Source organism: Strongylocentrotus purpuratus, unplaced genomic scaffold (assembly GCF_000002235.5).
Source record: "Strongylocentrotus purpuratus isolate Spur 01 unplaced genomic scaffold, Spur_5.0 spur5_scaffold_20, whole genome shotgun sequence".
NCBI lineage: Eukaryota > Metazoa > Echinodermata > Echinoidea > Camarodonta > Strongylocentrotidae > Strongylocentrotus > Strongylocentrotus purpuratus.
Window position 1 is genome coordinate 1,329,529 of NW_022145606.1, and position 72,089 is coordinate 1,401,617.

At 35.3% G+C, this 72,089-nt stretch overlaps 2 protein-coding genes and 2 long non-coding RNA genes across 4 annotated transcripts; 1 reads left to right on the forward strand and 3 right to left on the reverse strand.

The window, feature by feature from the left end:
- Positions 1 to 2,376: 2,376 nt before the first annotated feature.
- On the reverse strand, positions 2,377 to 3,680 carry LOC115927147. The gene is made up of 2 exons (XR_004065451.1): positions 3,240 to 3,680; positions 2,377 to 2,812 (listed from the first exon to the last, which is right to left on the reverse strand). It is a non-coding gene; the product is annotated as an uncharacterized LOC115927147 (long non-coding RNA).
- Positions 3,681 to 17,501: 13,821 nt separating this feature from the next.
- On the forward strand, positions 17,502 to 19,605 carry LOC115927148 (putative nuclease HARBI1). The gene is made up of 4 exons (XM_030992617.1): positions 17,502 to 17,643; positions 17,902 to 18,188; positions 18,550 to 18,698; positions 19,195 to 19,605. The coding sequence occupies exons 1-4, from the start codon at positions 17,550 to 17,552 to the stop codon at positions 19,544 to 19,546; spliced, it is 882 nt and encodes a 293-aa protein (XP_030848477.1). The 5' UTR covers positions 17,502 to 17,549; the 3' UTR covers positions 19,547 to 19,605.
- A 1,389-nt stretch (positions 19,606 to 20,994) lies between these two features.
- On the reverse strand, positions 20,995 to 24,706 carry LOC115927357. The gene is made up of 4 exons (XM_030993153.1): positions 24,514 to 24,706; positions 24,174 to 24,254; positions 23,715 to 23,844; positions 20,995 to 21,006 (listed from the first exon to the last, which is right to left on the reverse strand). The coding sequence occupies exons 1-4, from the start codon at positions 24,633 to 24,635 to the stop codon at positions 20,995 to 20,997; spliced, it is 345 nt and encodes a 114-aa protein (XP_030849013.1). The 5' UTR covers positions 24,636 to 24,706.
- Positions 24,707 to 24,869: 163 nt separating this feature from the next.
- Positions 24,870 to 28,010, reverse strand: LOC115927149. Its single transcript, XR_004065452.1, has 3 exons — positions 27,931 to 28,010; positions 25,573 to 25,629; positions 24,870 to 24,934 (listed from the first exon to the last, which is right to left on the reverse strand). It is a non-coding gene; the product is annotated as an uncharacterized LOC115927149 (long non-coding RNA).
- Positions 28,011 to 72,089: the final 44,079 nt, after the last annotated feature.

Consider the following 72,089-nt stretch of genomic DNA (forward strand, 5'->3'; position numbering starts at 1 on the left):
CCTCTACAGCTACGTATTGCCGCTGCCCCCTCCATATACTCCATAAAGCCCTAAAACAAATACAAATTATACTAAAAATGGCGATAGTGGACGGTTCGGTTCAAAACTTATATGCCTCCTACATTAGATTGATGCAGATTGAAATGCGTTGGTTAAAGTAATTGAATTAAACAAAAATGATCATAAAGAATTCACACAAAAAAACAGAATAAAAAAAATGTCCGGAAAAGTTGTAATTACCCGCCAGTTAACCCCTCTGAAATTCGAAATAAATCCAGATAAATAAACTATAACCCAATATCTTTAGTACAATTATGTGAGTTATCGGACTATAACGACATAACCGATTATATGAGACGTATACATGGGGTTCATATCTTGCACCACTACCTCTCTGTATATAGCCTAGTTGAAAACAACCGAAAGTAGTGCTAAAAATAATATAATTTTGAAAAATGAGTCTTAATCATTTATGCCTAAATTGTTGGGGGCAAGCATGTGTGTCAATACCATATCCTCCTTGCTTCCTTGCCGTCTTTCTATACAGTTTAACAAAAGTTGATTTCTATAACATTCATCTTACTTTGTTAGGATTGTTTGATTGGTTAGGGGTGGGGCAATAAACCATTTAACGTCATTGGTGAAATTACATGACATTTTGGATTCAGAAGACGGACATAGTCTAAAAGAGTGTGGCGCCCAAAGCAATCAACAAAATTGCAGCCCCCCCCCCCCATCCCTATCCTAAACTGCTCAAACTTATCTACGGAATGACGATTGATTGCAGGACTTTCGATCAAACTGAATCAATTACAACTCTTAACGACAATTTACTGGACGTGTAGAAAGTACACCTCGTTATGGTAGACATTTTTTAAGTCATAACAAATACACCAGATATCAGGTGTTATTCTAACACTTTGATGCCTGGGTAAAAAGTGACGATGCCCAATATAACAACAAGTTCGAAATAATTAGGGGAGCTGCATTTCCTACCCAACGAACCTCATCTACGGCTTTGGGTAAAGAGGATGCGGGTGAAAGTTCTGATTCCTACTTTCAAGTATCTAGTTTTTAGAGAGTTATACCAGATTATGATTTGAATGCAGGTGTTTAATTACCTCACGATACTGGTTAATCAATTTGTCATATAAAATAAGTAATTGGGGTCAAGACATTGACAAACTTCACATTCAATTTTAACCGTATTTTGAAGAATCATTGGGGAAAAGAAAATGGAACGAGATCATACACTCTAAAAAAAAACTGCTCAATTTGAGTAAAATTTTTACTCTTTTGAGTAGTCAAAAGGGAACCACCAGACTTTTGAGTAAACTTTACTCAGCATGTGTTGAGTAACAAATCTACTCATCTGTTGAGTAAAAATATTACTCAATAAAAGACTAAATCTCTACTCAGTTTGAATGAGTCAACCTTTACTCAATATTTACTCCTTTGTTGAGCGGTTCCCTTTTTTACTCAGTACTGGGTAGAAACGTAATCAACTCATGTCGAGTAAGAAACTGCTCATGAATTGAGCCAAATGTTACTCAATTAACGAGTACATGTTTTGGATCAAATTGTTTGAGCATTTTTTTGCTCAAATATTGATTATGATGTTATATGGGTAACGCTTAGTTGCTCAATCAATATTGAGTAAAAACATGTACTAAGTTAAGTAAATGTTTTTACTCAATACTGATTAAAACAAAGGTGGATTCAACTAGGGTTTTAACTTTTTGACTAAGGGTTTAACTAAACCGCTGATTAATATTGTTCTTGTTTTAACAGCTGTTAAGTAACCATTATTTGTCAATAGCGAATATAAACCATAATTTCGCCTGATGTCTAAATTTAGCATTGATTTGAAGTTCTTCACTCACACACTTTGCAAATAACATAAAGTCAACGACATTTAAAATTCAGTATCATAATTTGTGGACTTTAATTTCCCAAATCAGTTTGAATCACAGTGTAAACATACATGATATTAAAAACCTCTTTTGTCTACATATTTCCTTTCTCTCTTCCTCACTTTGAATTCGTAATTTGTTGAGGTAGATATTCCCCTTTTCCTTCGTATTTTTGCTTTTATTTTACATTTGGTATACACAATATTTAGGATAAACATGTGCCATAATACGTGTAGTTATAATTATGTAAACGATACTGTTCTAAATTGTACTCTCGTTTTTGGAATGCAACTTATATCAATGTGCAATTCAGTAATATGTAACTGCGATGCATGATTCAATACAAATACCATACCATACTGTCACAACTGGGTAAACTCAGGTGACTTTAATTCGTGATCTAGTTAACTCTCTTATCGTCTCACAGGGAAATTTACACAATAAACAACGAATTCAAATTCTGTTAAAGTGTATCAAAGGATATCATCTTCTTCTTATCTTTATTACATTACTTCTTATCACAATAGAAATGCATATAAAGATATAAAATATATATTGAACCCAACCCTGAGGTTGTATTCTAAGATGTCACAAAATCACACATTTGTACAGAGTATCGTCACTGAAAATGGTCGTAAGTTTATCGTACGTCTGGAAATATAAATAAAATAACCCACTTTAGTGATGCAATCACTCAAGATGTGATAATAAAATATTGTTCATGGGAACAAAGAAACCATAGTTGTTACTGTTGCTGGAACTTGTCCCGTGTAACGAAGGGGTTGCTACATCTGTAATGGCACCTTCATCTCTCCTTAGTCGTTACAGGTAGAGATCCACCCATTGTGGCATGAACTTAGATACCGGACTTGCTCTGTACGTCCTAGCCGGAACACCATCTACAAATTAACATTAACCCAGGCTATTAATAGTCTACGGAATAATACTAAATTATTCATCATCTACTTAATATCTTTTAACGAGACTATAACCATCTTCAGGCAATACAATAAAATGCATTACAGAAAAGGCTTCTATCATAATGAGTTACATTGCATTACAAATATCCTTTCAACATCCAAAAGAGCCTGAATTACTGAGTGCAAATCCTGCGAACATGTACTTTCAGTTATTATTCAGAAATGAACAATATAATGTATAAAAAGTTACATTATTACTTTAGAGAAATGATTTGCAGTCTTCATTATTCATCCCTAATTCAAAGGTTCACTTGTGACCTTGACTGTCTCAATGACAAATGAACACACCCAAATGTATTATTATAAAAAGGAATACAAAAATGGATTAAACTTGGATTAAACTTACAGTTTGACTGGTTGACTGAAATGCAGAAAATCGGGGCAGGCCTCAATGTCGGTTCTGGTGATCGTGACTCTCTATGGAAATTGGACTTGCAGCGCAAAATGCTATGAAACAACTTTCATTCACCTCCAACCCATAGGTCCTATGAAACAACTTTCATCCACCTCCAACCCATAGGTCCTGCCTGTATGACTTGTGTGCAGATAGTGACACTACACTGCAAAGTAAGGCAACCCACCCACTATAGCTATGCATCACCTGTTTGAGCTACAATGTATGTAGAGTGCAGTGGAGCCTAACTACCCAATGCATTCAACCCACCCACTATAGATATGCACCACCTGTTGGAGCTACATGTGCATGTATGTAGAGTGCAGTGGAGCCTAACTACGCAATGCATTCAACCCAATGCTGTAATCTACATAACAAATAAGCGGGTAGCATTGAGGGAAAGGTTGAATCCTAACAATACCATGTACCAAAAGTATGTAGTTTAAAAATTTCAATTAAAAAAATGTTACTTTATATCGCCACATCATTCAAGTTTTTGGCATCAATTCTATGTGTTGAATACCATTAACATAATTTGTGGACTTAATTTCCAAAATCAGTTTGAACCACAGTGAAAACTCAGAGTTCTCTCATCATACATGATATTAACAAGTATGTAGTTTAACAATATTACCTTACATCGCATCATCATTCAAGTTTTTGGCATCAATTCTGAATGTTAAATATCAGTATTAAACATAATTTGTGGAATTTAATTTCCAAAATCAGTTTGAATCACTGTGAAAACTCAGAGTTTTCTCATCAATCATGATATTAAAAAGTATGTAGTTTAACAATTTCAATTTTAAAACAATGTTACTTTACATCGAATCATCGTAATGAGCTTTCAAGTTTTTGGCATCAATTATGTAAGTTAAATGTTTGACACATATTGACAAGGATTAACGCCTAAAATGAAAATCAAGTAAAATAAAAAGTTTAATTCAGTATAGGAATCTCCTGATTTATATTTTTACAGTGCGTCCCAGAAAAAACGAATCCGAGAATTATCGATATTTTATCATAACTTAATCACAATTAATAAATAACACATATTTGTAAAGCTTAGATCCTCCTCTTTTATTTAATGCAACTAGCATGATGCATGTTTCACGCATGAGTGATCAAAATAAATTTGAAGAAAAGATACCAAAAATTCATAAGGCGGACGGTATCTAAATTTCAAAGATAAAATCACATTTATATAAAGTTCATTTTATGCCCTTTAGTATGACACCTCAATCAGGAAAAATGAGCTAGGAATAAAAAGTTCTGTTTGTTTAAAGTAATGCTTGCATTTCCATAATTTCATTAAACGAACTCTTTTCCCCTGGCTGCCTGCCGTACCAACAAACATAATTGACAAAAGGCAGCCAGTGAAAACGAGGTCATTTAATCGTGGACCTACTACAAATGGACACTGATCGGTACCATAATACATGCATGCACCTGACTCTGTCAAAAGTATCATAATGACATTCCAAACATGCTTCCCGGCTTTGATCTCATCACGACCGCCGCCAGTTAGCCATAAAAAAACAGAACTATGCCTGGAACTCTAAAAAAAAATGCCTGCGCAAAAGAAGCTGAATCGCTTAAAATCACGGAAATGTATGTGCATATGAATATTAACGTATATGAAGTCTTCAATAGAAAATTAAAAGTAGTTTACACGAGAAACCTGTAAATTTGGCTGTAACACAATGATTTTAAACTTTATTTTAAAACTTATCCTATCCATTTCCAAGGAATAGAAGGTAATATGACAGTAAAGAATAAGTATTTTTCAAAGTTTTTGAGTCCAGATGTATGTCTACCATGCAGTGTCCACTTCTTTAATAATCAATCTTATATCGCACAAATTGTCAGAATTTGGGGTTCACTGCTTCTCCAACTGGTCTTAAATCACGATACTTATCCTGAAACTACACTCTGGGCCCTGGCCTAGCGAAAAGAATCTGAAGAATGTAAAAGTTCTTTTGTCTGTGATGATGCGTGATTTCATAATCCACATTGTCGCGTCAATTAAATGTCCTCATCAACATACATATTATCAGGTGGCGGTAGGAATGATGTGATCAAAGAAAGACTCTCATTATTAGTCCATCTGTACTAGGGTCCATGGTTTAATAAATTCTTGGTACGAATTCCATAAATGAGACGACAAAGAAGTCCCATATGACAGCTGCCTGGGCAGGGTAATCCAGCTGTAGTATTTGAAACATCTTGTAGCAGTAGTCAACTGCTGCTTTCAATAAAGAGCATGAATAGGCGCTTCTCTCGATGACTACGTAACACTGTCCTGGCTTCATTGGTGTCCCTCAAAGTATCATCAAAAGCAGTTGGCTCCTTCCTCTGAAGGAGGCCAGAAAAAAAGTCCAAGCCAGTTCCTTCCTAAAATGATAACATTTCGATATGTAGTTAACATGATAGGAATAAACAAGGTACAGGTTAATTTATGTGCATTAAGTTTCGATAGGATGATAACAACTATTTGGTTTTGATAAAATCGGGGGGAAGTTGTCCTACTCCGAGTCCTAGGGGGTAATTGTCCTCTGGGGTGGTTGTCTTCAGGGGGTTATTTTCTGGGGGGGGGGGCGTAATTGTCCCGCTGGTAATTGGCCGATTGCCCAGGGGTAATTGTCCTACAACCATCTGCATCAATAGGCCTACCCCAGGTCAATACATGTTTAATACAAATACAATAAAGTAGGCTAGCTATTACCGGTCACTAAATTAATGCATGCACGCTCGACCTTAGAGAATTGCCCAAGTTCACAATTAAATTAATGACATCGACAGTTACAACAATTATTTCACAATGTTGATCAACACAGTGTCCTTGAAACTTGACTAAATATCACACGGTAGCTCTTTTAATATTATCATGAGGATTTCTTACCTAGAAATGTCGGTTGGAGCTGTTCCAAGCTCGATCCATGAGCTCAGAATTTCTTCCCAATGTGTCATATCTATCTCAGTTCTTTTGCATCGATCTCTCTGCACGCGCACATGCATACACGAGACAGCTAATACACAATCGTAGTTTACTCAAAATTGACACAAACGAAGTTCTTACTCAATGTTGAGTCATTGATTTACTCTTTATCGAAGGTAACAAATTACTCGGGAGACGAGTACCACTAAAATTAAGGTCTTACTCCAGCTTGAGTACTGAATTGCTCATTTTATTACTCAACTTGTTTTTCTCGGCACAATTTACTCGCTGACATTAAGAGTGTATAACGGACAACTATAACATAAATCCCATATCAGAGTAGCGGTTTAGAACATGAATGTAACTAGGCACTAATTGCACCCACATCACCCGTGATGCCCTGGACAAGGTGAAGCGCGTTACAGAGGGAATGTGTAAATATCAAACTCCACACACTCTTGCATGCACCAAAGATTCTCGTAACACTGTGAAATGTGGAAGAGGGAAATCAATGAAACGAAATCAACTGAGATTTCCTCCACAACCGGGCTGCAACAAGCTGCTAAAAGACAACAATTAAGTGAATCTACAAGAGGCAGAGTAGGCAAGGTAGCAGCAGAGGGTGATATCATTCCAAACAAGTTATTGGGGTCAATACATCGACAAACTTCCCATGCACTTTAACCGTTAGTTATAAATAAATTATGAAGATTCCTTGGGAAAAAGAAAATGGACAAATTTGTCGATTGCAATGTAGTTCATTAATCTTGTTAGGCACAAATATGAATGTATAAAAAATGTACATATTCCTGGGGTTTCGACAATTTATCGTACAGTGGTGAAGAATACACATTCAAGTTTATTCATAAGAAATGTACATCAAGCTGAGGTGGTGAAAAGTTAGCGTAGGGTAGTTAAATATTTTATATGTATGGTATACGTGACGGTGACTTGGTGAATAGTTTCTATGATTGGTGAAGAGTTAATATTGTGACTTTTCCCGTAGTATAATAACGATAATATAATGAAGCTACCATCTTCTTCTGGATTGTAACTTCTTAACCATAAGCAATTATTATAAAGAGTCTCGAAAAGTAATGAAGTGGATTAATGCTAATAAGTTATCCTTGAATCTTCAAAAAACTAATTGTATACTGTTCAGTAATTCAGTTAATGTTTTTCCAGGCGAAGTGGTATTTAAGAGTAACTTCAACAAAATTTCTTGGGATACACATAGATGAGAAACTGAATTGGAAAACTCATGTGGACAAATTAAGTAAAGTGGTGTCAAAAAATATTTATAAGTTGAGATCATGTATACCGCAAGAAGTATTGTTCATTTTGTACTCTACTTTTATTTTATCATATATTAATTATGGTATGTTGGCATGGGGCAAATCATCCCAAACTCAAATCCACAGGCTTTTTGTTGTGCAGAAGCGGGTTATTAGAATAATTTGTAAAGCGAATTATCGTGCACATACAAATCTATTTTTTTATGAAAACGGTATTCTAAAACTAGAAGATCTCTATTCAATGCAACTTGTAATGCTCATGTTTAGCATTCACTCTGGGGACCTCCCTGCTGCCCTTGCTCAAATCTTTAAAAGAAATAACCAAATTCACAGCTATAATACTAGACAGGCTTCTGCTCTCCATTTACCATATGCAAGGACAGCCTTCACTTTGAATACACTAATGTCCACTGGCCCCAGGTTCTGGAATTCACTTAATACTACTATAACAAATACTTCAAGTATCTCAGCTTTTAAACGTAGACTTAGGTCATATTTACCTCACAAGTATGTCGATGACACATGAATGTGTTATCAAGCTTTATTTTTGGTGTACTGTAGCATATTTAACTCTACTCTCGATCTATTTTTTGTTATTTCTTGACTTTGACATAATCCCCTTTATCCCTTTTCTTTCTTATTCTTTCTCATCTGTACATATACCATATATTCCTACCTGTCGTTCTTGACCTCTGCACTCAGAGAGCAATAACTCATTAATGTCTCGATTTGGTGTCAGCTTGGGTTTGTCCATATTAGATCGACCTCCCATGGGTGGGTTGATTTTTGCTAATATGATACTTATTTCACACACACGGTGAGTTTGTTAGCTCACCCGGTGTGATGGGGATGTGTGCATCTTCCGGTATACTTGTTGTAGTCATCCATGCTGTGGTCGATGCATCGCTGGGTAGTTGTTCTCTGAGAGTATTTTGTAAATAGTTTTATATATTCCATATTTGTTGTTGAATTTATGAATCAGTTATCTTTATCACATCATATGAGGGGGCCTTAACTTAACAAGCTGTGCTTCAATCAAGGTCTCCTCGTCTTTCTCTGTTCTACATTGTTCTGTTATGATTATACTCTGTTATATTTTGTCACATGTGTTTTCTGGAAGACAAATAAACTTGATACTTGATACTTGATACTTACTACTTATACATTTACTACGGGAAAAGTGGCATATAATATAACTGACTCTAAATATGCTACCTTTAATACTCAAGCAATCACTATCTGTCTCTTCATTCAAAAAGGATTTTATGATTCTGAAGGGTTTTAATTTCATTTTTTGATGATTCATCTTCATGTACGCGCTCTGGGCCGCTCTGTGAAAAGCGCAGTATACATATTGCTCCGTTTAGTCTCATTTCACAACGCCCCTATCGTCAGAGCATGATCAGAGTCAGCAGCCTAACATATTAGCCTATGGACGTTGTTTTTTTAAATCGTTAAAAATTCATTTTTTGTTTAAACGAAAAGCACATCCACCCCGACGTACGTTTTCACTATTTTATTTTCATGATTTTATGATTCTAAGAGGTTTTAATTTCATTTTTTGATGATTCATCTTCATGTACGCGCTCTGGGCCGCTCTGTGAAAAGCGCAGTATACATATTGCTCCGTTTAGTCTCATTTCACAACGCCCCTATCGTCAGAGCATGATCAGAGTCAGCGGCCTAACATGTTAGCCTATGAACGTTTTTTTTTAAAATCGTTAAAAATTCATTTTTTGTTTAAACGAAAAGCACATCCACCCCGACGTACGTTTTCACTAGCTCTTTCATTGGAGCCCTCATGTCTCATTGACTTTTGAAAGTTCACCCACCGTAATTTTTCAAAATAGTTTGCAAGCTCGTCATTGCCTATAATACACATGTGAAACAAGTCTAACTTTGGACTCAGTTCACCAAGCGATTTGAAGATTATAGGTCGAGCACACGAAACATAAAAAGCACGAATTATCATAGATCACTTCTGTCTATTTCATTATGTCCATTTCATCCACTCCCCCCCCCCCCCCCACCGTAATTTTTCAATTTAGTAAAAGCAAACATTTAGCCGAGGTAAGCAAAAACAAGAATATTCATGACACACCATGGACTATTCGGTTATTAACAGAGGGGTGCAATCGGTCATCACGTCAAACTCCCCTAATTGCCACCAAGTATTTCATATAATTCTATAGTTTGGTATGTTTCTTGTATTCACTCATGAATTATTAAATATCAATGATGGTTTAAAGAAATGTAAAAGAAATTTTAGTTGATATTTATTAACAAAGTAATTTATATTTAGCAAAGCAATCTCACATTTAAAATTACTATCAAGTGTCGTCTGCTACGCCGATTTTCGCCTGCTTCGTTAAAGGCACATATTTATCGTTTGGACTGTAAGGTATACCATGGAGATTTGTATTTTCCTGCAGTACAACGTATAGCAGGAAAATGTTGTATATGCGGATCCTTTTAATGACTATGTAATGGAAGTGGCGAGGCGGTATGGTTTTAATAACTTAGGCATGTGAATGTTATTGTATTGAGAAGGAAGGGAATGTTCAGAAAGGCATAGAGAGGGAAGTGGGCGTGGTAGCCATTCTAGCGTTGCACCTACATCAGTACGAGAATACACCCGACGGCGCGGTGGCCTGTACTTTTAGCACGCGAACACATCACACCCAATGGCATACACCCGGTACCCTGCAACACAGTGGAACATTCTAAGAAATTAAAAAAAATATCTACAAAATGGACCTCTTAAATCATCTTAGAAGTAACTTACCCTATTCTGATTACTTCAATGAATGTCAAGATAACAATGGCTGCTCTTCCATCCAAAAATAAAACTAGTTTGCAATTAGAAATAGTCAATTTCTCAATAATTTCACAAAATATATTTGCCGCCGCATTCAATATGACGTCATTGACAGCTGATTGGCTAGTTTGGTAGTGACGTCGAACGAGCTATGTTTGTGCTGCAGTGATCGAGCGAGCGAAAATGAGACAATCGGAGCAATATGTAAATAATACTTGCTTATGGTTAAGGAATTACAATCCAAAAGAAGATGATAGCTTCATTATATTATTGTTATTATAATTATTTGTATTATTTATATACTGCGCTTTTCACAGAGCGGCCCAGAGCGCGTACATCAAGATGATTCATACAAAAATTAAACTAAAACCTCTTAGAATAAAAAAAAATCTGGATTACCCAAAACATGTTTTCAGTTCCTTTTTGAATGAAGAGACATATAGTGATTGCTTGAGTATAAAAGGTAGCTTATTTAGAGTCAGTTATAATGAAAGTCCCATCTCTAGCTAGTTTCCGTGTGGTGTTGAATGTGAGACAGAGTGGGTCACTGAAGGCTCGTTCATTCCTGGGAGGGGTGTATAGGGTCAAACGATCACGTAGGTGTTGAGGTGCCTGTTTATTAATGGATTTAAAGACTAACAAAAATAATTTAAAAACGATATGATATCTTACAGAAAGTCAGTGTAACTAGTCAAGGAGTGGTTTAGGGGAGTGAGATACCCGATGGGCCCAACTATCGATCACTGAGGAAGTTTAAAATCAAGATTAAAGGGTTAAGAGAGCTCGCCAGTAATGTTAACATTGGGGGACCATCCTGTGAGATAGGACTAACTGGAACCATGATATAGTTGTAGATGCTACACCTATTCTGCTGTAAAAACGAGATAAGAAAATTCCGTGGTCGATCGTGTCGAAAGTTGCAGAAAAATTTAAAAGTACAATCAAAACAACTCTGCCACAGTCAACAGAAAACATGATATCATTTGTAAACTTGACTAGTGCTGACTCTCTGCTATGATGTGGCCTATAAGCAGATTGAACAGAATCAACATGTTATTGGAACAAGCAGCTTTTTTAATAAGTTTACCAAGAAAGGACACATTAAAAACTGGTCTGTAGTAACTTTCCTGGAATCAAAGAGGTTTTATTAATAAATTTATGAATCTTGGTAAGGAAATCTTACAGATTTAACCTGTTTCAAACTCATGTAGGAGGTATGTAAACAAAAATAAAATGTACCGAACTTGAAATATTTGTAACATGAATATATTCAAAAGTTGATGAAGCAAATTCTTAATTGTTCTTCTTCATTTTGAGTCTTGTTTTTTTAAATAATACACCGATACCCCTTCATCGAGTACTTGAGATTCTAGGTGAACTTATGAATGTTAAACCAGGTGGTGTACACTCCCCAATTACTATGTCATCTGCTTCACTTAACGATGTTTTGGTAATAAACAACATATCAACATCATGTTCCTGTACATACTTTGATATCTTAGTGATTTTGCTCATGAGTTGAGCCAAATTTTACGCAATCAACGAATACATGTTTTGACTCAATTTGTTTGAGCATTTTTTTGCTCAAATATTGAGTATGATGTTTTCTGAGAAATGCATAGTTGAGTAGAATATTTTACTCAATCAATATTGAGTAAAAAAAAAACCTGTACTAAGCTATTAAGTACACGTTTTTACTCATTACTGATTAAAACAAAGGTGGATTCAACTAGGGTTGTAACTTGTTGACTAAGGGTTTAACTAAACCACTGATTAATGTTCTTTTGTTCACAGCTGTTAAGTAACCTTTAATTGTTCAATAGAGAATATAAGTCATAATTTTGCCTGATTTCCAAATTAAGCATTAATTTGAAGTTTTTTACTCACACACAATGCAAATAACATAAAATCCACGACATTTTAAATTCAGAAACATAATTTGTGGACTTTAATTTCCAAAATCAGTTTGAACTACATAGAAAACTTAGAGTTCTCTCATCATACATGATATTAAAAAGTTTGTAGTTTAATAATTTCAATTTCAAAACAATGTTACTTTACATCGTATCATCATAATCAGCATTCAATTTTTTTGACATCGATCCTGATTACAGAGTAAAAAATTTAAAGATTTAAAAGGAAGTTGCATTTCTTGACCTCACTAAGTTTTTTGTGTCAATACTGAAATCAAGAAATGCAATTTCCTTTTAAAGTAATAATTGTGCAACTCTGGAATGTTTTTTCTCCTCTCAGTTACAAGGTTTTCTCATCATACATGATATTAACAAGTTTGTAAGGTACACTTTTCAATGTTAAAAAAAACGTTAGTTTACATCGCGTCATCGAAAAGAGCATTCAAGTTTTTGGCACTAATTATGTAAGTTAAATATTTAACACATCTTGACCTGGATTAATCCCATCAATGAAAATCAAGTTAAACCCAAATTATTTACAGGAATCTCCTAATACAGTGTGTCTTGGAAAGAAAAAAACCCGACAATTATCGATGCTTAGATCCTCTTTTTTCATTTGATGCAACCCCGGCCCATGATGCATATATTTCACGCATTAGTGATTAAAATAAATTTGAAGAAAGGATACCAAAAAGTAATTTGGCGGACGGTATCTGAATTTCAAAGGAAAAAGAATCATATTTCTAGAAATTTCATTTTCTGCCCTAAATATGTCGCCCCAATCAAAAAAAAAAATGAGCAAGGAGTAAACAAATTATGTTTGTTTAAAGTAATGTTTGCATTTCCATGATTTCATCTTTCCCCTGGATGCCTGCCGTAGCAACAAACACAGTTGACAAAAGACTTAACACGGTTTCGTTGTCAATTAGACATGTATTAAGTCTTTTTCAATGTTGTATGTTGCTACGGCAGGTAGCCCGTGAAATTTTAAAATGCTCAAAACAGTCCTAAAATAATTTTTCATACGTTTTTAAGCATTTTTTTAAAAATCGCGCATATGCGCATGCGCGCGTAAAACTATTACACAACATAGAATCGTCATTTGTTTTCTTTCATAATTTTCCACTATTTTTACAAACAAATTGATATTGGCCCGAATTCACAACAGTGGTACAAAGAGGGATTGTACCATGGGTGTGGTACAAAACCCCCCTCCGAGGTTTAAACCTCTGATTTTAGTATTCACAAAGCAGGTTTAAACCCCCGGGGGTTTAACTACGTCAAAATTTGGTCTAGATTTTGTACTACCCTGAGGTGTAGTACAATCAGTGGTACAATCAGTGGTACAATCCCCCGCGCGTGCGCAAACACCACATCGTCTGCTCTTTTTGAAATTGGCGCTGAAATTTTTGAACAAAAATCACAGACGACATTTACTGAAATTTATGTCAATCATATCGTGTGCGGCAGAATTCAAAACACGAATCGTAAGTAAATCGATGTATTTCCGTCGGGAACATTCATTTACTAGTTATCAAATGTGTTTGTTCAATTTATTTCTCGTTCATTTGATGAATATATAAATTCCACTCGTAATCAGACCATGCCACTGTTGTTTTTCACTTGGGTTTTATCGCAAGAATTGTTTTTATACAGTCCCATTCGTTCATTTTTACGTTGGCTGAGCCGTCATTTTCGGCCGGCCCAGTGCAGCTCATGAGCAGCAGTGGCAGCGCTCGACACATGACATAGTCATAGCTGCATTAGACTACTAATCCTGGCGCTGGCTGTGTATAATTAAAACCTGTTTTATTATTGATTCACAACATTTCAAACACAACTGTACAACAATAAACTGATTTCACTCAAAATCGGTACTTTAGTGACAATTGATGACACGTAAATAGACCTCTAACGTTAGCAGTAAAATACAACTTTACAAGTTTTTCAGTAGTTTTTTCAGTGTTAGCATGGTTAGTAGATCTAGGTCTACTGTCAAACTTAGAAAATCTAGAACAGTTAGGCCTACAGCCGGCCACATCGGCATGATTGTATATACTCTAGCCTAAAAAATTTGTGAAAACCGGGCCGAGACAGGAGGCGTTCCATGGATTTATCAGGTGGTGCCGTAGATCTAGGCCATTTATAGGTACAAAATTATGCAAAAAAATCAAAATCTAAAAAAATTGAGATAGACCCTAGGTCTACAAGGTTTTGTCACCCCACCGACGGTATGCATTTGTGTATAGATCTAGACAGGGCTGTCAACTTTGGGGAACTGCTTCGAGGTAGATCTTTCATAGACCTAGATCTAGGTCTAACTTTAATAATAAATAATAGACTCTAGACCTAGATCTAGAATCTAGGCTCTAGATCTATGCAATTTTTTTTTTTTTTTGGGGGGGGGGGCTTAACAAAATTTAAAAACAGGGAAGGGGGGGGGGTGTTGAGTAAGAAAACAGAATTAAAGTGCTCACTACCCCCCCCCCCCCCATCTGATACGAGTAGACCTACGCTGGTTCATTTTATACGATCTATAAACTTTGGTTAGTTAATTAGCTTGTGTTTTACTTCTATGGTAATGTATGAAATAAATGCATTTTTTTTAATATAGATGTTGCCTTTAGTAATTCAGACTCCTAACAATTTCATTTCATTATTGTTCCACAGACAACTGCTGAACAAGAAAGAAAAATGGCTTATCTGCATCACCTTCGCCGCATCCAGAGAGTGAGAGAGGTAGGATTATTTTTTTTTCTTTCTTCTATTGAATCGTCAATAACTTGTTCAATTTAATTGATTAAAATTAAGAATAAATTAAGGGGTACGTCCAGGGGCGTAGACAACGGGGGGGGGGGGGGGGGGGGGGCATGTACAATCATCCCCCCCAGGTTTTGGGAATGATATTTGCTTAGTCTATAATGATAACAATTATAATATTAATAATAATAATAATTATGATGATGATAATAATAATCCTCATCATTATTGTAATTGTGTTTTTTGTTATTAGCCGCATTCACACGGTGAAAGCCAATTCAGACGGTAAAAAAAAAGAAAATCTTACAAGTATTTTGTGGTTATCTTGTGGTTTGGAAACCACAAGATAATCACAAGATTAAACAGGCGCGGATATAAGGGGGGGGGTGATTTAGGGGGTTTAAACCCTCCCTTGGGCGGCCCAAAAAACAAACAAAAACAAAAAAGGGAAAAAAAAGAAGAAAAAAAAAGAAAGAAAAAAGAACGCACGCTGGAGAGAAACCCTTTCAAGTGCAAATATTGTGAGAAGATATTCAACTCATCTGGTAACCTAGCCAAACACATGATAACTCTGGATATAACTGTGTATTTAACTGTTACTTGATTTAAAAAGACGTTATCATGCACTGCTTTTTATGGTCTCCATTGTGTTAATAGATGCCAGGAAAACATCACTTACGGGGTTCAAATTAAACACCCCAAAAAAAGTCGGCTCGCCCCCCCCCCTTAGCAAAAAGCTAGATCCGCCCCTGAGTCATCCCCCCCCCCCATCTGATACGAGTAGACCTACGCTGGTTCATTTTATACGATCTATAAACTTTGGTTAGTTAATTAGCTTGTGTTTTACTTCTATGGTAATGTATGAAATAAATGCATTTTTTTTTAATATAGATGTTGCCTTTAGTAATTCAGACTCCTAACAATTTCATTTCATTATTGTTCCACAGACAACTGCTGAACAAGAAAGAAAAATGGCTTATCTGCATCACCTTCGCCGCATCCAGAGAGTGAGAGAGGTAGGATTAATTTTTTTTTCTTTCTTCTATTGAATCGTCAATAACTTGTTCAATTTAATTGATTAAAATTAAGAATAAATTAAGGGGTACGTCCAGGGGCGTAGACAACGGGGGGGGGGGGGGGGGGTGGCATGTACAATCATCCCCCCCCCCCCAGGTTTTGGGAATGATATTTGCTTAGTCTATAATGATAACAATTATAATATTAATAATAATAATAATTATGATGATGATAATAATAATCCTCATCATTATTGTAATTGTGTTTATTGTTATTAGCCGCATTCACACGGTGAAAGCCAATTCAGACGGTAAAAAAAAAGAAAATCTTACAAGTATTTTGTGGTTATCTTGTGGTTTGGAAACCACAAGATAATCACAAGATTAAACAGGCGCGGATATAAGGGGGGGGGGGTGATTTAGGGGGTTTAAACCCTCCCTTGGGCGGCCCAAAAAACAAACAAAAACAAAAAAGGAAAAAAAAAAGAAAAAAAAAAAGAAAGAAAAAAGAACGCACGCTGGAGAGAAACCCTTTCAAGTGCAAATATTGTGAGAAGATATTCAACTCATCTGGTAACCTAGCCAAACACATGATAACTCTGGATATAACTGTGTATTTAACTGTTACTTGATTTAAAAAGACGTTATCATGCACTGCTTTTTATGGTCTCCATTGTGTTAATAGATGCCAGGAAAACATCACTTACGGGGTTCAAATTAAACACCCCCAAAAAAAATCGGCTCGCCCCCCCCCCCTTAGCAAAAAGCTAGATCCGCCCCTGAGTCACCCCCCCCCCCCCCAGGTGTACGAACCTGTCTACGCCACTGGGTACGTCTATCTAAATTGATAGATCTAGTAATTTTTAGGTTTTAAGAGACACGAGGACTGTTCATGAATGTTGTTACGCATACCACCAAGTAACAGTACCCATTAGGCCTAGATCTACTTCCTTTTTCTTTGCAAATACCCATTTGAGTAAGACTTTAGATCAATTTTTTTTAAATATTTACATCTTGCTGATGAAATTTGAACTCTCATATTCTACGAATCAAGTTTGAGTAGTATGAAGACCTGGAATAGAAATGTGTTGAATCTACATCATGTCATTGCTGAGATTGTTGACAGAATATCTTTCATGATTCACTGTTTTGCCATGGTTTAAAAAGAAATGTTGACTTCAAATGATCTAGAGTGGGGGGGGGGGGGGTGTAAAGCCAATACCCAGCTCTAAGAACTCCCAAAATACCCTGACCTAGTTAGGCCTAATTGGGAAATCAATCCTACGGTAGGGAAGAGAAGGAAAGATGACTATATAATGAAAATCATTCTTTAGACATGCACTTTTTTATTGAATATTTCAACTCATCTCATCAAACTATATCTATCTTTTGCATACAGGTACCTCAGCCGAGACCTATTTGAGGTCTAAGGGATGCGAAAAATCCTCTTGAATTTTACGAGGATAAAGCGTTTCAACTGCGATACCGTTTCTCAAAGGAAACGGTAATCTACCTCATCAACATGCTTGAAGGGGACTTGAAGAGGAACACAGAGAGGAATGATCCACTACCTGTTTATCTGCAGGTTTTGACGGCTCTTCGTTTCTATGCCGTTGGTGAGTACTTAATTTTTTCTTAAACTAAACTTGTGTATAACCGTACACCGCTTTTAAAGGGTTCGTACAGGTCATTGAAAATTGAACACCAGCCTGAATTTGACTTGAAAAAATATACCTTTTTAATAAAAAAATAAAAAAATCTCTCTTGAGCATTACCTTCTTTCATGTACATGATCTTCTTGGCAATTTTTCTCCAATGTTAGAAAATATTTTTCAGACAATCTTCTATTAACCTGATCTCATTTTCAATTATAGGATCATTCCAGAAGATGCATGGTGACGAGGCAACAGTATCACAGTCCTCTGTTTGTAGAATCATCAAAGATGTTTCGGAAGCTATTGCAGGAAGGAAGAGGCAATTCATGAAGTTTCCAACAACGAGAGATGAAATTGAAACGACCCAGCAGCAATTCTACGAGTACTGCGGATTTCCAGGGGTCATAGGTGCTATCGATGGGACTCATGTCTACATCAGGAGTCCTGGTGGGGATCAAGCCCTGTACTTCATGAACAGGAAGAACAGGTATTCTGTGAATGTACAGGTAAGACTAGTTACAATTTTTCTTATTGACTTTATTGCTAGCTTACAAAATGTTTGCAACCATTTTTCCAACTTCCCCGTTGGCTTCTTTGATTGTTCATCATATTAAACTTTCATTTTTTAAAATACTTTTGCCTTGTTTGCCCCCTCTCCCCCCTCCCCCTAGATACGCCACTGGTTACTTTATTTTGTATTGGGAGTCAAACATTTGTTACAATAAGTAGCCTTGACAACATTACACTTTGGGAAAAATATGATGAAAATGTAAGAAATGAAATGCATGTGAAAATAAAGAAATTAAAGTCTATCTATGAAGTTCAGTATGAGTTTAAGATGTGTTTTTCTCTTCAACTTATTGGTAGGTTGTTTGTGATCATGCTGGGAAAATGACAAGTATCGTGGCAAGATGGCCTGGCAGCACTCACGATTCCCGGATTTTCTCAGAGTGCACACTGAAGGAGCAACTAGAGGCAAGGGCAGATGGTTCTGAGTTGCTACTTGGAGATAGTGGGTATGTGGATTGGTGTTTTGTTAATGGTAATCCAATTGTAATCACAAATGTAGACATGCAGTACATGTTGATACATATTCTTTTAAAAGTCCTTTGTAGGATAAAGATACCGTTTAATGAAAATTTAGATTGACCATTCTTTCTTGAATTATTAAATGCATACTTGTTATTTTGAGTAAGCAGTAGTGTTGCGGAAATTGAGACATTTGGATAGATTTGGACCTAGTCTTGCAGGCATTAGTAAGAAACGGATCACGATAATTATTTTACTTTGTACTGAAAAGCACTTCAATTTAAACAACAAATTTTAAGAAATTGAAATTTTTCTCACACAGCCAATGCAGACAGTTTATTTTGGAATGCTAGATTGATATTCTAGATTACTTTCTTCTACAATTATATCATTATGATGTAAATTAAAGAAATGAATATCTATAGTACTTTCCTTAAGGAAGGAATAACAAGTGAATGTTTTGTTTTTATCTTCAAATTTCAGGTACCCGTGCCTCCCCTATCTCCTGACTCCTCTCCTACGTCCTCAAGGACGGCCAAATGTGCGCTACAATACTGCCCACAAAAGAGGGCGGTGCGTCATTGAGCGCACATTTGGCCGTTGGAAGAGGAGGTTCCCTTGCCTCAATGATCTGCGCGTGAAGGTGGACACTACATTTACAATTATAGTGGCTTGCTCGGTCCTGTGGAATATCTCTCTCGACCGCCGCGAGCAAGATATTCCAGGACCTGAGCCCGATGAGATGCCACTTGTCCACCTTCCTCCTGGCCTCCATGACGCTGTCGCTGGTAGGTTATGGAGAGATCAGATCATTGAGGATCACTTCACCCATTAACAGTCAGTACGCTGCTGCAAAAAAAAAGAGCCTGTATTTATCGTAGTTGTATGCAAGCCCAGCGGTCAATATGCATGCATATGCAATAACACAGACATGTTTCTACCTATACAAAATGGTTTCTTGTTAATCATTTTGCATGAATGATAGTCAAATTGAAGAGGAAAAACTGCTCTTTCATTAATCTGAATGAAATATAAACTGGACTCCATTACCTTATGAAATACTTTGTCATCGAGTACAAGCTTACCAGTACCTTTTCCCTATTTCTGAGAATTTAGACATCACTCTTTGTATGGTGTGAAGATCAGGTAATTTGTTGACTCGAATTTTGGGGGCTACTTTTCAAGCTTGCTTGCATGAAAATAACACTCTTTAAAGGGATCCGGTAACTTTTTATGCCTCCGCCACCGAAGGTGGTGCCGGAGGCATCATGTTTTCGGGTTGTCCGTCCGTACGTCCGTCCCTTTTGACCGTTATCACAATATCTCAAGAACCACTGGAGATTTAAACTTCAAACTTAGTGATAGTGTGTATCACTATAGGAAAACAATCTGATTACATTTTGGAGCACGTAGGTCAAAGGTCAAGGGTCATAGAGGTCAACTTATGAAATTCCATACATTGAGATTGTTATCATGATATCTCAAGAACCACTGGAGATTTAAACTTCAAACTTAATGATAGTGTGTATCACCATATCATAATATCTCAAGAACCACTGGAGATTTAAACTTCAAACTTAATGATAGTGTGTATCACCATAGGAAGACAATCTGATTAGATTTTGGAGCACGTAGGTCAAAGGTCAAGGGTCACAGAGGTCAACTTATGAAATTCCATACATTGAGATTGTTATCATGATATCTCAAGAACCACTGGAGATTTAAACTCCAAACTTGTTTAAATTGCTCTATGGCGGAGGCATCATTTTCGACTGCGCGCAGTCAAAATTCCATCTAGTTTTGTCTCAGATTCTGAATCAAAATTCTGGATTTAGCTCGTGATGCAATGATAATTATAAACCTTTAGGTCAGTCAGGAACCCCATGACTTTTCCAAGCCGATCGCCTGTCTGAATATCAAGATATTTATGATTGGAATAACAAATTTTGAAAACCGTTCGCCTGACGGTTTCATAACACTACAGTCTATTGGGGAAAACGAGTATGGTAAAACCGGTCACTCAAAGATTTTTACTTTTTGAGGCACTTCTTGATCATTTTGAAGCGCAATTTTTTTAGGGCTTCAATATTACACCCTATCACAGACACTGATAACACGTAGGGCCGTGTATATCAGATTTAACATTGTTAAACGATCCCTTTAATTTGTTTTGCATTGAACTCTATGCAAATTTTGGGAGCTCTTTTATGACTTTCGGGGGCTCTTTTGGGCATTTTAAACATGGCTGCTCAAAAAACTGCGCATGCGCGAGAAAATGGGAGTCTACATCATCCCCTGCAATATTCATAAATGAGAAATTTATAAAATTTTAATAATGAGACTTCATTACGTGATGCTGTAAAAACGTCCATTTCGCAAAAATATATCAACATTTCATATCATTTGGAAGGAAATATTCTGGAGATCGACTTACGCAAATGGAGTCTACATCATCCCCTGCAATATTCTTGCACGATATTGTAACTTCTAGTTTGTGGATATTATTGCTCAAGCTGTTTTGAGACGCACAATAACTTACGCATGATATGCTAATTAGCGAGCGTGCAGCGGTCTGACTGTTAAATTAAAGTAGCCACTCAGAACTATCTGCTCTGCCTCCAGCGGTTATTTCAGTTCCTGCAGAGGAAATCCGGGAATTGTGATGCTGACAAGGTACTTGTTATTTTTCCAGTATGCAGGGTTTTATGCAACTACATTTGCAACTCGATTACATTCTACATCATAGTCAGGTCTTTTTTTCTAAGGGGGGGGGGGTCTTGGCTATTTTGTTTGTATTACAAACAAAATAGGATCCTTTTGCTCCTAATCGCTAAATTAAAATTCGCAAATGCATATTTTGTTTATGGGTCTTCTGTGTAATATTCATGTTATTTGAATGAGAACAAAAATTATTATGCAATTATGCATGCCTATTCATTTTTTGGAATATTTGATCAGACATGTAACTCCAAATTTGTACATGAAATTTCAAAATATTGACAATAAATAAAAGCTTATATTTTTTGTCGCAAATTACATCAAACTTAAACTTTTCGCTTAACATTTCAATCATTTAAAACGATGGCAAAAAAATGAGAAAAAAATGACATGAAAACAGAGCTTTTTTGCAAAACATGAAGAGTGGGGACAAATTCTGCTAGTGGCCTGATTAAGGTTAAAAACCTGACAGTGTGGAGACCAGAATTTGAACAGGTTTTGATTAATATCTATGGCGTTCCAATACTGGCATTCTCCTACTACTCTAGAATGTAATTAAGAATGTAAGTTTAGCTGTATGCAGCACTGCAAAACAAACAACTTTTGCATAAAGCGGTATCCTGTGATTCCTGTGAAGAAGTAATTTGGCTGTTTCCTACCACTGATTCCTGATCTAAACATATCTCATCGGTACACCTAGCACTCCTGGTTACCTGTAGTACTAGTAAAATTGTTTGTTGACTTGTTTCAATTTCTTCTCTCAATGTTTTTAACCTCGGGATTGCATCATCCTTCTTGCACTAGTTTTCTTACCATCTTAGATGATTTACATGACTGTGGTATTGATGCCTCGTCATCATGGTGTCAAACCTGTAGCTGTCACTACCTGTTATTTAATGGAGTATTTTTCTTTGTGTTTCTCTTAAGAATATCCTCAAGCATGTTGATGAAGTAATATACTGTTCGCTTCATTCTCGTAAAATTCAAATTAATAATATTTGGAGCCAATACCACCAAATTGTCATTGTGAATTGCTGTCACTACTATTACAGATATTTTATGCCATATGTTAGATCTTAATTATTACCCAAAAAATAAATAAATTGCTCGAACATGTTACTTTGTGTCAGTTTTTGTAGGTAGCAATTTAGTGAAATAATAGAAAGGCAGAACAAAAATTTAAAACGATGGAGAGTTGTAATTTATTGCTATATGTACAGTGTAATTCCAAAGTATTGAATGGCATTTATGTGCAAGAAACATTTGAAAATCACAAGTTAAATCAGTTTGTGATCAATGTAGCACTATGTTGAACAGAAAACCTTTGCAGAGTCAAACAGATCCTGCTTTGCAGCTGTTCATTTGAAGACATGTTCATATATACTTTATATTTACATTGGCAATGGCATTTATGTGCAAGAAACATTTGAAAATCACAAGTTAAATCAGTTTGTGATCAATGTAGCACTATGTTGAACAGAAAACCTTTGCAGAGTCAAACAGATCCTACTTTGCAGCTGTTCATTTGAAGACATGTTCATATATACTTTATATTTACATTGGCAGTGGCATTTATGTGCAAGAAACATTTGAAAATCACATGTTAAATCAGTTTGTGATCAATGTAGCACTATGTTGAACAGAAAACCTTTGCAGAGTCAAACAGATCCTACTTTGCAGCTGTTCATTTGAAGACATGTTCATATATACTTTATATTTACATTGGCAATGGCATTTATGTGCAAGAAACATTTGAAAATCACATGTTAAATCAGTTTGTGATCAATGTAGCACTATGTTGAACAGAAAACCTTTGCAGAGTCAAACAGATCCTACTTTGCAGCTGTTCATTTGAAAGACCATGTTTATATTGTAATTGCATTTTAAGTGCACAAAACATTTGAAATCAAATAAATGTTTGTGATCAATATGGCACTACATTGAACAACAACTTTTGCCTATTAATCACACATCATACATTGTTGCTGTCCATTTAAAGACATGTTTATATTAATAATTACATTAGCAATTACAATTGAAGTGCAAGAAATATTTGAATCATGCTAGAAATCAATATGTGAACGATATATCTTAAATGTAGAATTAAACATGTTTAACAGAACAGCTTAAATTATTTTTGATTAATTAGTTAGATAAGATGTATTACCCTGTGCTTCAAGCAGTTTGGCTTCAGCAGCCTGTTTCTCTATTTTGATAATTTCCATACGCAGTTCATGCTCTTTTATTTTTAAATTGTGTTCTTTCCATAAAATGTCCAGCCTTACGGCATGCTCCTCCTCTGCCAATTCAACCATCCTATCCTCTGCTAACCGACATTTCTTGTTTTGAGAGTTATAACTCAATGCTCGCTTAGCAGCAGGAGTCCTCAGAAGAGCAGTGTTGATTTCTGTATTGCTGTATGGTTCAGATTCAGAATAATTTGATACATGTTAATCGTTGCATATATTACTTCATTTAATTTATTGTAAATATAACGAACATGGCTTAAACCTTGATTGTCACAGATATTGAAAGCTTTTGAAAGATATGTAGTAGCTGTCTGCTAAAAAAAAAATTAAAAAGAGTTTTGTGCATATAATAGACAAGATAATTTTATGCAAAATGTATTACACTTTAATTGATAAAACAATGTTTGGTAAATTATGATTGTTATGTAGGAAGGAATAACAAGTTTTTTTCTTTTTTTAGTAATAAACTACTCAATATTGTATAGTTATGGATACCTTGAAAGGGATCGTGGGGTCGCTGTAGATGTACTAGGCTGGGAGGCGAGACCTTCGGACATAACTTCGGATGAGGTTGTCCTATTGGGATAAAAAATAAAATATTTGTTGTAGTTATGCATGAACTTGAACAATGTTGCAAGAATTTTACTTTGGAATTCAGGTTTAATTTATTAATGTCTTCAGTATTGAAACTACTGATCCTAATTTCATGCAAAATGTAATACACTTTAATTGATAAAACAATGTTTGGTAAATTATGATTGTTATGTAGGAAGAAATAACAAGTTTTTTTCTTTTTTTAATAATAAACTACTCAATATTGTATAGTTATGGATACCTTGAAAGGGATCGTGGGGTCGCTGTAGATGTACTAGGCTGGGAGGCGAGACCTTCGGACATAACTTCGGATGAGGTTGTCCTATTGGGATAAAAAATAAAATATTTTTTGTAGTTATGCATGAACTTGAACAATGTTGCAAGAATTTTACTTTGGAATTCAGGTTTAATTTATTAATGTCTTCAGTATTGAAACTACTGATCCTAATTTCATGCAAAATGTAATATACTTTAATTGATAAAACAATGTTTGGTAAATTATGATTGTTATGTAGGAAGGAATAACAAGTTTTTTTCTTTTTTTAATAATAAACTACTCAATATTGTATAGTTATGGATACCTTGAAAGGGATCGTGGGGTTGCTGTAGATGTACTAGGCTGGGAGGCGAGACCTTCGGACATAACTTCGGATGAGGTTGTCCTATTGGGATAAAAAATAAAATATTTTTTGTAGTTATGCATGAACTTGAACAATGTTGCAAGAATTTTACTTTGGAATTCAGGTTTAATTTATTAATGTCTTCAGTATTGAAACTACTGATCCTAATTTCATGCAAAATGTAATACACTTTAATTGATAAAACAATGTTTGGTAAATCATGATTGTTATGTAAGAAGGAATAACAAGTTTTTTTAAATTTTAATAATAAACTACTCAATATTGTATAGTTATGGATACCTTGAAAGGGATCGTGGGGTCGCTGTAGATGTACTAGGCTGGGAGGCGAGACCTTCGAACATAACTTCGGATGAGCTTGTCCTATTGGAATAACAAATAAAATTATTTGTAGTTATGCATGAACTTGAAGACCTGTTTATATATACAAAAATAATACTGCAAATAATCCAATTTCATTATGTTAAAAGAGTACTACATTAGGAAAAAAATGTATGCCCTACTGGTTTTATATTGTATTATCAAAGAAACATGATTGTACATTACCCAAGTAGAAAATATTACTGCAATGTATATATATATATGTATTAAAATTTCTTAACAAAAAGGACATTATTTTGAAAAATGTATTTTTGATTTTATAATGCCGTACTCTTCAATACCTTGGTTCGAGAAATGATCCTGTTGACAGTCCTGTGTTTGTTGGTGTTGATCTTGACCTGAGAATGTGAGAAAAGTAACTCTTTTTATTAACAGAAAAAGAAGAAAAAATCCTGAATGAAAAATAACCTAAGTCCAAGTTTTGCCCAAATTAAGTTAAATATTTGCTTTTGTTCCTTGATCGTACAACTATCTTATGTATAATAGGTAACCTTTCATTCACCCTGGATGTTCTGGTACCCCCCCCCCCCCCCACTCCTTAAAAAAAAAAAGGGAGGGGGAAAGAAATTCCAGTATCAATCATCTCTAATTTTTGGAAATTAAAAAACGAACATGGAATTCCGTCTTTTCTGACATGAAATTTAATTTATTTTTTAACATTCATAATTGTAACATCGAATGGATTACATTTTATTATGGTGGATTATGTATGGTAACTGAGAGGACTTATGATTTCTGGAGTGGTGGATATGAAGTATCAATACCGTCGTGCTCTTTCCCTTGAGGGTCGAGTAGTCCTCGATATATGAGAACATGACAGATATTTTTAACAATCATGTCATTCTAAAAAAAAAAATGGCAAATTGTTAAGAACCTATTTCTCTTCATTTCATTTAGCTGAAAAGATAATTTGCGGCTTTAACCCCCCCCCCCCGCCCCCACCAAAAAAAAAAAAATGAAATTCTTTCATTCTATTAATTCTATCAAAAGAAACAAGAAATACATACCTACTAATCATGTACTTTTAGTAGATTTAGACAACTGTTTGAAAGTGGTTTCTGTATGGATATATTTTTATTTGTTTGTTTGTTTGTTGTTGTTTTTTTATTTGGGGGGGGGGGGGAGTGGCATTATTTTGAATTATCACTATCATTTTTATTGTTTGATAAAGAATCGCCCTAGAGGATTACATTTTTCATTAAAAAGGAATGTAGTGAACAATACATGTAAGACTAAACATTTACAAGCTTAACTTTAAGGAATATTTACAGTGTAAAACAATTAATGAAAATCTGTCATAAAAAAATAAAAAAATAAGTACAGGTAGACTCTAGAACCAAACGATAGACAATTCATGTTTGGGGATGGGGGTTACTTCTGCTTTAATATTTCACTATCTAGCTTGCCATATAAAGAAATGAAACGTTCAGACGTTAGTCCTTTTTTTTTTCTTCAAACGCCAACTCGATCGGCAAACAGAATGTTTGTTTGTATGTTTGTTTTTTAATGTAGATGTAATTTTTTCTTTAAAAAAATAAAACTTTTGTGTGGACATTGGTAGGCAAGTGATAAGTTCAAATCTACCTCGGATTCGATGATTTTTAATAATTTTTTATTTCAAGAACAAACATGACGGTTAAAAAAAACCAACGTAATTTACTGCGCATGTCACGTCAAGAAAATCCATTCACAAAAAAGTTGTGGAACTTCTAACAGAATACTTTAGTCGAGGCCGGTACGCTCCATTCCGACGGATATTTTTTCATATAAAATTAGTTTCATCACTGATTGTAAGTAGTTCAATGAACATATTTAATGATCAATTTATTATGCTTTCAACGAAAATTGGAATTTTACTTATTTGAGGCTATTCAGGCCAACTTTTAGATGCTAGTAACCCCTACGTCGCAAGTGATGTCTGTGAACAACAAGCCGAGGCGTGCGGAGTCTTCTCGGCCAGCTAAACGTTAGGCATATTACTAGATCTAGGGTGTTGCTTCAATGTCATGACATTAATTTCTACGGATGGGACTGATCTCGGACGAGTGACGATGAGCAGACGATCGTGACTTGTTCGATGTTTACTGTTTTATTTCATTCCATCTAGTAAATGTAAGGTGTTATATAGCATCTTATGTTATTCATCTTGCAATGAATGATACATTTTTAGCGATTTTAGTGGTTTTATTTGTTATATTTGCACATAAAAAATCTCAATCTAGCCAAAGAGAAAGAGCTGAATTGAATTTGATATCCTGAGCGGCTTCGACAGAGCAAATCCCTCAAAATTCTTCTAACTATCCACTGGCTCAATAACAAGAGGCCATCATTTCTAGGTAGTCAAACAACGTTTCAATACAAGACTTGGGCAGTAGAGTCTATACTATTTAGTTTCTCAATAATGAGTGTAAATGATTGGAATGGCCTTCCCTAAAGTAGTAAAGAACTGGTCAATGCTGCCACCAATTATTCATTTATTAGATCTAGCCTAGGCCTAGCCTAGAATGGTATTGGAGAAACAATCTTAATTAAGTTTGAACCATAATTGAGATGGGAAGGATCAGTAAAGAGGGAAAATAAGCTAAGCTTCTAGTCTCTACACCCAAGTAGTCTATACAGATCTAACATTAGTTACTTACTCATTACGGCCAGTTGCTATTGACGTCAGGGAATTTATGGCGATGATGTTTTCTTGGTCCTGGTTGTTGTCATCGTCGAATCTATTCCTAAGCTGTACAAAATCATACGGGCAAAGTTCCTTAACTATGATAGTGAGGTTGCTGGGTTCAGGTGGAGGTGGCCCTCCTCTTGTCTTCCTACTCTCTCTAGTGTAGTTAGAATACTCTTTCTTCGCGTTAATCCGGATCCTTTTCCATTGATCCTTTATCTGGATGCAACTCCATCTCCTTCCAAACTTTGCATGGAAGGCTTCAACCAAAGCCTCCCAAGCACCAGCTTTGTTTGAGTTTGTAAGATAATCGGTCTTTCTAGACAGTAATATACCCTTCCTCTGGCTTATCATCTCTATCAGGAAGTTTCTCTCTCCCACTTGCCAGTTGCCTTTCGTCCTCTCCCTCCCTGCACACACAGTAGCTGCATCACCCTCCATTTTTAGATGTAGCAGACAGCATCTGATCTACTGAGCATGCTCAGTAGAAAGAAACCATGGTACAATCCATGGTCTAGGATTGTACCATGGTACAATTGAAACTATCGTTGGTGAATCAGAGAGAGGTTTAAACCCCCCGGGGGTTAACACCATGGTTTCAAAAACCTAGGGGGGGGGGGGTTTAAACCCCCGGGGGGTTTTGTACCACTGTTGTGAATTCGGGCCTATATGTTTATCTCTTTATGACTTTATCACATAAAAGTCATGACGCGCGCGTACGCGTGCGTCAACATTTTAAAATGCTCAAAATCACCTAACTATTAAACAAAAGTACGAATCAAGTCATTTTAAGCATTTCAATTTTTTCCGTCCGTACGTGTCCCCGCGCGCGTTGTGCGCGCTCACTGCGCGCGGAAAAGGTCAAATTCAAAATGTTTACATGATTTTGATTTCTCTTACCGTAATTAACAATTTACATTAATTTCAGTCACTTTTGACCTTTCATAAGGCCGTTAGCGCGCGTCAAAGTTCGAAATCCGCGCGTGCTGCAATGGGCAATATAATGCAAATTTGATAAAAAAACATGCCTATACAAAATCCATTGTAGCTTTTTAGGATGCAAGGTGACCCCGAGTTTGTTTTCATATTTTGATAGAGTATGAATCGGAACATGATTTTTATGTCTCATTTTATCCTCAATTAACTCGTCATCATAATGGCCTCCGAACTCAAAATTTCAATTTGCATATTATGACGTTAGCAGATTTTTGGAAAATTGATTGTATCTCTGTAAATATTGATCAATTTTCTTTCAAATTTTGATATGTTCTACCTGAGAATATTCTCTAAAAATAAAGTTACACGATATTTCATTTTGACGATGGCATCATGGCGTATTTTTGCGATTAAAGGAGGCATGTTAATTTTTCACATTTTGTGTGTTTTCTCTACGGGACATGACTTTTTCTCAAAACTGGATTCTACATTCTTGTCTTTCGCGAGCAATATCTCCGTCGTTTCATCTTCGTTTACGCTGAGCTTTGACTATGTTGTAGCTGAGATAATTAGCTATCACTATTGTGCCATATTATTTGTTCGATTAGATGCCGGTATCATGGTCATATTTCACTTGCAAAGTGGGATTTGAGAATACAATTTTCCGTTTACGTGTAATCGCTATGGGAAATGTTTCGGTATATCGGTAACGCACTTGACTTCCGACCTCGAGACCCCAGGTTCGAGTCCAGGCGTCTCCAAACAAATTTTCTTCACTTTTTTTTTTCTTTTTTACCTTTCACTCTACCATCTCCTTTGAATATTAAAACACGTAGAATGGTAAATAATGTAATAAACAACCATATTTACTTTATTATTACCATATTATCACTTGATTAATTACTTTTTGCGTGTAATCCATATGGGAGATGACTTTTTCTCAAATCTGGATTCTACATTCCTGTCTTTTGCTAACAATATTGCCGTTTTTTCCTCTTGGTTTTTGTGGATTTTTGAGTATGTTGTAGCTGATACATGCTATCTAAATATCCCGTAACTTTTTTTTCAATAAGATGTCAGGATCACACTCATGATCATCATGATCATCATGATAATCATTATCATCATCATGACAATCATGATCATGATCAAGTAGTTCATTTCTCAATACTTTGTGTCATATTCATTAGGCCTACATATTTTGATATTTGTTTGCATTAAATTTTATCATGATCATGATCATTATGCATCATCATGATAATTTCTCAATATTTCGTTCATCAGTTCAGCTCATCAGTTTAGTTCAGTTCATCAGTTCAGCTCATCAGTTTAGCTCATCAATTCAGTTCATTTCACATCAGTTCAAGCTATCAGTTCATCAGTACTTCTTGAAAATGACCAAACTAAATGCCTTCAAATTTGGCACACATCTGTATAGGCATATGTACAAAGCACAATAACGTTTTCAACATTGATCTTAACTCATGACGTCATCTAGGCGCCATTTTGAAATTTTTTCGGAAAATCAACTCATGATCATATCTTCATAACCAAAAGCTTTTTCTCATTCATATTTATTTTGATCAAGGTCAATATCCGTCCGGTCAATTTCAGGTCAAATTTTAAAATGCTCAAAATCGTCTCAAAATCATTTTACATACATTTAAGGCCATTCTAAGCATTTTATTAAAATATGCGCACACGCGCATGCGCGCGCGTTTTTGCGCGTAAAACTATTACACAACATAGAATCGCCATTGTTTTTTCTTTCATAATATTCCACATATATTTAAAAACAAATTGATACCATGTTTGTCTCTTTATGACTATTAATAACGGAATGATCAACCGTTTAACAAAAGTTCCGTGCACGCGAGCTTTTGTAATACATAGCATATATGGGCAAAAACATGCCTATACAAGATCCACTGTAGCTCTTTAGAATGGAACTGAAACCCCATTTTTTTTTCATATTTTGATAGAATATGAGTTGGAGATATGATTTAATGTCTCATTTGACCCTCAATTAACTCATGACGTCATCAAAATGGCCTCCGAACTCAAAATTCCAATTTTCATATTACGACGTCAGCATATTTTTGGAAAATTGATTGTATCTCTGTAAATATTAATTGATTTACTTCCAAATTTTGATATCTTTTAGCTGAGAAAATTCCCGTCTTTCACAAGCCAAATCTTCGTCGTTTTAGCTTCATTTACGCTGATTTCTAGTATGTTGTAGCTGAGAAAAAAAGCACGATGACTTGAAAATGGCTCAATCAAATGCCTTCAAATTTGGCACACCTATGTATAGGCATATGTACAAGGCACAATAACGTTTTCAACATTGACCTTGACTGATGATGTCATCAAAGCGCCATTTTGTAAAATTTTCGGAAAATCAACTCATGATCATATCTTCATAACCAAACGTTTTTTCTCATTCATATTTATCATGATTAAGGTCAATATCCGTCCGGTCAATTTAAGTTTTAAAAAAAGGCGCGTCAGTACGCGCGCAAAATTTTAAAATGCTAAAAAAAAAACTCAAAATCATTTTGCATACGTTTTAGGCCATTCTAAGCATGTTATACAAAATCTCGCTCATGCGCGCGCGTTTTCGCGCGTTCTGACATTTTACAACATAGAATCGCCAAATTGTCTTTGTCATCATAATATTCCACATATTTGTACACACAAATTGATACCATGTTTGTCTCTTTATGACTATTAATAACGGAATGATCGACCGTTTAACATAAATTTCGGTGCGCGCGAGCTCTTGTAATACATAGCATATATGGGCAAAAACATGCCTATATACAATCCATTTTAACTCTTTAGGTTGCAAGGTGACCCCAATTTTTTTCATATTTAAATAGAGTATGAATAGGAGATATTGTTTCATGTCTCATTTGACCCTCAATTATCTCATGATGTCATCATAATGGCCTCCGAACTCCAATTTGCATGTTATGACGTCAGGATATTTATGGACAATTGATTGTATCTCTGTGAATATTGATCAATTTTCTTCCAAATGTTGATATGTTCTAGCTGAGACAATTCTCTACCAATGTAGTTACTACAACATTTTGGCAAAGGCATCATGGCCTATTTTTGCGATTAAAGGAGGCATGTCACTTTTTTCACATTTTGCGTGTATTCTCTATGGGAGATGACTTTTTCTCAAACTGGATTCTACATTCTTCTCTTTTGCTAACAATATTGCCGTTTTTTCCTCTTGGTTTTTGTTTATTTTTGAGTATGTTGTAGCTGATATATGCTATCTAAATATCCCGTAACTTTTTTTCAATCAGATGTCAGGATCACGCTCATGATCATCATGATCATCATGATCATCATGATCATCATGATAATCATTATCATCATCATGACAATCATGATCATGATCAAGTAGTTCATTTCTCAATACTTTGTGTCATATTCATTAGGCCTACATATTTTGATATTTGTTTGCATTAAATTTTATCATGATCATGATCATTATGCATCATCATGATAATTTCTCAATATTTCGTTCATCAGTTCAGCTCATCAGTTTAGTTCAGTTCATCAGTTCATCCGTTTAGCTCATCAATTCAGTTCATTTCACATCAGTTCAAGCTATCAGTTCATCAGTACTTCATTCATCAATTAATATACATCATTTTACATTAACATCATTTTATTGGGTAATTGAATTGAAGATGAGCATGATCATAATAATTGAAGACAGACCACCTAAATCGTCCCCATGACGAATTAAATTTCTAGTTATTATTTATCAGGTTGGCTGTATAACGTACAGGCCACCTTATAATTTCGTTAGAATTGCCTTCATTTATTTATATCTTTTTCTTATTTCTAACCACTTTTTTGTAAGCACGATTTCTTGAAAATGACCAAACTAAATGCCTTAAAATTTGGCACACATCTGTATAGGCATATGTACAAAGCACAATAACGTTTTCAACATTGATCTTAACTCATGACGTCATCTAGGCGCCATTTTCAAAAAAAAATTCGGAAAATCAACTCATGATCATATCTTCATAACCAACAGCTTTTTCTCATTCATATTTATTTTGATCAAGGTCAATATCCGTCCGGTCAATTTAAGTTTTAAAAAAAGGCGCGTCAGTACGCGCGCAAAATTTTAAAATGCTAAAAAAAAAACTCAAAATCATTTTGCATACGTTTTAGGCCATTCTAAGCATGTTATACAAAATCTCGCTCATGCGCGCGCGTTTTCGCGCGTTCTGACATTTTACAACATAGAATCGCCATATTGTCTTTGTCATCATAATATTCCACATATTTGTACACACAAATTGATACCATGTTTGTCTCTTTATGACTATTAATAACGGAATGATCGACCGTTTAACATAAATTTCGGTGCGCGCGAGCTCTTGTAATACATAGCATATATGGGCAAAAACATGCCTATATACAATCCATTTTAACTCTTTAGGTTGCAAGGTGACCCCAATTTTTTTCATATTTAAATAGAGTATGAATTGGAGATATTGTTTCATGTCTCATTCTACCCTCAATTATCTCATGATGTCATCATAATGGCCTCCGAACTCCAATTTGCATGTTATGACGTCAGGATATTTATGGACAATTGATTGTATCTCTGTGAATATTGATCAATTTTCTTCCAAATGTTGATATGTTCTAGCTGAGACAATTCTCTACCAATGTAGTTACTACAACATTTTGGCAAAGGCATCATGGCCTATTTTTGCGATTAAAGGAGGCATGTCACTTTTTTCACATTTTGCGTGTATTCTCTATGGGAGATGACTTTTTCTCAAACTGGATTCTACATTCTTCTCTTTTGCTAACAATATTGCCGTTTTTTCCTCTTGGTTTTTGTTTATTTTTGAGTATGTTGTAGCTGATATATGCTATCTAAATATCCCGTAACTTTTTTTCAATCAGATGTCAGGATCACGCTCATGATCATCATGATCATCATGATCATCATGATCATCATGATCATCATGATCATCATGATAATCATTATCATCATCATGACAATCATGATCATGATCAAGTAGTTCATTTCTCAATACTTTGTGTCATATTCATTAGGCCTACATATTTTGATATTTGTTTGCATTAAATTTTATCATGATCATGATCATTATGCATCATCATGATAATTTCCCAATATTTCGTTCATCAGTTCAGCTCATCAGTTTAGTTCAGTTCATCAGTTCATCCGTTTAGCTCATCAATTCAGTTCATTTCACATCAGTTCAAGCTATCAGTTCATCAGTACTTCATTCATCAATTAATATACATCATTTTACATTAACATCATTTTATTGGGTAATTGAATTGAAGATGAGCATGATCATAATAATTGAAGACAGACCACCTAAATCGTCCCCATGACGAATTAAATTTCTAGTTATTATTTATCAGGTTGGCTGTATAACGTACAGGCCACCTTATAATTTCGTTAGAATTGCCTTCATTTATTTATATCTTTTTCTTATTTCTAACCACTTTTTTGTAAGCACGATTTCTTGAAAATGACCAAACTAAATGCCTTAAAATTTGGCACACATCTGTATAGGCATATGTACAAAGCACAATAACGTTTTCAACATTGATCTTAACTCATGACGTCATCTAGGCGCCATTTTCAAAAAAAAATCGGAAAATCAACTCATGATCATATCTTCATAACCAACAGCTTTTTCTCATTCATATTTATTTTGATCAAGGTCAATATCCGTCCGGTCAATTTAAGTTTTAAAAAAAGGCGCGTCAGTACGCGCGCAAAATTTTAAAATGCTAAAAAAAAAACTCAAAATCATTTTGCATACGTTTTAGGCCATTCTAAGCATGTTATACAAAATCTCGCTCATGCGCGCGCGTTTTCGCGCGTTCTGACATTTTACAACATAGAATCGCCATATTGTCTTTGTCATCATAATATTCCACATATTTGTACACACAAATTGATACCATGTTTGTCTCTTTATGACTATTAATAACGGAATGATCGACCGTTTAACATAAATTTCGGTGCGCGCGAGCTCTTGTAATACATAGCATATATGGGCAAAAACATGCCTATATACAATCCATTTTAACTCTTTAGGTTGCAAGGTGACCCCAATTTTTTTCATATTTAAATAGAGTATGAATTGGAGATATTGTTTCATGTCTCATTCTACCCTCAATTATCTCATGATGTCATCATAATGGCCTCCGAACTCCAATTTGCATGTTATGACGTCAGGATATTTATGGACAATTGATTGTATCTCTGTGAATATTGATCAATTTTCTTCCAAATGTTGATATGTTCTAGCTGAGACAATTCTCTACCAATGTAGTTACTACAACATTTTGGCAAAGGCATCATGGCCTATTTTTGCGATTAAAGGAGGCATGTCACTTTTTTCACATTTTGCGTGTATTCTCTATGGGACATGACTTTTTCTCAAACTGGATTCTACATTCTTGTCTTTCGCGAGCAATATCTCCGTCGTTTTTGCTTCGTTTTTGCTGAGCTTCGATTATGTTGTAGCTGATACAAAAAGCTATCTCAAATGTGCCATTTATTTTGTCTCAAATTTTAGTCTGACCAGCCCACCTATACTTATGGTGGCCCTGAAGGGACATCGCGAATAGACTAAATCGCGAAAAATTGGCGATAAAATTCACGATATCGTCAATTTTATCGCCAATTTTTCACGACGAAATTCACGAAATTCACGATATCGTCAATTTCGTCGTGAAAAATTGGCGATAAAATTCACGATATCGTGAACTTTATCGTGAAAAGTTCACGATAAAGTTCACGATAAAATATACGATATCGTATATTTTATCGTGAACTTTATCTTAAACTTTTTTCTCCCGGCTTGGGCGGGCGGGCGCTTCGTAAACAAAACCAGCCCTAGCTAGCTTGATTGAAGACGATTATTATGACGAGACGTTTTTACGATGATTTCTGTGAAAATGGTAGGTTTAACTTCATATTATGCTCTATTTGTATTTTATCTTTGACAAGATAGGGATGAAAGTAATTGCACAGCAGAAAAATTAACCGGTATGCAATTAATTAATGGTCTAGAGATGCACTGTTTTCCCCATACATTCATTTCCATGTTGTAGACCTAGTAATAGACATTGAGTAATGTAATTGATCTAGATCCAGGCCTACTTTTATTAGTAGGCCTACGTACTAGCACACTCAATTTCTCAAACTGTGTCAACAAAGACTGACAGAGTCGATGTAGAACTAATACTAATAAGTAATAGGTAGCAGCGGCTAGCAGAATATAATAGTAGCATTCTAGTGCATTAGTAGTAGACCGAATTTTCCGTCTCTTTCGTTCGTTAGCCTCTTATTGGGGTAGGGTCAGCTCTCTCTCTTATTGGGGTAGGGTTGGCTCTCTCTAAAGAGAGAGCCGACCCTACCCCAATAAGAGGCTAACAAACGAAAGAGACGGAGAATTCGGTCTAGTGCACTAGCTGCATGCAGCTGATGCAGACCTACATGTAGGCTATAGGCTCCAGTGATTATTGCATTGGCAGACATTTTATTTTTAATATTTTTTTTCAATGCTTGCAACAACATGAATTATTAATTAAGCTAGGGCCTAGCCTAGGTCACTCCAGTAAAGCATAGGAATTCCAGACAACTAGCCACAAAGACAACCCGCCCAAAGACAACCCGCCACAATACCCTGGACATCTTGCCACAATACCCTGGACAACTCGCCACAGGTGAGTTGTCCAGGGTGGGGTGCCTTTTCGGACAACTCGCCACACTGTTTTCCCCTCATGATTTCTAGATCTAAAATCCCTTATCTTAGATGAAATTGTCATTTTGCATGAGTTTCGTGCTTTTATAAACACAGTCATTACAAAGAATAACGAATAAAACTGATTTCCCTTGCAACAATAATATATTTTTGACGAACCGAAGGCGTACGATCGCCAGATCATTGGGATAACTTGGTATTTAGATCTAGAGGTCTATAGCAGCTGCATTTTTCTGTCTCAGAAATTGTTGAATGGTAGCATACTGGAAGCAAAGGTGTACTGATGGGGGGGGGGGGAAGGTTATTTGACCCGCGAAATAAAATTGAAATGTGATTTATTTCTAGATTTTCTGGGTTAGTTTCGTCAGAGGCGGCATTCTTCATTGGGGGGGGGGGGGGGACACTGTGCCCCCACTTTTTCAGGTTCCCCTAAAGTGCCCCCTTTATCCTTTGTACATGTCCTTTTTCCTTTCTGATAATTTTTAATGGTAGGAATTCATGAAAGGGTACTGGCAGCACTGGCCTCCTGATGTGGGAGGGGGCAGTTGACCCGCGAAATAAAATTGAAATATGGTTTATTTCTAGATTTTCTAGGTTATTTTCGCACAGTCCAAAATAGATTCTTGTTGCGGGTCTTGTCGCAAGCGCAAGGTAAATCATCTTTATTCTTTAGAACAGCTCTCAAAATACTCACAATTTCCATGTTTTCTGTCATGACTGTGTTTATAAAAGAATAATGAATACATAAAATGACAATTTCATCTAAGATCATGAAGATGAGGGATTTTAGATCTAGAAATCATGAGGGGAAAAAAGTGTGGCGAGTTGTCCGAAAAGGCACCCCACCCTGGACAACTCGCCTGTGGCGAGTTGTCCAGGGTATTGTGGCGAGATGTCCAGGGCATTGTGGCGGGTTGTCTTGGGGCGGGTTGTCTTTGTGGCGAGTTGTCTGGACCCCAAGCATAGTAGCACTAGTAGACCTCTATAGCGCTGCATACGTGCTGAGAGGGCAATCGATTGCACACAATTACACACTCGTGAACACAATGAGTACGAAGTGGCTGATATGATCGGCAAGTTTGACAGTAGACTCACGATTTTAATTTTCAAAGAATTTTTTCTAACATCGGTTAGTTGAAAAGACTATTTTACTGCTATATAGGTGTCATCAATTGTCACTAAAGTACCAATTTATTTTGAGTGATCTCAGTTGAGTTTTGTACAGTGTTGTTTAAAATGTTGAGAATCAATAGAGGTAATACCAAAAAGTACACTAATGCTGCTACGTGTGGCCTAGGTCGGATATTGTTTCCAGAGTGATGGTACTGCAACTGCAGAGCAGGGTTTGAAAGATATTTATTTACAAAATAAACCAAAAATTGTACATGGCCAGACCCATGCATGCAGACACGGACTGTTAACCGTGGTAACACTAACAATATGTAAAACTGTATCGGAGCTTGGAGATAATTGATGATTTATGACACTGATGCAGTGATAGATCTAAACTTCTGGAGCAAAATCAAACTTGTATTCAATCCTGAAAATCTCTCTGCCAAATAATTGTCTAAATTATGATTCTCTGTGTAATCAAAAATGTATTCTTTATGTTATTATTGCAGGAGCTACTGACTACAAGCATGAAATAGATGTGACGCAATTGGATTTAATTGATCAACAGTACTGTTTGGCAATGGGAGAAAGTGGTAACGGGAGGACCTTTGCTTATTTGTTCCTCCTCGATTTGGCACCATTCAGTATCCAGTGATATTTCTTTTGTATTGTGTTGTTTCGGCAATATATCAATAAAGCAACAGTTTGACCGACTTGCCTGCATCATCACTTTTGTGCTGAAAACCTTTTTTTGGTTATTTGAAAGTCGCCATTTTCCTTTTTTATTGTCAACATTGACCTTCCGTGTCTTCATTCATCATCAGAACTCTACCTTTGACATCGACCATTCGTTTCTTCGTTCATAATCATCATGATAACTTTACTTTCGCCATCATCGACATTGTTTCTTTGTATGAAGACCACGCCATCTTTCTGTTTAACAGTATACAAACCCCAGTTTGTCTGTAACAGCAGCTTAGCAATCTATAACCCATCATTATCTAAGATAATTTTTATTTTGTTATCATTTCAACGCATATACTCAATAAGGATACATTCAGCTTAGTTCCCATCATCCTGAGGTGGTTTGTATGGAGTGTTGATACATGGTAGTTGTACTACAAGTTGTAGGGCTTGCTTGCATGAATGCCAACCAGGTAATCTGTTGAATGAATAATAAAAGAAACATATGCAAACAAAATTTAGTGATAAAATCTGCACATTATAAAGCAAAAAGAAAAACATCATTACACTTTTTTTTACTCCAAGAGATGATTTTTTGTAAGATAATCACACTGTGATTGGATTACCCTATAGCATTTACGGTTAGACTTCATGTATCATAGGACTCTACGAGTCTGCTGCCCATCGACTAAAAAGTTATGAGTCTTATGTTTTTATCAAGTTTATGACAGAGATATAACCGTGTCAGAGGCGTCATAAATACATACGGTAGTACTTAGTCAGGATGTTGTCCTTAATCTTGGCAAAGAGTTCTTCGTGAAACATGTAGCGGACAAGTAGCTTACTAAAGCAGATTTGGTCAAGAAGTTAGACTTATGACGGTTTTGAGAAACGGGCCCCTGGCCTGGGTGCTAGCCGTAATTCGCTAAATAGACTAGTAAGTACCTAATTAAATATAGATCTAACTTAAAGTGACTCGGTAACATTGCCTCAGATTCTGAAACAAAATCATGGATTTAGCTCATGCTGCAATCATAATTTTAAACCTTTAAAACTTTAGCTTAGCCTCTGTTAGGTCAGTCAGGAATCCCGTGACTTTTACAAGCCAAGCGATTGGAAATCGAAATCAAACTTTGCGTTTTCCTAACGGTTTTTATAAACTAGGGCCTAAGCCTAGTCTATTCAGGAAAATAAGTATGGTAAAACCGGTCAGTCAAAGATTATTACTTTTTTGAGCCACTTCATGATCATTTTGAAGCAATATTTGTTTAGGGCTTCAATATTCAGTAGGGAAGCTGGTACAAGAATAATGATTTTCTGCATTTTCACAGATGTTTCCAATTTCCAATCCGCGCGTTGGTGATGCGAAAAACGGATTCCGCGATATTTTTATTGATGCATTTTACATTGACTTAAGTTTGTACAGAGACTTTCACATTAGGGGCGATTAATTTGACCCGTAACTCTGGCATGGAGATACCCTACTAAAACATACCCAAAATGAAGTAAATATTAATTAAATGTCCAAATAAAAATGTTTCGTGTCAATTTTCTTGTTATTTTTGGAGTATTTTTCAAAAAAACGATGATATCAGTATACCTACACTTTTTCACGGCAAACCGCTGCACAATACAAGTACAAACCGATGGTGGGTTCCGGGCGGATGCGCGCCTGTGTGAAGATTTGTCTCGGATCCTCATTACGGTAGATAACTCCACACAGGCGTGCGCCCGCCCGCAACTCACCATCGATATGCACCTGTATTGTGCAGCGGTTTGCCGTGAAACCTGAGAAAAAGTGTATAGTAATATCATCGATTTACGGGTCAAATTTTAGATACGTTTCTGAACAAGCGCCAAGGAGACTGGTGTTATTTTCTTACAAGGAATCTGTTTTTTGCATGCCCTGATGCCCGCGCTGGGAACCTGAAACCCGCCAGAGTGCCGATGAAAAAAATACCTTCGCGAACGCAATTTGTCCGTGTTTACGACTAGGATATCCTTGTTTATGCAGACGACCCTCATTCTCGGACCAGCACCCCTAATCATGTCATAAAATAATGATATTACACTGTATCACAGACATAGTAATATTATAAATAACACATAGATGCATCTCAACATTGTTAAACGATCCCTTGGATTTATCTATCATGATTTGTAGATCTAGATCTGGTGCTTGCCTACATCAAATTGAATCAGCTCAGCTCAGCTCAGCTCAGTTTGGGTCGCGACGGAAAATTCGTCTAGATCTAGATTCTAGATCTAGTAGTACTAGTACTAGTGCACCAACTGTTAGAATGCTACTATTATATTCTGCTAGCCGCTGCTACCTATTACTTATTAGTATTAGTTCTACATCGACTCTGTCAGTCTTTGTTGACTCATTTTGAGAAATTGAGTGTGCTAGTTCGTAGGCCTACTAATAAAAGTAGGCCTAGGTCTGGATGAAGATCAATTACATAATTGGATCTTCTATAATCAGGATAATTATAATTATATAATTACAACATGGAAATGAATGTATGGAAATTGAGAGCATCTCTAGACCATTATTTGCATAGGTCTACCGGGTAATTTTTTCCGCTGTGCAATTACTTTCATCCCTATTTTGTCAAAGAAAAAATACAAATAGTCTAGAGCATAATATAAAGTTAAACCTACCATTTTCACAGAAATCATCGTAAAAACGTCTCGTCATAATAATCGTCTTCAATCAAGCTAGGGCTGGTTTTGTTTACGAAGCGCCCGCCCGCCCAAGCCAGGAGAAAAAAGTTTAAGATAAAGTTCAAGATAAAATATACGATATCGTGAATTTTATCGCCAATTTTTCACGACGAAATTGACGATATCGTGAATTTCGTGAATTTCGTCGTGAAAAATTGGCGATAAAATTTACGATATCGTGAATTTTATCGCCAATTTTTCGCGATTTAGTCTATTCGCGATGTCCCTTCAGGGCCACCATATATACTTGTTCCAAACAAGTATTACAAATCTAGTTTTATACTGTTCTTACCTTTACTTGTGAGCTTTGTTGATATTTATTATTTATATTTCCGTGTACTACATTTTTATCCTGTTCACGACCATGACGTAAAACAAACTTTGTATCTACAATGTATCTCTGATTCTTGTTATCCTGAATAAAAATATATTTCAACAAAATAATTTAAAACAAAAAATTATTACCGTTTAAAAGACGTTAAACAGTCATTTTGACTTTCCAGCGTTCCTTTTCTTTGTTTGCAGCAACATCAGGGTCCATGTGGTCTCGTATGGATCCCAAGCTATACCATATTGTTCATCGTAGGTTTATTCTACCCTTCTATTTTACGAACATTTTCAGCAAATATCTTTGTGCTGAAATGCATGAAAACACTGGTACGCCCCTAAAACATAAATTTTTGCGCTTTTGGCACCGATCACCCCCCCCCCCCCCCACCCCCACTCATTGTTATTTAGGGTACGCGTATGCATGTTCCCTCCTTTTGAAAAACACCACCCCAAGTCAATACGGGGCGGATTGTTATGTACTACGAGCCGGACTTTGGTGCTTGAAAAGTCCCCCGTTATCAGGTCCCTCCGACCCCGGAGGAGGGGGGGGGGGGGGGGGGGGGAGGGCGATCATCCTCTCTCCATATATCTGTTGAACTTACCGGTACACGGAAACACATATGACTTCCATTCAGATGTAATTTCTTTCGGGATTAGTGATCATTCTTTAGTGTATGTTAACCTGAAGAAGGAATATTTTCCGAAAAAGCCAGCTATTAGTAAGTTTAGATCTTTTCGTAAATTTGACCAAGCTAAGTTTGTGAGTGACGGGGAAAAACTTCCTTGCTCTAACTTTTACAAAGGCAATGATGTTGAATCTTTATGGGAATATTTCAAATCGAGCTTTAATCAGTTGTGTAATAAACGTACTCCTATTTTTAGTGTTCGTAAGCAAATCAATGGATCAACGTGGATAACGGATGATTATTTGAAATTACCTCGTGAGCATGACTTTTTAAAGGCGAAATTTGATAAATCTGGAAATGAAGATGAGTGGAATAAATATAAAAAGAAGAGAAATGCTGTCAATAATCTTAACAAGAAACTTAAAAGAGAATACTATTATTCCAAGTTTAATGAACACCTTGGTGATTCCCGCAAAACTTGGAAAACATTAAAGAAAGTGTCGTTTAAGAAGAAATCGGGAGATAGAATAGAGCTGATAAACGATGGATATGTAATTGATGATCCTGAGTGTATTGCATCAATATTCAATGAATATTTCACTCAAACTGCTAGTCGATATGATACTGAACAAACATTTAATGAATTACACGAGTTAACTGATGACATATTTACGTGTGTTTATATAGCAGATGATTTTGTTCTTAAGGAGCTTTCCAAATTGTCTACTTTTAAATCTAGTGGTATTGACAATCTACATCCACGTCTATTGAAGATTTCCTCACCATTCATTACAAAGCCACTTACACATTTGTTAAATAATGTCCACTCTCTACTGGTTCTGTTCCTGTTGAATGGAAGAGCGCAAGGTTAACGCCTATTTTTAAGGGCGGAGACAAGAAGAGCCCATCCAACTATCGTCCGATTTCGGTTCTTTCACATATTGTTAAGATTTTAGAAAAGGCTGTACACTCCCAATTGTATGATAATGCTCTTCTCAGTGATAGACAATCGGGCTTTCGACCGCTTCATTCAAGAGGAACGGCGCTAGTTGATGTAAATGATTTCTTACTAACAGGGATAGACAGGGGTCTTATCTCCGGTGCATTATTTTTGGACCTAAAACTTGCGTTCGATTCGGTGAATCACAATATTTTACTCTACAAATTAGACGAGTATGGTGTAAAAGGAAAAGAATTGGCCTGGTTTAAAAGTTACTTAAGTGATCGATTACAATGTGTCGTGGTTAAAGGTGCTCAGTCCGGATTTAGAGGTGTAAATACTGGAATCACACAGGGATCAATATTGGGCCTCCTTACTTTTACTGTTTTTACTAATGACCTCTGTAATTTGCCCTATTGTGAAAATACTAAAATATGTTTATACGCCGATGATGCGGCAATATTTTGCCAAGGCAAAGAAATTGCCCTTGTTGAGAAAACGCTTAAATGTGAGTTTTAAAAAATAGTTGATCACATTGGAAAAGATGACTTAATGTTGAATATCAAGAAGTGTAAGATCATGTTATTTGGGACAATGAAACGAATCAAAAATCAAAATATACGCTTGATTTAGAGAGATAATGTTATAGAAGTTGTAAATAATTTCAAATATCTTGGTGTATTATTTGATAATTGTTTAAAGTGGGACATACATATGTCTAAAACTGTCTCTAAAATATCTAGAACCATATCATGTATAAAACGAATTAAATATTATTTGCCGAAAAGAATTTTAAAACTGTTATATGATAGTTTGATATTGTCACATATTGACTACGGTATTGTTTTGTGGGGATGTTCAGCAAAGTGTCATTTGGAAAAGTTACAACAGTTACAAAATCGTTATGCCCGTTTAATATTAAATGTAGATATTTTGACACCTTGTATTATATTATTATCCTGTCTAAGATGGCAATCAGTTGTTCAAAGAGTGCAATACCAATTTAGAATATGGATATATAAGGTTATAAATAATAAAATGCCGAAATATATTAAGGATATCGTGTGCTATTGACCGATAAACGTTTATTCCAGATATGCAACTACCTGTCCTCTATTCATTAAAAAACACAAAACCGAGTATTTCAAAAGATCTTTCTGTTATCAAGGCTCCGTTATATGGAATGCATTACCCCCTTCTTTACGTTTATTAAACTCAATGGATAAATTTTAAAAAACACTTATAACTTATGTATGTTTATATGTTTTGTAAAAATGTTTTTGATTATATTGATACAGGGCCCCTTGGTCGAGCAGTTTTTATAACTGAAAGGGCTACCCTGTCAAAAAAAAACGACAAATAAATAATAAATATGTATCGCTAGGTACATGTTAATATATGTTTATATACATAACCATATTTTTAGTTTTAAAATGTATTCACAGGTTCTCAACGCATCTGTGTCATTGCCTACCTTGTCCGCAATGTGAAGGAGTCTACGCGACAGACCCATCTTGATATGATGAAAGCCATGCAACCAACCGTCTTAAAGACCTCAGATTACGTCATCATTTGTGGCAACCTAAAGGATATGTTCGCCCGTGACTTAGATGAAATCAAGCAATTCATGAGGATAAGCTGGGAAACAACAACTCAAACACCTTGTAAAGATGAATGGTTTCCCAAAGCAGAAATGTTGGAAGATACAAGGAGACACCTAAAAAACCACCAACCAATCATTCCTTCTCAGGTAAAGTATAGCCAAACTTAATTTGACCGTTTAGTAACACACGTTTCTGAGCGGGTTAGGTTAGGTAAATGTTCGTCAAAGAGTGGGCGACAGAGCCACATTTTGACTGAATAAGACTTACAACTTTTCTTTTTTTCTAATCAACATGATGTGTGCTCTTTATTGGTTGTTTTTCTTTTTCTTTTCTCTACTGACGTTTCATTTAATTGATGTGAGAGGTGCAGAATATTGTTCGTATATTGTTTGTTATTTTAGTTTATATAAATATGTGTTATCCTTTTGTTTATGTTTTTTTAATGTACATACATGATTTCTCGTTTTTAATGTTCCTCACGTTTATCTGTAGCTGTATTTACTTTTTGTTTTTGTTTATTTGAATATGCTTATCTCGTGTTAGGAACCTTGCTCAACGCTATACTCGCTGTACGTTTACAGTTTCAAAATACTTGTGTACGCAATGTGATATATTGCGTTACGCTATTTTTTTTTTCTGTGGAACTCAGTGGCCGAATAATCATCTGTTATACATGTATACTTTAAGAGACATTTTTCATTTTTCCTCACTCAGTAATGAAGATTCATACTCAATTTTTCAAACACATTGCCAGACTTCTGACAATCCACAAAAGAATGACTCTGAGAAACTCTTTGCCAATACTTTAAAGAGAATTCTGAAAATGTTAATCTTGAGATTGATGATGACTCCGATCTTTCCATCCCTCTAGGCTCACACTATTATACGGAAAATATGTTCGTAAAAAGCGCAAAGCAGGTCCATTACTAATTTTGGATTTTACACATGAATATAAAAAAGTATGAACAAGAACTTTGAGAAACTAAAAATCTTTCTTGACAAGGCTCAGTGTGAACGTGCTATTATTGATATCACGGAGACATGGTTCTCTGGTTCGCCTCATTCATTGTGATCTCTTTCTGGTTATAATATGATTAACAACAGTAGACAAACGAAACGAGGAGGCGGTGTAGCTTTGTATATTCCTGCACGCTTTGAGTATGAGGTAAAAAATTATCTTACTATTATGACCGATGCCTTGGAAACCCTATTTATAGAAAAAATGTCTTACATGTGATAAGAATATTGTTGTTGGCATAGTATACAGACCACCGCAATTTCACACTGCGTAATTTATTCTTTGAATTCAAACTATCTTGTCTCATCCTATTTTTACATCAAAGTCATGCTATTGATAGGTGATTGTAAGGCTGATCTTTTAAAATATGATTCAAATGCTATAGCAATACATTGTTTCAGTATTATGTCTTCAATCTCTATAATCACAAACATGAATCACAAGTCAAAACGCCGTTACAAAAGACGGGAGAGCGTTCAAGTGATTTTCATCAACCCTAATTCTAGCTCATTTCGATTTTTCTGAAAATGGTAGGAGTGTACTGACTATTCATGTATTCAAATGCTGCCTATTAACACGTACTGTAGTGATAAAGGTCAATACAAGCTGATGTACGTTGATGGAGTGGGTTCTAGGACAATTACCCCCTGGGGAATCACCCCCCCCCCCCGGAAAATTACCCCCGGAGAATTACCCCCCGAGGCCAATTACCCCCCGAGGACAACTACCCCCCCCCCCGGACAATTACCCCCTAGGATAATTACCCCCAGGACAACTACCCCCTAGGACAATTACCCCCTCCCCCGAGGACAATTACCCCTAGGACAATTACCCCCGAGGACAATTACCCCCCCCCCCCACCCGAGGACAATTACCCCCCGATGACAACTACCCCCCGATGACAATTAACTCCGAGGACAATTACCCCCCGAGGACAACTACCCGCGATGATAATTACCCCCGAGGACAATGCCTCCGATGACAATTACCCCCGTGGACATTCAGGATTCAATAGCAAAAGACGATCTGACACATTGAGAGATGGCTACGAGCCCATAAGATCCCCTGCATGAACCCATATTCTTTCAAATCCAATATCCCGTTGTCTTCCTCATTACTGGACATTTTCCTTTTATTATAATTTATGCAACGCCAGTGCGGTTGTTAATTTTCACGAAGGATGTAAGTTTTAGGTAATTGTCCAGCGCTTTTCAAAATGCATAGAAATACATTTCTATGGAGCAGCATTATTTTAACTTTTTGTTAGTAACGGTACCCTCTTAAGAAATGAAAAGTTTCTCCCAAATTCCAAAGTCTTTACAGGTTATTAATTTTGCATGACTCTGGCTCTCGTCATGTGCTATGAACACACGTATGGGCACATTTAAGAATAAAAAGGAGAAGACATTTTCAAACTGGTAAAAAAAATAGTTTTTAATCCACACACTAGAAACTATTTAAAGTACTGCATGCGGACACCTTGACGCCAAATGTACATAAATAACAAGTGATATATTCGGTCATAATCTTGATACACGAATTTGAGGATATTCGGGCCTCTCGTTGCCCTTATTTACCTTGCTGTCAATATATTGTCAGCGAGCGAGGAAAGAAGACACTTCAGTATCTTCAAACAAATTATTTTCTTATGTAATTACATATTTTAACCGTTTCTGGTATTTGATTTTTTTTTACAAAATCAACGTTTTCCAAATCATTCTCTTGCGGCACCTTGGTTGAAAAACGCTGTGCTGGCGTTAAAAAATCCAATGAGATGAATTACCAGAGAGCGGATACTTTTTTTCTTTTGACATGACACCGTACATATTGATGGCAATTTCTATTTCAAAATAATTTTAATTCCAAAAGGCGCTAAATCCTTGTTTAATTCCAATGGGGGTTAATCCGAACAAATTGAAAAAATAAAAAAATATTAAAAAATAATTACTATGGCAGGATTTCTTTCAGCAATATTTTAATGATCTGTAGGGGTAGATCTTTGAACTGTGTGAACATTTGGCGGTTTCGTTGAAACAAAAGTGGTCTAACAGAAAACCTTGATTTACTCGAAAACGCCAAAAGTGGATTTAGCGCCTTTTGGAATTAAACTCTTCATATAGGCAAAAACATGCCTATACAAAATCCATTGTAGCTCTTTACAATGCAAGGTGACCCCAATTTTCTTGTCATATTATGATAGAGTATAAATCGTAGATATGATTTCATGTCTCAGTTAACCCTTAAGTAACTCATGACGTCATCATAATGGCCTCCGATCTCAAATTGTTAATTTGCATATTACGACGTCAGCATATTTTTGGAAAATTGATTGTATCTCTGTAAATATTAATTGATTTACTTCCAAATTTTGATGTCTTTTAGCTGAGAAAATTCTCTACAAATGCAGTAGTAACGAATCTTCATTTTGACAATGGCATCATGGCGTGATTTTGCGATTAAAGGAGGCATGTCAATTTTTCACATTTTGCGTGTATTCTCTATGGGACATGACCTTTTCTTAAAACTGGTTTCTACATTCCCGTCTTTCACGAGCAATATCTCCGTCGTTTTAGCTTCGTTTTTGCTGAGCTTCGATTATGTTGTAGCTGAGACAACAAGCTATCATAAACGTGCCCTTTATTTCTCGATCAGATGCCGGGATCATATTTCACTTGCAAGGTGGGATTTGAGAATTTCATTTTCCGTTTACGTGTAATCGCTATGGGAAATGTTTTGGTATATCGGAAACGCAACTGACTTCCAATCTTGAGGTCCCTGGTTTGAGTCCGGGCGTCTCCAACAATTGTTTCTCTTCACTTTTTTTTCTTTTGTGATCTTTCACTGTACCATCTCCTTTGAATATTAAAACACGTAGAATAGCAAATAATGTAACAAACAACCCTATTTACTTTATTGTTACCCTATTTTCACTTAATCCATTGCTTTTTGCGTGTAGTCCCTATGGGAGATGGCTTTTTTTTCAAATCTGGATTCTACATTCCTGTCTTTTACGATATAGCCATTATTTCTGCTTTAATTTGTGTTGATTTTTGAGTATGTTGTAGCTGAGACTACATATGTTATCTAAATGTCCCCTCATTGTTTTCAATTAGATGTTAGGATCATGCTCACGATCATGATCATGATCATCAATATCATCATGATCATCAATATCATCATGATTATCATGGTCTGATGATACGGTGAACGTCAATTAATGAATTAATTTCAAATAATAATACATGGGGCGGCTGGTTGTGCGTAATGTAAACAGCACGAAAAAGCCAACAAAAAAGCCAACATTGGCATTGGCAGAAATACAACGTAAAATGCGCTATTTTATATTTTCAACAGTTTTTTCAAGTTATCGAATATTTTTGGTGTTTAAACAAAAGTATGTAGTTTCAGAATGTGACAAAATCAGAAAATTGTTATAAGGGTCGAATGTTCCACATTTTTGGCCAAAACTCCCCGTTAGTGGATATTTCAGCCGATACTGAACTGATTTTAATCAAACAAAGATGATGTTGTCATTTAAATTGTATGTTCTTACAAATTTGGCAATCCGTTCTTCATTATTTCACAACAAAATTATTGTATGTAGCGCCCTCTGCAACATATTAAACTCAACTATCCCTGAGATGTAAAACTAAACGAATGCAAAGTAATGCAATTCCGTACCTCATCCTTGCACTTAACCAAAGTAAACGATGACTGATCCTCCTTTTCGTGTACCCTTCATATTAGGCTTGGCAATTTCATCACCTTTTTGTTTTGCGTTGTTGTTTTTTTTACACCCATTTTTTTGTTCTTCTTCTACTTCATTTTCTTTTCCTTCCCTTTTTTTTTCTTCTTTTCTTTATTTCTTAACTTATTTTCTTCTTCTCCTTTCTTACTTTCTTCTTTCCCTTCTCCTTCTCACTTCAGTATTTGATTTTATTGCATTGCCTTTGCTTGTTTTTACACTCCTACCAATTACGTATTTTATTTGTTTAATGATTTTTAAAGTATTTTGTTTTACTTAATTTTACCCTAGTTATAACATATTGAATTGAACTTAATTGAAATTAACTGAATGTGTCATGGCAATAGTTTATCTCCCTCTTCACCTCCATCACTTGCCCACTTTAGGCATGATTGCATTTTCCCACTTTTTTTTCGTTCTTTTACTTTTTTAACTATTTTATCTTATCTTCTCTTTCTCCTTCTTCTTTCCCCTCTTTTTGTTTCTCTTTCCATTTATTTTTCTTCACCATCGTCTTCTTTTTCTTTTTCCTTCCTTCCGTATCCTTCTACTGTCGCTTTCTAATACTTTTTTCTTTACCTTTCCCCCTTTCAGCCTTTACTCTTCTTATTTAATTCTCTCCATTCTCAATTTCAATAAGTTACAGTGTATTTGCAAACGTTACTTTTCACTTTTTAGTTTTATTCTTGATATTTTCCAACACATAAACTTGGTCCGTCTACCGTTTATTGCTTACTCCAGTCCTTCTTTTTCACATAATTTCAGTAGAACTATGTTACTTTATGTTATTTGATTCAAATTTCCTTCTAATCTATGTTTCCATACGTTGCAGCAAGCTATATTTCTCGTATTTATCTTGATTTTTAAAATTCAATATATCGTATTATGCTATGTTATATATTACATTATGTGTATTAATTTTGTTTGTAAACTTTTGTAATTCGGCTAAACACGCCGCGATGAATGTTTTATTTGAAATAAACCATTTTGAATTGAATTGAATTGAAACTACGGGAGAAATTATAAGAGGTGGTATAGGGAACTGCCCACATTTATTTGCATTTACATTACTGTACAATCTTGGTAACAAGGTACGCGATCGAGTAACAGACCTATCAAATTTGAGATTTGTAATCATTGGTAAGTAGTTTTCTTTTAATTTTTCAATAAATGGTGAACAAAGTTAACGGTAACTGAGGATCTAAGTTTTTTTTCATTTTCTCCCCCTAACCTTTCTCTCTTAATTTTTGGGTTGCGCCCCTTTTTGTGCTCTTTTAAACTGCACTTGTCCCCTACCTCCATTGACATGCCACACTGTATTAAAGAGGAAGACTTTCTGTCAAACTGGATTAATCATAAAGCAGACATTGATTAACCCTAACAAGGCTGGGTTGTTTGAGGTCGGGCTATTCAGGGGAGGGACATTATCCCCCCCTAAATAATCTCGGCCTTGAAACGGCCGATCGCCCCGAAAATTTGCACGCATGTCAAGTAATTATAATAATAACTAGACATGTAATACTTGTTTGGAACAAGTAAAGGTGGGCTGGTCAACTAAATTTTGAGACAAAATAGAGCAAAAATAAGCGAGATACTGCTTACAAATTCTTAAAAAAACTATATCATGTAGATTCATGACTTCACCTTCTATAGGCATAACACCCGAATTATGAAATTTCTGACTTGAGGCCTTTAATCGAAATTTTCACTATGATGACGTCATCAAAATGAAAAATGGTGTTGACTAAGCTTGTAGAGAATTGTCTCAGCTACATCATATCGAAATTTGGAAGAAAATCGATCAATATTTACAGAGATACAATCAATTTTTACATACAAATGCTGACGTCATTATATGCAAATTTGTATTTTAAGTTCCAAGGCCATTATTTATTATTTATTATTATTATTTATTTTATTGTTTGCTATCGATGTCAATTAAGTAATGTAATGTTGTAAAGCGCTGTGATACACATGTATGTCTGTAAGAGCGCTATATAAATGCCAATATTATTAGGTGATACGTAACGAAGTCTACGTATCACCTTTTGATTTCGTCAAGATTTTTATTATTTATTTATTTATTTATTAGGTGATACGTAACGAAGTCAACGTATCACCTTTTGATTTCGTCAAGATTGTTATTTATTTATTATTATTTATTATTAGGTGATACGTAACGAAGTCTACGTATCACCTATTGATTTCGTCAAGATTTTCTTTTTTATTAGGTGATACGTAACGAAGTCTACGTATCACCTAATGATTTCGTCAAGATTTTTATTATTATTAGGTGATACGTACGTAGACGTATCACCTTTTGATTTCGTCAAGATTTTTCTTTATTATTATTATTTATTTATTTTTATTAGGTGATACGTAACGAAGTCTACGTATCACCTATTGATTTCGTCAAGATTTTCTTTTTTATTTTTTTAGGTGATACGTAACGAAGTCTACGTATCACCTTTTGATTTCGTCAAGATTTTTATTTATTTATTATTTATTTATTTATTATTTATTATTCTTCCTCGATTTTGTTCGCAGGATATCTCAAGATTGAATAAAGCCATTATCATGAAACTTGCCATGATGATAGATCTTAGTCTAACTTAGAACTGCGTGACTTTTCAAAGACTCAAAATTATCGTGACGTCATCCAGGCGCCATTTTGTGAAAATCAACTTATGATCATATCTTCATAACGGATAGTAATTTTTCATTCATATTTATCATGAATAAGATCAATATCCGTCCGGTCAATTTCAGGTCAAAAAATGCGCGCAAAAATGCGCGTACGCTTTTGTCCGCGCGTTTACGCGCGCGAAATTTTTTAAAATGCTCCAAATCATCCCAAATTTTTTTTACATACGTTTCAGGCCAAATGGAGCATTTGATAAAAAAATTACGCACACGCGCATGCGCGCGCGTTTTCGCGCGTACTGGCATTTTGCAAGATAGAATCGCCGATTTTTTTTTTTCATCATATTTGGTACATTTTTCCAAGCATTTTGATTATTTGTTCACCTTTTATTAACCCAATGAGCGTCCGTCAAAGTTGACAGCACGCGCGGATTTGCGTTTTCTTTATCCACAATACATGGGCAAAAATATGCCTATATAAAATTAATTGTAACTCTTTAGAATAGATAGAAACTCCTAATATTTTTTCATATTTGGATAGATTATGAGTCGGAGATATGATGTCATGTCTCATTTGATCCTCAATTAACTCATGACGTCATCATAATGGCCTCCAAACTCAAAATTTTAATTTGCATATTATGACGTCAGCATATTTTTGGAAAATTGATTGTATCTCTGTAAATTTCAATCAATTTTCTTTCAAAGTTTGATATGTTCTAGCTGAGACAATTTTCTACATATGCAGTATTCACAATTTTTATTTTTGACAAAAGTATCATGGTGTATTTTTGCGATTAAAGGAGGCATGTCAATTTTTCACATTTTGCGTGTATTCTTTATGGGACATGACTTTTTCTCAAAACTGGATTCTACACTCCTGTCTTTCGCGAGCAAAATCTCCGTTGTTTTAGCTTCGTTTTCGCTGAGCTTCGGATATGTTGTAGCTGAGACAATAAGCTATCACAAGTGTGTCCTTTATTTTTCGATTAGATGCCGGGATCATGCTCATATTTCACTTGCAAAGTAGGATTTCAGAATTCCATTTCCCGTTTACGTGTAATTGCTATGGGAGATGTTTTGGTATATCGGTAACGCACTTGACTTCCAACCTCGAGATCCCTGGTTCGAGTCCGGGTGTCTCCAACAATTTTTTGCTTCACTTTTTTTTTCTTTTTGACCTTCACTGTACCATCTCCTTTGATTATTTAAACACGTAGAATCGCAAATAATGTCATAAATAACCCTTTTTACTTTATTATTACCCTATTTTCACTTTATCCATTACTTTTTGCGTGTAATCCCTATGGGAGATGACTTTTTCTCAAATCTGGAGTCTACATTCCTGTCTTTTGCGAGCAATATCGCCGTTATTTCTGCTTGGATTTTGTTGATTTTTCAGTATGTTGTAGCTGAGACTATATGCTATCTAAATCAACCCTCATTTTTTCAATAAGATGTCATGATCGCGCTCATAATCATGATCATGATCATCATTATCATCATTATCATAATGATGATAATCATTTATCAATTACATTTTCATTTCTTTGAATAAGATAAAATCGTCAAAAGGTGTTCTTCATGATGTAAATTAGAGTCAAATGTGTAACTGGTTACTGCACAGGGTCAAAGGTCATAAATTGTTTCAATCTATCTTCCCTAGATCCATGATGATCAAGGAGACACAATTTAATCTTGACATATGAATAGATCATAATGGGAGAAGCATATAAATGGGAGAAGCATTTTACAAAATAATATATCGTGTAATGCATTATTCGTTATGTAAACCATTAATATACGTATCACCTAATTCGTCTAAGTGACGAATTAAAGTCTAGTTTTATTTTATTATTCTTCCTCGATTTTGTTCGCAGGATATCTCAGGACTGAATCGAGCCATTGTCATGAAACTTTCAATGATGATAGATCTTAGTCTAACTTAGAACTGCGTGACTTTTCAAAGACTCAAAGACATCGTGACGTCATCCAGGCGCCATTTTGTAAAAATCAACTTATGATCATATCTTCATAACGGAAAGTAATTTTACATTCATATTTATCAAGATTAAGATCAATATCCGTCGGGTCAATATGAGGTCAATAAATGCGCGTACGCGTAGGCGCGCGCGTTAATGCGCGCGTAAAATTTTTAATTGCTCAAAATCGTCTTAAATTTTTTTTGCATACGTTTCAGGCAATTATAAGCATTTCATAAAAAATCACGCAAAACACGCATTTTTGCACGTTTTCGTTCGTCACGGCCGAACGAAAAATAATTTCTCCGCAAAAGCTTTTGACCGAATATTCCTCATATTTTTTCGGAAAATTTGATACCATGTTAAGCTCTTTATCACTATTAAAAACGGAATGAGCGTCCGTTCAAGATAACCGTCCGTACGCGCGATTTTTGTAATACATTGCATATATGGGCAAAAACATGCCTATAAAAAGTCCATTGGGATGAATAGGGATTGCCAATTTTTTTCTTCATATTTAGATAGAGTATGAGTCGGAGGTATGATTTCATATCTCATTTGGCCATTAAGTACATCTTAACGTCATCATAATGGCCTTGGAAGTCAAAAATACAAAATTGCATATTATGACGTCATTGTATTTATGGAAAATGTAGTGTATTTCTCTCAATATTCATCGATTCTCTTTGAAATGTCGATATGTTGTAGATAAGGCAATTCTCTACAAGATCATTTTTCACGAAGTTTCATTTTAATGAGGTCATCATAGTACAAAATTCAATTAAAGGCCACATGTCAGAATTTTCGTCATTTGCGTGTTATGTCTATGGAAGGTGAATTTCGTTTACATCATGAATCTACGTGGCATTCATCTATGAGCACTATCTATCTTATGTGTGCTCTGTTTTCTCCCAAATTGGGGTATGTTATAGCTGAGACCATGGGCTATCAAAACGGTGTACTTTGTTTTTTCATCGGATGATGAGATCATATCCCAATTTTCAGTTGAATGTTGAAATGATGAATATGTCACGTATGTCCTATTTGTGAAACTTAAACGTTAGCAGTGTCCTCGTATTGAAATTATGTAAGGAAACCCTTTTACTTTCTAGACTTTACTCTCAGACACTATTGAGTGACTGACTGACATCTTTTTTTCTCTGGTAATAAAATACATAAAATGAGCGTTATAGAGAACATGAGCATTTGGCTACATTAATAACCCACTCTGTTCTCATTGTTCATTTCCTATTCAAGACTTGAATAATGACGAACTTCATTCAATATTTGGTAGTAATACTACATATACTTATACTGATATCAATGATTTAAACTATTTATCCGAAAAAGAATATGAGTTTCATTTCAGTAGGTTTCTGAACTGTAAATATTATATTGATGAGGATTTTACGACTGAATTCAGTAACATTAACTATCATTTTAGTATTTTACATTTTAATTCGCGTAGTTTAAACATACATTGTAATGCTTTATCCAATTTCATCTGTACTTATGTATAGAAACTTGGGTTAATGATAGTACGCCACTATTATTCAATGTGTCTGGTCATTCATTTATACATTTTAATCGCCAAGTAGAAAAGAGTAGAGGTGTTGGTCTATTGGTCGCTGACAATTTTGAATATGAAATCCGCAATGATATATTTATATTATACCCATCATACAACTATGAATCACTGTTTATTGAAAGCAATTTGCCGAGACATAATAATATTATTGTAGGTGTCATATTTAGGAAACCCCAATCAAATATCAATGATTTCATCCCTGTCTTTGAAAATGTTTTACAAAAAACACATACTGAACATAAACAGGTTTATATAATGGGAGATTTTAACATTGATCCCGTGAAATTTACTGGCAATGCTGTATGTAATTTCTTGAGCGAAATACATTCAAATCTTTGTATTCCTTTAATTGACAAGCCTTCAAGAAAGACTGACGGATCAATATCCCTCTAATCCACATTCCTTATACAGTGACAGTATATATCCATCCGATATTTAAAGATTTTATTTTCAAGCAACTAGTGAATCTCACGTCGACAACTCAAAATGATCGCTAATGTATTCTCACATTTATTTTGACTTTTCATTTACGCCGGGACATCGTGACGTCATACACTATTCATTTTTAATTATTCAGGCATAAGCTCTTATTTATCAATTACATTTTCATTTCTTTGAATGAGATAAAAATCGTCTAAAATGCGTTTTTCATGATGTAAATTAGAGTCAAAGGTGTAACTGGTTACTGCATAGGGTCAATGGTCATATATTGTCTCAATCTATCTTCCCTAGATCCATAATGATCAAGGGATCGACACAATTTAAACTTGACATATGGATAGATCATTATGGGAGGAGCATTTTATAAAATAATATGATATCGTGTAATGCATCCTTTGTTATGTAAACCAATATCATACGTATCACCTAAATCGTCTAAGTGACGAATTAAAGTCTAGTATTTATTTTGTGTCTGTATAGAAGAAATTATTATTATTCTTCCTCAATTTTGTTCGCAGGATATCTCAAGAATGGCTGAAGCAATTATCATGAAACTTGCCATGATGATAGATCTTAGTCAAACTTAGAACTGCGTGACTTTTTAAAGACTCAAAGTGATCGTGACGTCATCCAGGCGCCATTTTGTGAAAATCAACTAATGATCATATCTTCATAACGTATAGTATTTTTACATTCATATTTATCATGATTAAGATCAATATCCGTCCGGTCAACTTTAGGTCAATAAACGTGCATAGACGCGCGCGTACGCGTTCGTGCGCGCGTTAATGCGCGCGCAAAAATTTAAAATGCTCTAAATCGTCTTAAATTTTTTTTGCATACGTTTCAGGTCATTTAAAGCATTTCGAAAAAAAAATCGCGCACACGCGCATGCGTGCGCGTTTCCGCGCGTACTGGCATTTTTCAACATAGAATCGCCGAATTTTCTCTGTCATCGTATTTGGCACATTTTTCCAAGCAATTCGAGAATTTTTTCACCTTTTAATAACGTAATGGGTGTCTCCAACACTTTTTTTTTCACTTTTTTTTCCTTTTGACCTTCACTGTACCATCTCCTTTGATTATTTAAACACGTAGATTCGCAAATAATGTCATAAATAACCCTTTTTACTTTATTATTACCCTATTTTTACTTAATCCATTACTTTTTGCGTGTAATCCCTATGGGAGATGACTTTTTCTAAAATCTGGAGTCTACATTCCTGTCTTTTGCGAGCAATATCGCCGTTATTTCTGCTTTAGCTGAGACTATATGCTATCTAAATCAACCCTCATTTTTTCAATAAGATGTCATGATCGCTTATGATCATGATCAGCATTATCATAATCATGATAATCATTTATCAATTACATTTTCATTTCTTTGAATGAGATAAAATCGTAAAGATGTTCTTTATGATGTAAATTAGAGTCAAATGTGTAACTGGTTACTGCACAGGGTTAAAGGTCATTCATTGTTTCAATCTATCTTTCCTAGATCCATGATGATCAAGGAGACACAATCTAATCTTGACATATGAATAGATCATAATGGGAGAAGCATATAAATGGGAGAAGCATTTTACAAAATAATATATCGTGTAATGCATTATTCGTTATGTAAACCATTATCATACGTATCACCTAATTCGTCTAAGTGACGAATTAAAGTCTAGTTATTTTTATTTTTATTATTCTTCCTCAAATTTGTTCGCAGGATATCTCAAGACTGAATGAAGCCATTGTCATGATTTTTTTAATGATGATAGATCTTAGTCTAACTTAAAACTGCGTGACTTTTCAAAGACTCAAAATCATCGTGACTCATCCAGGCGCCATTTTGTTAAAATCAATTTATGATCATATCTTCATAACGGAAAGTAATTTTTCATTCATATTTATCATGAATAAGATCAATATCCGTCCGGTCAATTTCAGGTCAATAAACGTGCGCAAATGCGCGCGTGCGCGTTCGTCCGCGCGTTTACGCGCGCGCAAAAATTTAAAATGCACTAAATCATCCCAATTTTTTTTTGCATACGTTTCAGGCCATATGGAGCATTTGACAAAAAATCGAGCTCACGCGCATGCGCGCGCGTTTTTTGCGCGTACTAGCATTTTGCAACATAGAATCGCCGAATTTTCTCTATCATCTTATTTGGCACATTTTTCCAAGCATTTTGATAACTTGTTCATCTTTTAATAACGCAATGAGCGTCCGTCAAAGTTGACAGTGCGCGCGGACCTGCGTTATCTTTATCCACAATATATGAGCAAAAACATGCCTATACAAAATTCTTTGTAACCCTTCAGAATAGATAGCAACTCCCAATATTTTTTCATATTTAGATAGATTATGAGTCGTCAATATGATTTCATGTCTCATTTGACCTTCAATTAACTCATGACGTCACCATAATGTCCTCCAAACTCAAAAATTTAATTTGCATGTTATGACGTCAGCATATTTTTTGAAAATTGATTGTATCTCTGTAAATATTGATTAATTTTCTTTCAAATTTCGATATGTTCTAGCTGAAACAATTCTCTACAAATATAGTCTCCACAATTTTTCATTTTGACAAAGGCATCATGGCGTATTTTTGTGATTTAAGGAGGCATGTCAATTTTTCACATTTTGCGTGTATTCTGTATGGGACATGACTTTTTCTCAAAACTGGATTCTACACTCCTGTCTTTCACGAGCAAAATCTCCGTTGTCTTAGCTTAGTTTGTGCCGAACTTCGAATATGTTGTAGCTGAGACAATAATCTATCACACGTGTGCATTTCATTTTTCGATCAGATGCCGGGATTATGCTCATATTTCACTTGCAAAGTAGGATTTCAGAATTCCATTTCCCGTTTACGTGTAATCGCTATGGGAAATGTTTTGGTATATCGGTAACCCACTTGACTTCCATCCTCGAGATCCATGGTTCGAGTCCGGGTGTCTCCAACAATATTTGTCTTCACTTTATTTTTTGACCTTTCACTGTACCATCCCCTTTGAGTATTAAAACACGTAGAATCGCAAATAATGTAATAAACAACCCTATTTTCTTTATTATTACCCTATTTTCACTTAATCCATTACTTTTTGCGTTTAATCCCTATGGGAGATTACTTTTTCTCAAATCTGGATTCTACATTCCTGTGTTTTGAGCAATATCGCCAATATTTCTGCTTAGATTTTGTTGATTTTTGAGTATGTTGTAGCTGAGACAAGTTCCCACGAGATTTATGTAGACTATTTAACATTATAATGACGTTATCATAGTAAAAAATTCAATCATAGGTGGCATGTCAATTATCATATATAACAATCCTCAATCGGATACCTAAAGGGGGCGCTATACCACTTTCAATCATGGTCATCTGGAAGGCATTGTTCTCAATTGCATCTCTCTCTCTCCTCTCTCTTGCTCTTTTACTTCTCCTCTCATGTTCTGCCCCTCTCCTTTTTTGGTCTGTCTCTGCATCTATCTATCTCTCTTCTCTTTCACCCTCTCCCTCTCTCTCTCTCTCTTGCCTTGCGTCCCTCTTATTCTCTTGGTCTGTCTCCCTCTGCTCTACAGTTGAAACTTGACTCATGGATAGACCATAATGGGAGTAGTAAACGAAATATGAAATCGTGAAAATACGTTCTTTATTATGTTACACATGAGCATACGTATCACCTAATTCATCAAAGTGACGAATTAAAGTCTAGTTAGGTGATACGTATGAAATATACGTATCACCTTTTGATTTCGTCAAGATTTTTCTTTATTATTATTATTTATTATTATTATTATTTATTTATTTTTATTATTATTCTTCCTCGAATTTGTTCGCAAGATATCTCAAGAATGAATAAAGCTATTATCATGAAACTTGTAATGATGATAGATCTTAGTCTAACTTAAAACTGCGTGACTTTTCATAGACTCAACGTCATCGTGACGTCATCCAGGCGCCATTTTGTGAAAATCAACTTATGATCATATCTTCATAACGGAAAGTTATTTCTCATTCATAATTATCATGATTAAGATCAATATCCGTCCGGTCAATTTCAGGTCAATAAATGCGCGCAAAAATGCGCGTATGCGTTTGTGCGCGCGTTAACGCGCGCGTAAAATTTTAAATTGCTCAAAATCTTCCTAAATTTTATTTGCATACGTTTCAGGCCATTATAAGCATTTCATAAAAAATCGCGCAAAACACGCATTTTTGCGCGTTTTCGTTTGACACGGCCGAACGAAAAATAATTACCCTTCAATTTTTTTGGACACGATATTCCTCATATTTTTCTGAACAATTTGATACCATGTTCATCTCTTTATCACTATTAATAACGGAATGAGCGTCCGTTGAAGATTAATATCCGTGCGTGCTAGCTCATGTATGGGCAAAAACATGCCTATAAAAAGTACATCGGGATGAATAAGGACTGCCATTTTTTTTTCATATTTAGATAGAGTATGAGTCGGAGATATGATTTCATGTCTCATTTGGCCATTAAGTATATATTTCCATAATCATATTGACCTTGGAACTCAACATACGAATTTGCATATTATGACGTCAACATATTTACGGAAAATGATTGTATCTCTGCAAATATTGATCAATTTTCTTCTAAATTTTAATATGTTGTAGCTTAGAAATTTCTTCACGAGATTATTACCAATATTTATTCATTTTGATGACGTCATTAGATTCTTGCTTAATATGCGTCTTATGCCTATGGGAGGTGATTGATACTACATTCCAGTCTAGACTTGTTCATTATGTTGCGTATGTAGTGCGTCAAAATATCAGTTCTATGATTGGTAGGCTCTGCAATTAGGCGAAAATTTGAGCTTGTTTAGTAAATTAATAGTTTAATCATATAACAATTCTCTATCGAATACCTGAAGGGGCGCTATACCCCTTTTAATCATGGTCATCGTCATTTAAAACCAAAAAATCATCATCATTAATATCATCATTATCGTATTATGAATATTAGTAACCCTAAATTAGCCACATATTGAGCCAATCTGTGAAAAAATTTAAAAGAAGCTAATTTCAACTGATTTGGGTAGGTATGGGTATGGACAACTACCAAAAAAAAGGAAGGAGCGATGGGGGTTGGGGAGAATTTTTTATTAGAGGTCAAAGGTCAATGACCTCTGCCTAAATCACTAAAAATTGTATTTTAGCAACAAAATATGGTATATAGATGATCTTGGTGTCAAAATGCACAGGATTACAAAAGAAGATGACATAGAATAACTACTGACCCTTAGAATAAAATCTTGACCTCCGAAAATGAGGTCAAAGGTCAAAAAACTATTTTATCTCTAAAATGTCATATTTATAACAGTAAAATTACCATATCATATAAAAATGAGCACAAACAAATCAAAGAGGCTAATTTCAGCTTATTGTGGCAGATATGGGGGTATGGGGGTTATTATTTATTCCAAAAGCAGAGGGGGAGGGGTAAATTTCCTTTCTGAGGGTCAAAGGTCATTGACCTTGCACTAAAACACTATACATTGTATCTCAGCAACAAAATAAGGTATGTAGATGATCTTGGTGTCAAAATGCACAGGATTATGAAAGAAGATGACATAGAATAACTACTGACCCTTAGAATAAAATCTTGACCTCCAAAAATGAGGTCAAAGGTAAAAAGTATACGTTTTATCACTACAATGTCCTATTGGTAACAGGAAGATGACGATAAGAGTAAACATGAGCACAAACAAATCGAAGAGGCTAATTTCAACTTAATGTGGCGGAATGTGGGTTATTATTCCAAAATGAGAGAGGAGGAGGGGGAAATTCTCTTTCTGAGGATAAAAGGTCATTGACCCTGCACTACAACACTAGAAATTGTATTACAGCAACAGCATGTGATGTTTTACATAGGCCTTGATGATCTTGGTGTCAAAATGCACAGAATTATACTGGGAGATTAACAAAATAAGAAATGGAGTCTTCACCACCAAAATACGAGGGTGAAGGTCAAAATGAGCAGAGGGGGAGGAGGGGGGTCAATTAGTTTGTGTATGTAAAGTATATGTGCATTTATAATCATTATAATCAACCATTTGCAGAATACTACTCACAACTTAATAGTACTCATTCTGTTTCCTCTTCATCGCTATCAATAACTACTTCTGCATCTATGCTTTCTGTTCCTTTGGAGCAATGTCCACAGCACACTCCACATGCAGATACACATGACATGCCAGCTTTCATGCAGCTGCATTTCATGTTTTGACACTGCCTCTCCCTTCCTTGCAGTTGTAACAAATTCCTTTAAGAAGGTTGTCTGGCCCGATACCAACAGACAGCATCTTTGGTCTGAGTTTTCTGTTGGAATCTAACTCCCATCCCTCTCCTTTGGGATTAAGAAAAGAGGTGTCAAGATACTTCCATACCACAACTTGAAGATGGTCACAAAGGGAATGTTGAGCTGTTGCATCTTCTGTTGGTGGAAGGCGGTCAGGATCGATTTTGCCCTTGGATGCTTGCTTCTTGAACTTCATAGGCAAGACTTTTCTAGGGGAGTATCCAGAGCCATAATTATGCGATCTGAATTACTTTTAACCCAGCTGTTCGAATTGTGGAGTCAGTTAAAGTGTTACTTGTGAATACAGTAATGACACTTGCAGGAAATCTGCATTTGCAGAAAGCACATTTGGTATGTCCATGAATGCATGAAACAGTGTCGTTTCCAGACCAGCAATACTTGAAGAGGAATTCTTCTTTGTCTATGCTACAGCTGTTGTAAAGACCATCAAAGCCTGCTTGGAAATACAAATGAGTACAATATGCCTATGATAGCAAAGCAATATCAAAATATTGGTGTCCTGGGCGACAACAACAACTGGGGAATTCACACTTCCGACCATGTCTATTGTAGACCTAACGATCAGCGTGTCACCATTATATTTTGCTTGGCGTACAGTGATATTGTGGCTTGCCATCCCTGCAGATATCATTGTGATTATAAGGCTCCTTTGTTCTTCTCATTTGCCAGGAAAACCTCTCTGTCACATGATATAGTCCGGTGTGACGCTTCCCAACCAGGCGCCGCATATGTTCATGATCTTTCATTGATGATTCTTCCCCGTAGCATCCACTACAGTAGCATCCTTGAATTGTTTGAACATTATACCCGACATAATATATCAACTAAAGTCTTGATGGTTGCACCACTGGAACACTTTACCTTAAAGTAACCACCCTCCATCAACAACATGCATCTTGCTGTTTATGTCCAAACATCTTGACAACACTGTTCTTGATCCCAAAGGAAAAGGATAGGAGTTAGATTCCAACAGAAAAATCAGACCAAAGATGCTGTCTGTTGGTATCGCGCCATACAACCTTCTTAAAGGAATTTGTTACAACTGCAAGGAAGGGGAGAGGCAGTGTCAAAACATGAAACGCAGCTGCATGAGAGTTAAGAGCTGGCATGTCATGTGTATCTGCATGTGGAGTGTGCTGTGGACATTGCTCCAATTGAACAGAAAGCATAGATGCAGAAGAAGTTATTGGTAGCGATGAAGAGGATACAGACTGAGTACTTTTAATTTGTATTGTGTTGCCAATAGTTACTGTAAGTTCTAAGTTGTGAGTAGTATCTGCAAATTGCACATATACTTTACCGACACAAACTAATTGACACTAATGAACTTTAACCCCTCCTCCCCCCACCCCCCCCCCCCCCTCTCTGCTCATTTTGACCTTCAAACTCGTATTTTGGTGGTGAAGAATCCATTTCATATTTTTTTTGTCTCCCAGTATAATTCTGTGTATTTTGACACCAAGATCATTGAGGCCTATGTAAAACAAGTTGTTGCTGAAATATAATTTCTAGTGTTGTAGTGCAGGGTCAATGACCTATGACCCTCAGAAAGGAAATTGTCCCCCTCCTCCTCTCTTCTTGGAAAACACAATAACCCCCATACCCGCCACAATAAGTTGAAATTAGCTTCTTCGATTGTTTGTGCTCATTTTTATATAAGATCGTAATTTTCCTATTACCAATAGGGCATTTTAGTGATAAAACGTATATATTTTTTTACCTTTGACCTCATTTTTGGAGGTCAAGATTTTATTCTAAGGGTAAGTAGTTATACTATGTCATCTTCTTTTGTAATCCTGTGCATTTTGACACCAAGATCATCTACATACTTTATTTTAGGCACATCGTTGGATCGGTGTATTGAGCGCTATATAAAAAACGGATTATTATTATTATTATTATTTTGTTGCTGAGATACAATGTATGGTGTTTTAGTGCAAGGTCAATGACCTTTGACCCTCAGAAAGGAAATTTACCCCTCCCCCTCTGCTCTTGGAATAAGTAATAACCCCCATACCCCCATTTCTGCCACAATAAGTTGAAATTAGCCTTTTTTTTTTTTTGTGCTCATTTTTATATGATATGGTAATTTTACTGTTCTAAATATGACATTTTAGAGATAAAATAGTTTTTTGACCTTTGACCTCATTTTTGGAGGTCAAGATTTTATTCTAAGGGTCAGTAGTTATTCTTTGTCATCTTCTTTTGTAATTCTGTGCATTTTGGCGCCAAGATTATCTATATACCACATTTTGTTGCTGAAATACAATTTTTAGTGATTTAGGCAGAGGTCATTGACCTTTGACCTCTAATAAAAAATTCTCCCCAACCCCCATCGCTCCTTCCTTTTTTTTGGTAGTTGTCCATACCCATACCTACCCAAATCAGTTGAAATTAGCTTCTTTTAAATTTTTTCACAGATGAACCTTAAGTTAGGGATACTATATTATCATAAGATCATCATCGGCAAACTTTCATGATACAAAAATAGCTTACGTATCACCTAATTCGTCAAAGTGACGAATTAAAGTCTAGTTAGGTGATACGTAACGAAGTCTACGTATCACCTATTGATTTCGTCAAGATTTTTATTTATTATTCTTCTTCTTCTTCCTATTATTCTTCCTCGATTTTGTTCGCAGGATATCTCAAGACTGAATAGAGCCATTGTCATGAAACTTTCAATGATGATAGATCTTAGTCTAACTTAGAACTGCGTGACTTTTTAAAGACTCAAAGTCATCGTGACGTCATCCAGGCGCCATTTTGTAAAAATCAACTTATGATCATATCTTCATAACGGAAAGTAATTTTACATTCATATTTATCAAGATTAAGATCAATATCCGTCGGGTCAATTTGAGGTCAATAAATGCGCGCAAAAATGCGCGTACGCGTAGGCGCGCGCGCGTTAATGCGCGCGTAAAATTTTAAATTGCTCAAAATTGTCTATGGAAGGTGAATTTCGTTCACATCATGAATCTACATGGCATTCATCTATGAGCACTATCTATCTTATGTGTGCTCTGTTTTCTCCCAAATTGGGGTATGTTATAGCTGAGACCATGGGCTATCAAAACGGTGTACTTTGTTTTTCGATCAGATGTCGATATCCTTTCGAAATTTTCAGTTGAAAGTTGGAATTGCAAATTCTTCAGAACTTTGCAGTAATTATGAAAATGTCACGTATGTCCTATTTGTAAAATGTTAACCTTTGCAGTGTCCTATATTGAATTGAATTGAATTGATAATGGTTTTATTGAGAATAAAAATATAAGAACAACAATGCATTGCGGCCTAAACGGCCGAAATGGGCAATGTTTTACAAATGTAAAATACAATATATAAAAACCTTCATATCGTTTGTAACGCAAGCGGATCAAATTTTTTCTTTTTTGCTCGTCTTGAAATAAATATACTCTCATTAACAATCCCTGTAAATTTCAGTCATTTTTTACTCAAATTGATGTCATATGCGCGCGTCAAAGATAACATCACGCGCATGCACACATTTCCTAGAAATTAAAAAAACATGACTATGTTTAATTGACCATACCTTCTTTAAATGATCGGATACCCCAACCGTTTAATGATATTAGGATAGAGTATGAGTTGTAGATATTATGTCCTACATCTATTTGGCTGATCGGCTTTCCCGACATCATCATATTGCCCGTTAAAATTAATATATTTAATTTCAATCGATTTTTATTGATTTCGTAATCAATGACAATGCACTTTCAACCATATATCGTTTATATTTATTCGAATCTCTCCCAAATTCGAATATGTAGTAGCTGAGTTCATGATCTAAGTTCCAAATACAACTTACTTTCTTTCTTGATGACGGAATCATGAAGAAATTTGTAGTCAAAGACAATAGGTCAAAATCAAACTTCCCTTTTTTTTCCTTTTTTTTTTACCATCCTGGCCTCAATGATTGCTAAGCTCCTTTCCCTCCGAATAATATCTTCAGCTATCTACATTTCCTATGCATTACTTGAAGAAAAAAAATCAACACTCCCTGCCTCTCATTCTTTCTCTTTCTACATTATTTCCTGTTATTTCAACTCTGGTCTAATCCACATTCCTTATACAGTGACAGCATAGATCCATCCGATATTTAAAGATTTTATTATCAAGCAACTAGCGAATCTCACGTCGAAAACTAAAAATGATCGCTAATGTATTTCCACATTTATTTTGACTTTTCATTTACGACGGGACATAGTGACGTCATACACTATTCACTTTGTATTATTCAGGCATAAGCTCTTATTTATCAATAACATTTTCATTTTTTCAAAATGCGTTCTTCACGATTTAAATTAGAGTCAAAGGTGTAATTGGTTACTGCACAGGATCAATGGTCATATATCGTCTCAATCTATCTTCCCTAGATCCATGATGATCAAGGAGACACAATTTAATCTTGACATATGGATATATCATAATGGGAGAAGCATTTTATAAAATAATATATCGTGTAATGCATTATTCGTTATGTAGACCATTATCATACGTATCACCTAATTCGTCTAAGTGACGAATTAAAGTCTAGTTAGGTGATACGTAACGAAGTCTACGTATCACCTTTTGATTTCGTCAAGATTTTTCTATATTATTTATTAGGTGATACGTAACGAAGTCAACGTATCACCTTTTGATTTCGTCAAGATTTTCTTTTTTTTTTTTATTATTATTCTTCCTCGAATTTGTTCGCAGGATATCTCAAGACTCAATAAAGCCATTGTTATGAATCTTTCACTGATGATAGATCTTAGTCTAACTTAGAACTGCGTGACTTTTCAAAGACTCAAAGTCATCGTGACGTCATCCAGGCGCCATTTTGTAAAAATCAACTTATGATCATATCTTCATAACGGAAAGTAATTTTACATTCATATTTATCAAGATTAAGATCAATATCCGTCGGATCAACATGAGGTCAATAAATGCGCGCAAAAATGCGCGTACGCGTAGGCGCGCGCGTCAATGCGCGCGTAAAATTTGAAATTGCTCAAAATCGTCTTCAATTTTTTTTGCATACGTTTCAGGCCATTATAAGCATTTCATAAAAAATCACGCAAAACACGCATTTTTGCACGTTTTCGTTCGTCACGGCCGAACGAAAAATAATTTCTCCGCAAAAGCTTTTGACCGAATATTCCTCATATTTTTCCGGAAAATTTGATACCATGTTAAGCTCTTTATCACTATTAAAAACGGAATGAGCGTCCGTTCAAGATAACCGTCCGTACGCGCGATTTTTGTAATACATTGCATATATGGGCAAAAACATGCCTATGAAAAGTCCATTGGGATGAATAGGGATTGCCAATTTTTTTTTCATATTTAGATAGAGTATGAGTCGTAGGTAGGATTTCATATCTCATTTGGCCATTAAGTACATCTTAACGTCATCATAATGGCCTTGGAAGTCAAAAATACAAAATTGCATATTATGACGTCATTGTATTTATGAAAAATGTAGTGTATTTCTCTCAATATTCATCGATTCTCTTTGAAATGTCGATATGTTGTAGATAAGGCAATTCTCTACAAGATCACCTTTCACTAAGTTTCATTTTAATGAGGTCATCATAGTACAAAATTCAATTAAAGGCCACATGTCAGAATTTTCGTCATTTGCGTGTTATGTCTATGGAAGGTGAATTTCGTTCACATCATGAATCTACATGGCATTCATCTATGAGCACTATCTATCTTATGTGTGCTCTGTTTTCTCCCAAATTGGGCTATGTTATAGCTGAGACCATGGGCTATAAAAACGGTGCTTTTAGTTTTTTGATCAGATGATGAGATCATATCACAATTTTCAGTTAAATGTTGAAATGATGAATATGTCACGTATGTCCTATTTGTGAAACTTAAACGTTAGCAGTGTCCTCGTGTTGAAATTATGTAAGGAAACCCTTTTACTTTCTAGACTTTACTCTCAGACACTATTGAGTGACTGACTGACATCTTTTTTTCTCTGGTAATAAAATACATAAAATGAGCGTTATAGAGAACATGAGCATTCGGCTACATTAATAACCCACTCTGTTCTCATTGTTCATTTCCTATTCAAGACTTGAATAATGACGAACTTCATTCAATATGTGGTAGTAATACTACATATACTTATACTGATATCAATGATTTAAACTATTTATCCGAAAAAGAATATGAGTTTCATTTCAGTAGGTTTCTGAACTGTAAATATTATATTGATGAGGATTTTACGACTGAATTCAGTAACATTAACTATCATTTTAGTATTTTACATTTTAATTCGCGTAGTTTAAACATACATTGTAATGCTTTATCCAATATCATCTGTACTTATGTATAGAAACTTGGGTTAATGATAGTACGCCACTATTATTCAATGTGTCTGGTCATTCATTTATACATTTTAATCGCCAAGTAGAAAAGAGTAGAGGTGTTGGTCTATTGGTCGCTGACAATTTTGAATATGAAATACGCAATGATATATTTATATTATACCCATCATAGAACTATGAATCACTGTTTATTGAAAGCAATTTGCCGAGACATAATAATATTATTGTAGGTGTCATATTTAGGAAACCCCAATCAAATATCAATGATTTCATCCCTGTCTTTGAAAATGTTTTACAAAAAACACATACTGAACATAAACAGGTTTATATAATGGGAGATTTTAACATTGATCCCGTGAAATTTACTGGCAATGCTGTATGTAATTTCTTGAGCGAAATACATTCAAATCTTTGTATTTCTTTAATTGACAAGCCTTCAAGAAAGACTGACGGATCAATATCCCTCTAATCCACATTCCTTATACAGTGACAGTATATATCCATCCGATATTTAAAGATTTTATTTTCAAGCAACTAGTGAATCTCACGTCGACAACTCAAAATGATCGCTAATGTATTCTCACATTTATTTTGACTTTTCATTTACGCCGGGACATCGTGACGTCATACACTATTCATTTTTAATTATTCAGGCATAAGCTCTTATTTATCAATTACATTTTCATTTCTATGAATAAGATAAAAATCGTCAAAATGCGTTCTTCATGATGTAAATTAGAGTCAAAGGTGTAACTGGTTACTGCACAGAGTCAATGGTCATATATTGTCTCAATCTATCTTCCCTAGATCCATAATGATAAAGGGATCGACACAATTTAAACTTGACATATGGATAGATCATTATGGGAGGAGCATTTTATAAAATAATATGATATCGTGTAATGCATTCTTTGTTATGTAAACCAATATCATACGTATCACCTAATTCGTCTAAGTGACGAATTAAAGTCTAGTTTTTATTATTCTTCCTCGAATTTGTTCGCAAGATATCTCAAGAATGAATAAAGCCATTATCATGAAACTTGCCATGATGATAGATCTTAGTCTAACTTAGAACTGCATGACTTTTCAATGACTCAAGGTTATCATGACGTCATCTAGGCGCCATTTTGTGAAAATCAACTTATGATCATATCTTTATAACGGAAAGGAAATTCTCATTTATAATTATCAGGATTAAGATCAGTATCCGTCCGGTCAATTTCAGGTCAATAAATGCACGCAAAAATGCGCGTACGCGTTTGTGCGCGCGTTAATGCGCGCGTAAAATTTTAAATTGCTCAAAATCGTCTTAAATTTTTTTTGCATACGTTTTAGGCCATTATAAGCATTTTATAAAAAATCGCGCAAAACACGCGTTTTTGCGCGTTTTCGTTCGTCACGGCCGAACGAAAAATAATTACCCCTCAATTTTTTTTGACAGGATATTCCTCATATTTTTCTGAACAATTTGATACCATGTTCATCTTTTTATCACTATTAATAACGGAATGAGCGTCCGTTGAAGATAAATATCCGTGCGTGCGGGCTCATGTATTACATAGCATATATGGGCAAAAACATGCCTATAAAAAGTACATCGGGATGAATAAGGACTGCCAATTTTGTTTCATATTTAGATACAGTATGAGTCGGAGATATGATTTCATATCTTATTAGGCCATTAAATACATCTTGACGTCATCATAATGGCCTTGAAAGTCAAAATACAAAATTGCATATTATGACGTCATTATATTTATGGAAAAGTTAGTGTATTTCTCATAATATTGACTGATTTTCTTCCAAATTTCGGTATCTTGTAGTTGAGGCAATTGCCTTCAAGGTAAATACACACTACTTTTTATTTCATTGACGTCATCATAGTACAAAATTCAATTAAAGGCCACATTTCAGAATTTTCTTAATTTGCGTGTTATGCCTAAGGAAGGTGAATTTCGTTCAAATCATGAATCCTCATGACATTGATCTTTGAGCCATATCTAGCTTATTTGTACTCTATGTTCTCCCAAATTCTGATACGGTGTAGCTAATAAATTATCTACAATATTGACGTACATCATTTATCATTTCGATGACATCATCATAGTGAAAATTTCAATTAAAGGCGACATGTCAGAATTTTCTTAGTTAGCGTGTTAGGCGACTTTTTCTGAAATCCTGATTCTACAAATCTCTATCGAATACCTGAAGAGGGCGCTATACCACTCTTAATGATGGTCTTTATCGTATTTATGATCATTATCATTAGATCATCATCGGCACACTTTCATGATAACAAAATAGCACGTATCACCTAATTCGTCAAAGTGACGAATTAAAGTCTAGTTAGGTGATACGTACGTAGACGTATCACCTTTTGATTTCGTCAAGATTTTTATTATTTATTTATTTATTTATTTATTTATTATTATTCTTCCTCGAATTTGTTCGCAGGATATCTCAAGACTGAATAAAGCCATTATCATGAAACTTGCCATGATGATAGATCTTAGTCTAACTTAGAACTGCGTGACTTTTCAAAGACTCAAAATTATCGTGACGTCATCCAGGCGCCATTTTGTGAAAATAAACTTATGATCATATCTTCATAACGGAAAGGAATTTTTCATTCATATTTATCAGGAAGAAGATCAATATCCATTCGGTCAATTTCAGATCAATAAACGTGCGCAAATGCGCGCGTGCGCGTTCGTACGCGCGTTTACGCGCGCGAAAAAAATTAAAATGCTCCAAATCATCCCAATTTTTTTTTGCATACGTTTCAGGCCATATGGAGCATTTGACAAAAAATCACGCAAACGCGCATGCGCGCGCGTTTTTTGCGCGTACTAGCATTTTGCAACATAGAATCGCCAAATGTTCTCTATCATCATATTTGGTACATCTTTCCAAGCATTTTGATAACTTGTTCACCTTTTAATAACGCAATGAGCGTCCGTCAAAGTTGACAGCGCGCGCGGACCTGCGTTATCTTTATCCACAATACATGAGCAAAAACATGTCTATACAAAATTCTTTGTAACTCTTCAGAATAGATAGAAACTCCCAATATTTTTTCATATTTAGATAGGTTATAAGTTGGAGATATGATTTCATGTCTCATTTGACCCTCAATTAACTCATAACGTCATCATAATGGCCTCCAAACTCAAAATTTCAATTTGCATATTATGACGTCAGCATAATTTTGGAAAATTGATTGTATCTCTGTAAATATTGATTGATT

Bases quoted from the DNA above. Each gene is read 5' to 3' on its own strand.
- LOC115927148 (XM_030992617.1), top strand. From the start codon at position 17,550: ATGCTTGAAGGGGACTTGAAGAGGAACACAGAGAGGAATGATCCACTA. The intron at 17,644-17,901 runs GTGAGTACTTAA...TTTCAATTATAG, and splicing joins TCTTCGTTTCTATGCCGTTG to GATCATTCCAGAAGATGCAT. The intron at 18,189-18,549 runs GTAAGACTAGTT...ACTTATTGGTAG, and splicing joins GGTATTCTGTGAATGTACAG to GTTGTTTGTGATCATGCTGG.
- LOC115927357 (XM_030993153.1), bottom strand. From the start codon at position 24,635: ATGCATAACTACAAAAAATATTTTATTTTTTATCCCAATAGGACAACC. The intron at 24,255-24,513 runs GTATCCATAACT...TTATCCCAATAG, and splicing joins ACCCCACGATCCCTTTCAAG to GACAACCTCATCCGAAGTTA. The intron at 23,845-24,173 runs GTATCCATAACT...TGAACCATACAG, and splicing joins ACCCCACGATCCCTTTCAAG to CAATACAGAAATCAACACTG.